The following is a 72,089-nucleotide window of genomic DNA, read 5'->3' on the forward strand; positions in this document are numbered from 1 at the left end:
GTTACAAATAAAGTGCACTTTCTACATCCAAGCTGTCATGTTCTTTAAGTTTAGCTTTTCCTTAAATTTTAATTTTCAGAACTAAAACTAACTCTAAGCAGTCATCCTTCTTGGACTCAAATATAAAAATATTAGTAAAAGCACCCTTTTGAAATTAGATTGTACAGAATTAAGCATTTTTCATTACATACAATTCAAATATAATCATTCACTATAATCTACTTAAAACTAAATATTAAATTAATCAATTGAATATACTGGATTGAATTTCTTCGTAATTAAAGAAGTGATACTGATATTTTCAAAGTAAATAATAATAAAAAAGAGCTCTTCATTGAAGTAGTTTGTAACACATAAAATCATGTGTCATCTTCAACCATATATCTATACCTCGAGGGGCTCTGATATGCCACTTGAGGGACCTCACTTTTCCTACACAACTTTCCCCATGAGTTTGAATGAAAGAAAAGTAAACCCTGAGTTATATGTTGATCATCGTTACAGTACGTTTGTAAATAGGTAACTCCTCCCATATTTTATAGGATGTCTAGCGTCAGCCAGTTTTTGAGTAAACTAGATTTTGATCTTCTGAAACCCTAAGCTATTTTAAATCTTAAAAAGTTTAAGAAGCTCCTAATTCTCTCAAATATTAGTTTCCTCTTTGTTACAGTGAAATAAAGAAGTGGAATATAGTGAAATAACTGTATAACTTTGGTAGTTTCTTTCTTTCTTTCTTTTTTTTTTTAAATATATTCTGCTAGATAATGCTTAATTCTATTTTGAAATAAAATAGAAATAAAATAAAATGCCAGTGATTATTATTTGTACATTAGTAGTGAGTGGCAGAACGTTTCTACTATATTTGAACGAGAATGCTCATAATTATAAAGAATTTTTATTTTCTCATATCTTATATAGTTGTTCATTTCTAACTAAACCTAAATTCATTTTTTGAGGTACCTCATATAACATCCAGTCCAAAGCTGTAGCTTAGCATTTATACTGCTGGAAACTTTCATAGATATATATTGACCATTGACGTTACTGACAGGATGGGTGAAGCAGAAGTGCTTTTCATATTCCCCTTTATCTGTAATGAGAGTTATTTGGGAATGGGAGATTTGTGAGCAATTAAGCTCGCCCTCTGAGGGCAGTAGTGTTAGCTATGATCGGTTGAGAGAAGAATAGCCTTCGGTCTTTTGTGTTTGTAGTAATCAGTCTCATTGTAATTGACAGCTTGCACGATTAGTGGGTTCGAATGTGAACTTGACTTCACGAAGAATTTTGCTGCAAGATCACGAAGAAGGGAGGATATGTATGGAGTGCCGGTTTCTCGGTGAATTTGTGAATTTCTGATGAACCACGGTGCATCCAGGATCATCCTAAGGCATTTGTTTTGGATTCTCTGTAATTTTGAAATGTTTGATCTTGAAGTGTGACTCCATGCTGGTGAGGCGTAGGCAATGACTGGACGTATTACCATCCAGTAAAGAAGCAATTTATTATGTAGGTTCAATTTGCTCTTGCGGTTGATCAATGGGTAGAGCTCAGCTATGACTTTGGAAGATTTGGAGCAAACGAGATTGATGTGTTTGTTGAAAAGGAGTTTCTTATCCATCAATACCCCAAGATATTTGGTCTCTGAATGCCATGGGATCTTTTGACCAGAGAGCAGGATGTCTTCTTTGTTGCAGATCTTTCTTCTTGAAAACATCATGGCTGAGCTTTTGAGGGGGTTTACTTGAATTCTCCAGTTGGTGAACCAGTTTGCTAGCTCATTGATACTTCCTTGGAGGCTAGTGATTGCTAGGTGAGGGCTGAGCGATCTAGCTAGAATAGCGGTGTCGTCGGCATAAAGAGCCGTAGTAGTTGTTTTTGGGTTGAGAGGAATATCTGCCATGTAAGTTGTGAAAAGTATTGGGGCCAGAAGAGAACCTTGAGGTACTCCGCCAGGATTTTGCGCCTTGAAGAAACAATTCCGTTGAGTTTTACTTGCATGTATCTTTCATTGATATATGAATATATGAGTTTCACTAGTTTAATTGGGATATTGTTTTCAATTAGTTTGAAGATAAGGCCTTGATGCCAGACCTTATCAAAGGCCTTGGCAACATCCAAAAATACAGCAGCAGTATGAAGGTGCCAGTTAAAGCCATGAGTGATATGTTCTGTTAGTCGGTGAATTTGTTGCACCGTGTTGTGAGCTTTGCGAAACCCAAATTGCTCATTTGGGATTATTTTCTGTTGGTCCACTGCTGATTGTAGTCTTGATAGGATGACCTTTTCTATTACTTTGCCAAGACAGGAAAGAAGACTGATGGGCCCTGTAGCTTTGGGGAAGTTGTGGGTTATTACCAGGTTTTTTCAGAGGTATAATGTCCGCGATTTTCCAATCAGAAGGAAAGTATTGGAATCTTAAAATGGAATTAGTAATATTAACTAGATGAATTATGGCTTTCCGTGGGAGTAGCTTTATTATTCTATTGGTAATGCCGTCAGGGCCGGGGGAGCCTTTTTATTCTTCAGATGGGAAATGATATTTATTATTTCTGTTGGAGATGTGGGGGTGATGGTTTCTGAATCATCCTTAGGCTGACTTAGTGCATTTCTAATATATATATATAGCTAGAAACGTTTTCGCAAAACGTCAATAGATGGCAGCACATAACTATCATCATCATGCTTGTCAAGGATTTAAGCCTAGAGTGGCCAGTTCCGCCGTTAGAAATCATCATTGAATCTTTTAAGAGGACGTCTTGGTTTTCTTTTTCCTGGTGGTTTGCCATTTAAGGCTTCTTTTGGTAATCTTTCTGTTTCCATTCTCTCAACGTGTTCCATCCATTTATGTTTATATTTTTTAATTAAACTGTAGCTATAGTTTCACCCAAGGCCGGCTCTACCGACGGTACAAATCGTGCATTTACACGGGACGACAAGTTTTTTGGGGATAGCAAAATTGTCAGAAACTATACGAAAAATAAGGGGGAAGGGGCGGTAAAATTCCTAGGGGCGACCCTGGTTTCACCACATAACCATAGTTTGACCAAAACATAATTTCTTAAGTATTATTTTGCTTTCCCTCCAAGAGAGAGAGAGAGAAAGAAAAAAAGATTTCGTGACTCGGCATATTACGAAATATGGGCTAAGGAATAGTGGGAAATAGAATAAAGAAAGAACTAAACCTTCAGATTCTATCTGACATCACAAAACTATTATTATTATTACTGTGCTTGTGTATGCGCTGTTTAATGGCTAAAGCGATAGAGGTAAACGAATTGTTTCCATTACAGACGTGCCAACAACAGGGACATAAAGTGTTCTTGTTCCGAAGGTGGGGGGGGGGGCATTTTTAGACTTTTTATTTGAACTGGACTACAAATCAATATTAGTAATATTACTGATATCTGAAGATTTAAAAAAAAATAAAATAATTAGCTATAAATAGTGAAATGAAAGAATAGTAGAAACAATATTAAACATACGAAGAAGAAACATGACATCATTTCCCAAAATGTTCCCGAAGAAAATAAAGAATAATTGGACGAATGTTACAAGCAACTTCAACAAATAATTAACAACACACATAAAATGGACTACATACTATCAACTTAATGCTAGAATGGGTAGCAAACCAATAAAAGACTGTATAGGAAATAATGAGAAACCGCATCCTCAAATAAGATTTTCTAAGAATAATTGACTATTCAATAATCTGGAAATAGCAAATTTCTTTTATAGACATAGAGAAGTATACAAGCGCACCTGGGAGCAAGAAGCAGTAAATATATAATTGATCACATGACATGAAATAAAATAAACCTAACAAAAACCTAATAACAGATGTCGGAGTATACAGAAGCTAAATACAGATTATTTACGTAGTTATTAGAAACATGTCGATACCTCAAATGGTTGAAGATTAAAATTAATGAAAACCAATAGAAAGTGTATTTAAAATAAAAATGCTACAGTGTTAAAAGAATTTAAGGTAGAAGCAAGTGAAAATATTGAAATTTCCTTTGAGAAATGTGTTCAAATGTGTTATCTATATGGCTAAAGCGATATATTGTTTCCATTACAGACGTGTTGTTTGTAATGGAAATTGTTTGCATTACAGACGTGCAAACAACAGGCACATAAAGTGTTCTTGTTCCGAAGGTGGGGTGGGGGGGGGGCATTTTTAGACTTTGTATTCGAACTGGACTACAAATCAATATTAGTAATATTGATTTGTAGTTCAGCGATTCTGTCTAGATCTCTGAGATCCGTCCTCTGAATTGTAATTTAATTTTGAGGAAACAAAGAAGTCATGGGGGGGGGGGGAGTGTGAGGTGGATTTGGAACTGCAGCTTGTTCGTGTCCAAGAGCTTTGCACAGACAACGCAGTGTACTTAGGAATTCTTGCGATGAAGCAACCAGTTCCGTGTGCGTGTGTGTGTCACTCTTCTGATCATTCTCGTCAAATAAACATCTTCACTTAAAATCCCGACGTCTAAGCCATACTGTTTGTTGACAATTTAGACTTGCAGGAATGGATTTCTGATGCGTAGCTCCTTCACGGTCAAATAAAAGTTTTATTATTATTATTATTTTAATTTCCTATTTCTTTTCTTTTCTTTCTTTTTTTCCCTCCCATATGTACTTGTCTGGAATTCTTTGGAAGCTGTCATGATTGACTTGACCTGATGGCGGTAGTTTGGAACATTTCAGAGATCTCCGAAGATGTTTTACCGAGTTAAAAACAAAACTTGGTGAAAACTCTGCTCTTTCGCATTTTGAAATTCGCAGAACACAATAGGTAAACATGCAATTAAACAGCATTCATATTGCAATACCGCGACCTATATTGGCAACGCTCATCCGACCAAGGCACAATGAGCAATTCATAAACTGAATAAAGCAACAATTGTCTAATAAGCAGAGTTAATTAACCCCCTCTCCTATTGACAGAAGTGCTAATCGAACTGAAAATTTTCTCAAGTAATTGAGAACAACAGGCCTATACGTTATTTTTGACAAGTCATATTGTGTAGCCGTTTTGAAAATTTAAAATAACCAATTTTTTACTCCATAAAATTAGGAATCGAAATACTCGCACATTATCTTGTGGCTTACGTATGCCTTTTGACTAACCTAGCTCACGCCGACACGTTCATGATTGATATTGAAATATGTGCATCCAGTCCGGTACTTTTTTGAACAGATTTGCATTTGTCCTAAATAAACGATTAGCTTCGAAAATTTAGTCAGGTTATTTATTAAGCTTATTATACTCATCCACTTCTTGTGTTGTGATTATATTATTGTATTGCCTTTTTGTGAATCGTTTTTTAATTTAAAACCGTCACTGGAATTGACATATGGATAACATTGCATTCTGAAAATGGATAACGTGCTTTCTGACGGTATAAAGTGTAGATCGAAATTACCATTTTGGCAAAATTATAACATTCTAGGAAAATAAAAATAATGGCGGGCAGCCTCTTAAACAAGCACTGGCAGACCATATTTTGTCAGTAGTCCGAAATCCCTGCTCTAGGGTATAGGGTTCTTTGATACCATGCATAATTTTTTAACACGTTCTCTTTAAATTATTAAAATTAAAAAAAAAAAAAAAGGCTGGTTGGTTAGTTTAGATTACACTAAAGCAGCTATGACTTCTGTTCAATGTGTGTGCGTTCTAGCTAGTTCGTAAGTTTTGTGGAAGAAATAACTAATTCTAATTCTAAAAATAGCGATTGTTTAGATAAGAGACTGGTTCGCAGAGTTAGTGTACCGCTTTCCAACCAACGGGCCGCAGGTACAATTCCCGCCGTAGGCATGGATGTTGGTGTGTGTCCTTTGAAGGGAGATGAATTTCAACGCCGTGTCATTAATAAATTATTATTATCTCGAACAGGTAGTTGAGTTCCGTAAGTAGATTGTAACGAGCGTTTCAATTTCCTGAACGAAAGGCTCATTGAATTAAAAAAATTCCATCGTCCGACGGGAGACCACAGCTCTCCCCCCTTTACTGGAGGCGTGAAGTGGTTTTAAAAAAGTCTCATGCTTTAGTTTCTCTAGAGCCCTGCTCTGTAAGGTTGTAGATTCATAACCTTACATGGGCGGAAGTGACATAAATAATAACAGAATTTAATAATTGTGTTTATGTAAATATTTTTGAACTATTTTCATTGCGGTGTAGGTGCATCAGAAAACAGACAGTGTCCTTTTATTCTTATACCTAAAATGACTGTTATTGTCAAATATAATTCATTTTACAATCCATCGTTGAAATTTTTCGTATATGACAAACTTCGTACCTCGGGAAGGTAAGTACTGTATTACTAAACTCGGCAATGCAGTAGGCACGATAACTGAAATGAAATGACTCCAGTGAAGACGCAATGGGCGCCTTCACGGTTTTAAGAACGTTCTTCAGGGCCCAGGAAAAGTGCTTTTTAAAGAGGAAATACGTAGTTTTGGCGTTTGTGATCATTTATATGATAATTCCTTTGTGTCGAACCAGATATCTTCATACCTATATACAATTTCCTCATTCACGATAAGGTATTAACTTTCGTATTACTGTTCATCTTGCAGTTTTAAACGAGTGGCCTTAAACGGTAATTCAGTTCGCCTATCTCCTAAACCTTCCTTTCACAGCATCACATCACCAGACTATTTTGGATTCGCAACTGACTATTTCCACCACGGAAAGGTATGCGTGTAGTAATTTGCAGCTGCTAATTTGACGATAGTCTTTATGGCAGTATTTTTGTGATGCTCTGATGTGTTGCAATTCATAATCCGGATGGAGGTCTCTGCACTTCCTGAGTGACGCATTGCATATCTTAAGCGAAATAAGTAAGTTCAGTAGCATAACAAAATTTAATTGCACCTCTACAGAGGAAGTGTTGGGAAGGCGAAGAGATAACAAGCAAGCGTGGAATTCTCGACCGCTTCGCCATAGATGAAAGACAACAAGAACACCCGTGCTTTCTCCGAGTCATGTTCATGTGCTTGGCACCCGCGTTGCCATAAGAGGTCGTGCGTAAATGGAGCACTGTGTCATCCCAAGCGCTGTTTAAAAGGGTAAAGCGCTGTAAAGAAGAAAGAAAAAAAGGAAGTGACGTCACAGTGAAACAGAGCATGAACGTGAGTGAGCGAAGAAGGTGAGATTAAAGGCCTCATTCTGTGGGTGTCTGGTAATGTCTGCTGTAGGGCGGAACGAACTACAAAATGGTTTGTACAGAAGCACATTAAAATAGGCCGTTGCTATTTTCCAACCATATAAGACGCTTTCCGTCTTCTGAACTCCCACGTGAACTCAACAAACTATCTTCGGCACAACTTTCTTGATGAGTCGTATTTTGAGGTCATCGCGAAAAGGTAACGCCCTCAGTAGGTGCAAAGAACAGCGTTTTACATTTAATTAAATGCATGGACAACTGCGTAGATAATTAAGTTGAAATAGAAAACTTCTCTTAAAGCGAATGATTTATAGAGAGGAGATGTGTTTGATATATTTTTCCTTTATGACAAAGATACGAAGTATACGGCGAAAAAAAAAAAAAAAAGCACTAATTAGGACTTCAAAACTAAATCTGATATCTAACCATACAGCCAAATCACAACTTTTAGGATTTAAAATATTTTCCAATTTCCAAACCTAATAAACCACACCATCAAAAAGCCCGAATTAAACCGAAAAATTTATACACTACCTTCTAGTTAAAGGAACTAAAATAAGTAAATATGCCTTAACTTAGGTTTCGAGGAGCGACAAGTAAGATTCATGGGAGTCCTGTGACTAAATGAACGATACGCGATTATATGTGGGATGCTTGAACAAAAAAACACCTCGCATCAAAGTTAACAGTTCAGATTTAGTGGAGAAACGTGAACTTTATGATTCTCATAGCTGCAATTAATTTTATGGATTTCATTGGATAAGGTAACTTACGAGTAGGTGGAAGAGCAGTTTGGTTTGGTTAGAATTACTGCCGAGATGACTAAGGAGTGGCAAGCGTATGACGTCTATTAATTGCCTGTGTTATAAAGTCGTGGGCTTTTCAAGTGAAGGTGAGGTCGACACTCATATATGGAGATAGTGTTTTTTCTTTCGAAAACTAGAGACAAACAGGCAAACCAGTTAGAGAACACACAAAATTAATAGAAAAAAATCCACTGATCGTTATGACCTTTACATCACCACTGCGGCCATAATTGCAGCTAAACTGTATGAGACCAACTAAACTCACTTCCATCTAGAATGTACTTAAAAGTTCCTTTTTTAAGGATGATATTCGAACCCTAGTTTTTCCAAATAATGAGAGATTGTCGAGTCATCCTCCCGACTAAGGCGCTTGGTAGGATCTAATTTGAAATGAAGAAGCACTTTCCATCTCCATTCTTAGGCAAGTAATAATAGTCTTCTACAAGGAAGCCAACTGCGGCCTTCATTAGTCTAATGGCAGCGAGAAAGGCTGGAAATATTCTTACGTTTAGAAGCTAAAGTATGTGTTATTAAACCTATTGGAAAGTTCATCCGTTGGTTACTCGCCTTGGTATAAACGACATTTGATGAGCAGTAGACATCCCATTTTCAACCATCTCTGCTAATAACAATATCAGGTTTTGCCCAATGCACTGAACTGTGATACAGTGTGCAGTCGTGATTACTTTTAAATGTAAAAATAGCATATACTGTATCGATGTAAATTAAATTGCCTACACCCATTGAGTTTGTGACTTCCTCCCATCATAAACTACGGTATATATGACCTTTTGTAATATTTACTAAGAGAGGAATTGCATGCATTCGTTTATTGTCTAAGATTTGGCTTTATTTTAGCTCGTAACAGAGCATCTGTTCAGTCTGTCCTAGGATTGCCCGACCTCCTCTACCATAGCGCTTCCCAAACTGTGGGCCGTGAAATATTGAAAACAAATTTAAAATGTTTTAAGACTAAGAAGATTTTTTTTATCTTAAAAGAAACGCTTTTAATTTTTATTATTTATTATTTCTTTTTTGTTATTTTTTATATTTTAATGGAAAAAAAAATCACACATTGGTGTTGGTTCACAAATTTTGCTTCTTGCGTGTTTCGGCGATTAATGAATATTAGTAAATATAAGCTTATTCATACGAGTTTCATTTCAAAGCAGAAATCTAAGAATTGCAGTTTCAAATATTTCACCTGATATTGACTTTGTGTAGCGGTATTGAAACACATCCATCACATTAAATTGTTATTAAACTTCTTTTAAGTTTTTAATTCTTTCTTTATTACTAATCGTTTTACGTTTCATGTGCTTATACTGCAAATGTATAATAACAATATCTCTATCAATATAAAAATATAAGATAATGACCATGTCAAATGTGTATGTAAGATGTTAAAAATGTAATATTTGCATTTGATTTTTGCAATATTCGCTGTGTATGTTTTGTATTGAATATAAATATAAAAAATATTATAATAATATATGTCTATATTACGATTTTTTTCGAGGGGGGCGTGAAATATTTTAATTTTTCCGAAGGGGGTCGTTTTATCCAGAAGTTTGGGAAGCACTGCTCTATCAATTCCGTTTTGACGCCATTGTTGACCCGTTTGAGAGACTCAGTTGTAAGGATAATGACTCCTGTTATAACAAATTAGAAGTATATAAGTTTATTCATACCGATGCGCAGTCATCATATTATTAGCAATATGGAGCGGCTCTGTCTTCGGATAGTTCATTTCTTGTCATAACATCATCTGTTGTTAATAATGCAATATTTTTCGTAAGAATGACCACCCCAACTCTCATATCTTGACTGAGATGTTTTGGTTTATTGATATTTAAACCGCTTTTTTAGTCATTATAAGTATAGTTTAAGAACAGAAAGATTGCACTTTCCCCTTTGAATTGGTATCCTCTATATCAGGGCTGTCCAATCTCAGGTAATCCGAAGGCCGCATTAAAAAAAAAAAAAAAAGATTTACCTCAGGGCCGCATCCATTGCGTATATAGTAATTTGGTGAGCAGCAGCGACACAACTTCGATAGCTGAACAAACGAACAGCACTAATCGCGCGCTCGCGATCCCCGTGTGCCTCGGAGCATGCGCATTAGAACAAAATAGTGTAAGAACGCTTCTTTGACACATCTAATATTTGAAAAATACGTGTTAGACAGTAATGTAAAAACACCAAATAAAATAACCAACATCGAGATTATCGATTAGTGAAAGAATTAAAAATTTAATACGCATTTGGTTCAAATTGTTATTTTATTTTTTCGCTCGTGAAAATCAAAATCGCATCCCGGACCGTGTTTTAGACAACTCTGCTCTATGTTATTGAGGAATCGGTCTTTTATTATCGGAACTAAAATTGTTAAATATCCTGTTCTGAAGTTATCTTCCTTGAATGTGCTTGAGGGATCGTTACTTGTGTAACGATCATACCATGAAACCCTGACCCTAGGCAGAACAGAGTGATGGCCAAACGAAAAATTAGAGATGCTAAAAATCGTTAATTATTTGTCTTTTAAACTTCATTTGCTTTAAACTTTTTGCATCAGTTTAAGAACACACGCGATTTTTTTTTATTCAATATCTAATCTCCGTAAAGTTGCAAACCTATAAGTTCTTTAGTATCGTGGAGACTAAGGACTAGATAACTGAGGGACCTGAAATGAAATGTAAACATGGTATTTGCTTCCCTTACCAGATAAAGCCATTTCAGGCTTCCATGTGGTATTATACCACCTAAAGACATTCCCAAACGTCCATTAAGAGTTGAATTCAAACTCACAAACACTAGATAAAGTAGGTTGGAGATCACAATAAATTAATGTGCGGTGATAAAAGCGAAAAAGGGCCTACAAAAGCGCTTTGGCTATCATAAAAGGAATTTGGACCACTAAAGAGCTGAAGATGCACAACATGAAGCCATTTCTATTGAAAGTTCTTCACGCAAATATTATCACCTGAAAAGTATACCTTCTCTAGTTAGCAGTTCCACTTCTTTTTTTTTTTTTTCCAACTAGATGTCTTCAGAGTAAGGTGCACAGCTTCCTTTCTCCCTTCATTTATTTCTCCCTATTAATTCTAGACCCCTTCATGTGGTCTTAATACCCTGTAAATAACTAAGAAACCAGTACTACTATCATTGTAGGGTAAAAAAGAGAGCTGCTCTGCAGCCAACGGTTTTATATATATATATATATATACAGGGCCGCGCCAACCCGAGGGTGCAAGGGATATACCGCACCCGGGCGACAACATTGATAGGGCGACATTTTATGTAGCTAATATCTTATTTGGATTATACAATGCAGTATTAGGGGCGACCGATAAAAAGTTTGCACCTGGGCGCCAAATACCCTTGGCGAGTCCCTGTATATAAGTACACGGAACTGAACTGGTGATAACAGGAGAATCCAGATCAGCTTGCCCGTAATTCACCACCTCGTAGAAAAAATAAGTTCGAGTTTTGCGGTATGCAGGAATACTGTCGAGGCCATGAATGGATGGACATAACTCACACAAGTACATAGCCTGGTATATATATATGACAGAATGATCATTCACTCGGTTAACATACATAGTTTTATGAAAAAATTGAATGACTAGAACCGAGATTTAAGTAAAAAGGTTTTAATATAAACACACTACTAGTTTCGGCCTGTAACAGCCTTCTTCAGGTGACATTATAAAAGAAAAAACACTAAACATTGAGGGTTAAAAGACTGAACAACATAGACGGTCTTTATACATAATTAGCATGAAAACGTTGTAGTTGTATTTGAAGCTGTTCTTTCGTTTGTTGCATTGTTGGGAGAGCACCATGCAACAAACGAAAGAACAGCTTCAAATACAACTACAACGCTTTCATGCTAATTATGTATAAAGGCTGTCTATGTTGTTCAGTCTTTTAACCCTCAATGTTTAGTGTTTTTTCTTTTATAATGTCACCTGAAGAAGGCTGTTACAGGCCAAAACTAGTAGTGTGTTTATATTAAAACCTTTTTACTTAAATCTCGGTTCTAGTCATTCAATTTTTTCATAAAAAAAAAAATATATATATATATATATATATATATATATATATATATAAAATTTCCAAATTCACTTCATAAAGTTGTGGCCTTAGCACAAGCATTTGGTACTATCCCAGACCTGTTATATCTTATGGAACTTCATCGACACGTTACATGATTCCTTGTGAAAGACAGGGAGATTACGTTTGTCATATCTGAGATTCTAAATAAGAGAATTAAAACCCATTTATTATCTGATCTAACTAAAAATTTCCTTTCCACAATTTGTTTTTATGGTCTGTTCCGAAAATAACTTCAATCGGGAGTGAATTTCCTCCGTTAGTGCGAGAACACCACCATGGGGGGGGGGGGTGATACGCTTGTCTTCTCGAATAAGATTTCCAGACTATTTAACTTTTATCCCATTTTATCCCACCCATAGCACAAATACTAATGTACACATACCGGCCACTGAATTAGAAACTTTTATTTTATACCGTGTTGGACCTCCTTTAGACTGAATTACAGCACATATGAGGTTTGGAACAGATTCCACAAGGTGTCGTATTGCATCTACGTCTACAAGATACCAGACGTTCACCAGACAGTCCTTTAACCGGCTCAAATTTTACGGAAGAAGAATTTCCTACCGGATCTGTTTTTAATATGCCCCATACATTCTCGATGGGGTTCAGATCCGGACTTTGTGGTGGCCAGGGAAGATGGTGTAAGTTGCTGTCATGCTCGCTGAACCACTGCTGAACAATTATTGCACGATGGAGAGTAGCGTTGTAGTATGCGAAACCGGCACATGCTGGATAAAAAATCAACATTGCAGGATGGACTTGATCGACAACAATGTTCACATATTTGGACGACACCCGACCTTTCAACAAATATCAGCAAACATCATCCTCCAGAATCTTGAGTTGGTTGTGTTTACAAGGCAAGTTGGGTTCATTGTGCATCTGGTTCCCGTCAAACTCTCTGCTTACTGTCTGTAGAGAACAAGAGTACCAGAACTCGTCGGATCCGGTGACTTTTACATAATCTTTCAGTGTACAGTCAGGATTGCCAATACTGATCATTTCAATTCACTAGGCATAGTTCGGCGAGATATAGGTGGGAAACTGCCTTAATTAAATGCTTCGGTCAACTGTTACGTACAGGAAGTTCTGTTTGTCCGTACAAGCCTTTTAAGAAGACGACGATGTCGTTCCTGTCTTAGGATCAAGTTACGCCTCTTAGATCAAGCAATGTGGGTTATTTTATTACTGATTAAACGCCCGGGATATCTCACCTTTTGAGAAACCAGTAAGCTCTGCTGTTTTCAAAATCGTGGCTCCAACCAGACTGGGGCACCCACAATAAGCACTTTATCGAACTCCGAAAGATCCTTTGTTTTTCCCATTGTGATCAACACGGTTTACGATTACTGAGCAACAGCATTCTTAAATAGTTGTCTAGAACAGGTGACCAAGTATTTAGTATACGCTGTGTAAGCGGCGTTTACGCATATCGACTTCTAAATCATCGGCCGGTATGTGTACTATAAGCTATGATACGCTAGTATAAGTTTTTTTTTTTTTTTTTTTTTTAAAGTATACTTATACAAACCTTCCAGGGAGACTGCTTCTCTAACTCCACTGATTCAGCTGGAAGAAGTGAAGTCAAGCCTATCAAACACCAGATAAGTAAATGGATAGTTGAATCCTTTTGATAAGTGGTTTTCCTTCCAATATATATTGTATATATCTCTCTCTCTTCTGGGGAATTTAGACCATAAATTTGTCCATGGTTCCTTCTTACAGAATGTTCATCGCTCATCTGTTATCTGTCCTTTTGCATTACAGTGGTATTCCATGAATAGGTTATGCCATCGGATACCACTAATGCACTACGTTCTTTTAAAGTTTTCACTGTTTGACTGGAACAGTGCAAATAGTTGTCAGAACAAGTGAAAGAATTCTTGTTTAAAAGACCATATCTCCTACTTATTCAGAACTTCAGCCCCTTTTCGAACTGCTTCAGGTTCTCCAACAAATTGACAACGCGGTCTCATGAAAAAGGTACAGCATATATTTCAATGACTTAAAGCAAAAACGCTAACCACCACCACGAGTGCAGTACCTAAAAATCCCGTTCCGCGTATGAAAGGGTCAAATAGTTGCCTTCAACTCAAACGGCAATTGAACTTTCTGGTCCCTCTTCAAGGACTACTGGTCGCAACTCCTCATTCCAGATGGCATCGGTGTAATATTACCCAAAAATACCTCCTGGCCTCACCTGTTCTTACCTTTGTATGAATGACCAAAGCACATTACCTCCTCTACATCAGACAGCTCTTTGTATGCCTCTCTGATCTTTCTAGCGAAAGATATAAGAAAACTACTCAGTAGTCTAGATATTAATAAGTATCTTAGCACAGAAATCATACCTATGCTTACAATTTGCACCGCAGAATATCAATCATCATATGGTAGTCTATTCCTATTATATATTCGTCTACCATTTACCTAACAGCATGAAACAATCCCATATTCATTCAACCTAAAAAACAAAACAAAACAAGTGGATTTGATAAAGAGCATCCTGTTGACCTTATCTCAATCCTCTTGAAAACAATGGAGGTCATCTACTTGACTCCATAACGTGTAAGTACAACACTTAGTGTTCACCATTCTTGTAGCATGGCAGACATAGCCAGCTTTACCAACATGCTATATCATGGTTTGAAGACGCGCCTATAGTCGTCCTTGATATTTCTAGTACTAATTACCACGCCTAGCATAAAATCATACTAAACTAATGGTATTATGGGATACCTTCCATCTTTTGCAGTTATCACCCGCTTTCTGTTCATTTAGTACATCACGTCATGATGGATTGGGGTGGGGAATGAAGAGAGGAAACCAAAGCCAGAGTAACCCATGACTTTGCATTTTTATCCATGCTCTTCCTCCGATATATATATATATATATATATATCAACTTTCTTTTCCTACTCTCAAATCCTATCTATGAGTTTTCTAAGTTACTTCATTCTTCTTCAAACTATACTGCAGTCATTCCACCATTTTCCATCATCCTCTCCAAAAACATTAACTTTCTTGCCTTTCTCTAGTATAAATATAAACCGTTTTTTTTTTTTTTTACTTGCTCGTAAGGAACATATCGCCTCCTTTACATAGAATATCTAGTCCAGTCAATCAGAATTTTTCCCCCTTCATACAGTTAGCCTTCCTTTCACTGACATAACATCCCAACAGCGGAATATCAGTGGCGACTTGTACATAAGCACTGCGACACTGCAGCACCCCCAAAGAAAAAACGAAATAATTAAATAATAAATAATTGTTTGTGTTTATAAATATCAATAACAATGCTGACAACGTTATATAAATGCAACACAACATGTTAAAGCTTATGTTTCGACATTAATTGAATAATTAATTGGAATTGTTCGATTAACGCTTTAAATTACGAAACAAATGCACTATCTAACGCAGTGCAGGAATTATCACTTTCGGCCAATCGCAGCTAGACTCGCCGATATTCGTTTGCACTTGTCACTGCACATAAGTGAATCCGAGACTGCTCGTGGAGCAGTGTCGCTACAGATAAAATGTATGCTTGCGGACGTTATTTCTGTGAGATACGAAACTTTTGTTATTGGTGTTTGTTCGTAGTGAGTGTGAAATATTTTTAATAAAGCACTTTTTTGATATGTAAATTTATTTATTTTAATAAATTTGTTACTGATTAGGAAAAATGAATTATTTTTCTTATTTTGTATATGTATGTAGCACCCCACTCAAAATTTTCACCGGCCGCCACTGATATATATGCATATATAAATAAATCAATTCTGAATCGCCTAACCTTAGAACACCGTTTACATTTGGGTTAGTCTGTGTAAACCAACTTAAGATACATCACGTGATTCGACCATTCTCATAAGAGATGGTTTCCTTCTTACAAACTCCTTGCAATTACTTTCTGGTGGAGATGTGTTTCTACCCTTTCTTCAGGTATTTTCATTAGACACCATTCCTTTCAGCGTTATACATATATACATCTTGGAAAGATGTCAAAGACACCATATTGTTGCGAACAAATATGTAGGAGCAATTCTACGGGCATACTTTTCACAAACGGGTGATAGCAATCAATGGGAATTTTGGACCATTCTTCCTGTAGGCATGTAACGAGGTCCTGGACTATTGTGGAGCAGACGTCTCCTTTGACCTCACCCAAAGCTCCAGCTCGTCTCACAGATGTTCAGTAGGGTTAGGATCAGGGCTCTGTGGCTACGTTCACGCCCACAAACCATGCAGTTACAGCAGCAGCCTTATGACACAGTGCATTGTCTTTCTGAAAGAGACAATAGTCAGTTCCATATAAACGCCAAAGTAATAATTGCTTTGTCTAGAACATTCGGGTACCTCTCAGAGTTCAGTGTTCCCCTCCGAGGGCAGTAAACAGGACCATACCATCAACACTGACGCCCCCGAATTTCATAGTTAGATTATGCACTCTTATAAAGAGACGTTCATGCGGCATCCGCCACACCCGTTCCATCTACACCAGTAGGAGGGTGTAGCATGATTCGTACTTCCATAACAGCAAGCTTCCACGTTCCATTGTACACGCTCTTTGCGCCACTGAATCCATGTTGCATATTGGTTCGGGTAATGAGGGACTTGCATATTGCTGTCCTACCATGACAACCCATGTCGTGAGTATCGGTTTTTAATGTTTTTGTGCACATTAGTGTTCCCAGAGATATTCGGAAATCGGCATTCAACGTATCAGCCGAAGAATGGCGGTTTTTGCATGATATCTTTCGTTGCACCCTACGATCACGTTCAGCGAGTATGATGGGTCGTCCACTGCAGTTAGCACTTTACTTCCTGCACTTCCATTTCTGTATGGTGTCAATGATTGTTGACTTGATGGTCAAATTTGCCTAACACACATACAAGCCTGAAACATGGCATCCTATCACATCGCCTTTTTCCAACTGTCAGTTCCTTTTTTGCAGTCATTTCACCCGGACACAGTTGCACCGACTTGTCAGCATCATATTGTACTTCTCCAATTTATACCGGTTACAAATACACATGACATGGCACGATGCATCTTGCCCATTGAGGTGTTCTTAAACTTCTTTCCTAGCAGTGTATAAAAATAGTGGTGCTGATAGTTAAGTAGACAATTCAACTTCCATCTTAGTGGACTTTTTCCCCAAGGAATATGATCTTCGACAGCTCAAGAAACAGCTTATTTTCAATTTTTTCTCACTCAACATGGCATTCATGTTATAGATTGGTAATCCCTCGTATGGGATTGATTATATATAAAGATTTTAACATAAATGTTATATATAATATACAACCAATTTAAACGGATTACAGAGTTTTCTGTATTATTAAATCAACATAGCAATTGAGCATGTTAATTATATCCTTGGAGTAACTGGAGGACGACCAAATAATATTGCATACTAACTTTACGACCTAAAAACAGATCAAGTTTAAATAGGATGAAATAAATACTTTCATCGTACTACAAAAATATTCACATTTGCAATCAAATGATTGGGAAAAAAAAAAAAAAAAGTCAGCATAGCCGCACTGTAAAAGTGAAATTAGGATTTAAGAGGCTTATGACTCGCTTTTTCTAGTTTAGGAGCCTAAAAATAACTTTAGGTCCTATTAAACACCTATAGGTTAGGCCATCGGTGTATAGAATTCGATAAAGTGGGCATCAGCTATTTGGTTTCAACAACCCGGAGAATTTACCATAATTAAAAACGGTGTACAAGGTTTCTTACAGCAAAGTCTAAACTGATAGATGTGCCTTGATAGGAAATAATCGAGCGATTTGTATAAGTTACAGGAAATTACAAACCATTAGGGGGGTCCTCTGAAGGGTTTCACCGAATGACTTCTCTGAGGTCAGAAGGCCATTGTAGGCCTAAATCCATGAATGTATGATATCTAAGTTACATAAAGTTTGCGACGTCTTAACTTAAAATTCAGGTTACTTGACTTATGAAACTGTTAGGTTATGCTAGAAAATAAGATTACTGCAAAACACTAATTTTAGTTTCAACATGGTTCGCATATTGAAAGCAAAGCTACGTAGCATGTCGGCTAATTACCATGATTTAAGTCATATCCAATATGTGTGGAATGATTGTTATAAGAACACAGGATAATTTCTTGAAAGTTGAATGCTCACTTAGTTTATTTCAGGTCTTTAACAGATTATATTACAATGTTTGCAAAATCACGTTTAGTTACAATCACAGGTTACATTAAGATTAATAGTCGCCATTTGCTATTTACAGTTTAGTGATATTTCAAAATGTTACATTAAAATGTAGACACATTCAGTTATATTTCCAGTATCGTGCATATATTTGCACAGAGGGTTAAGTTCTGCAATTACATAAACTTCCAGGCACCTTCTTCACTGTATATATTCAGATAAAGATAGAAGTTTGTTGGGACAAGCAATATTCCACTACATCACTTGTCAGAGAATCTTTTTTTTTTTTTTAAACAAAAACACTTGGCTAATTCATCATCAGGAGATTCAGATTTTCAATGACATTTATCCAGTTTAAGAAAATTATGGTACAAATGGTAGGTAAAGTGTCATTTTTTCGCACTTTTATATATGCATGGCTATATCTCCCTCTCCTTAAGGAACCCCAAGAAACCACCATGAATAAATTAAGCATAAATTAAATGACTAGTAGAACACTTCATTTGTTGTTAGAAAGGAGTTTAAGCATATAGAGCGTTGCTTAGACGTAGCTGAAAATCTTTGTAGAGCAGTTTGCCTCCTAACGGTACACGTTGAACAAACATGTCAATCGTCATCAAACATAGGGCTTTACCATTCATGAGAAAGCGATCGAGGTGGACAGATGGAAGCTTGTGAAGGATAGTCAAGTACTCCAGCCAACGGGCTACATCTTCTCGACTCCATTGTCTAGGATCTACGATAAAGAAAATAAATAGTTTAATTTAAAGATGTAATTATCACGATTAAAAACAGGTATACTAATTGAATTAAAATTTTACATTTCTAAATTTGAACATGGTAATAGCCCGAAACTTCCTCCTAAGCAGATAAAGTATAGTTTTGTGGCCAATGTTTTTGTGCCCATCTGCATCTTTGCGTGGCTTCACGACAGGGGTGAATTCTGCATGCTTGTTACACAAGCTCATTAATTAAAGGAAGTATTATTTGTTAATAAATGCATGCATTTATAAGCATTCCATTTAAGCTCATTTTTGTAGAGAGAAGAAATCTTAAGCTTGCGCGGCAATAATTGAGCTTTGCGTTGTGTATCGAAGGCCGATGCTTGCTCGGTTGTAGGAGCTTCCAGGTCTTCGCTGCAGCACTGATTTCATGCGCTCGCATAGCCATTTCCGCTCCCTTCACGTCGTCTTAAACACAGGCCATACGCAGTGAAAGTAGCTCTATCCAGCCTTTAAAAGTGTGCGTGTTGCTTGGGAAAATTAAGTTACAACCAACTTTTTATGACGATGTTATTGACCAGTTCATAAAGAAGAACCGTAGGGTAGAATTTGTATTCAAGTAGCTAAATTGAAAAAAGATATATCATTTGTAAAATAAAATGTTGTATGATTAAATGTACATAAAAATTTCTAAATATAGTTTTAAATGGTCAGTAATTCTTATTCCGCTAATCAGACTTCAATCACACCTCACTCCCTGAATGATAACAAGAGCAAGCGTGAATTTCAAGACCAGCATGCTTCACGAGACAAATATGTTTGAAGTGGTGGTTTCACAAAATGAACGTCTAAGATTCATTGTGTTCTTTCATATATACGTGTATAAGATTTTGTTCAACCTGGATGAGTCATTTCTATCGACTCGTTTTAGTGTTAATTATCATACAATTTTTTGTAGTACATGGGAAAAAAATAAAAATATCAGTTCTTACATAAGATGAAAAACGCTATTGAGAAAATGCTCTACTGCGGATTTAATTTGTTTGCACAAGGACCACCTTAATAAAAACGTAGGGATGAAAGCATTAAGTTAAGTAATCGCTGTTTTCGAATTTCTTTATTAAAAAAAAAAAAAAAGCTGGTAGCCGACAAAGTTCTTAAAATGCCTAGAGCAAGTCTTTATTCCCTATACTCCAGAAAGGGAATCAACTTTTGTAGTATGCATGTATTCCTGGAATACCTTTCAATATTAAAATTTTTATTCAAAATTTTAAAAATAAAACAAATTAAAATTTGTGTTTATAATAACAACAGGGGTATTAGTGGATGGTTATTTCATATAGAGAAGTTTGCCATGCATTATTCCATAGAGTAAATACCACAGTAAGCTAATCAATCTATTATAGAATAGAATTTTATATAAAAAAAAGGCACCGTTTTGACTAAGAAGGGGAAAGGATTTTCCACCCCCCCCTCCCAAAAAGGCTTTGCCACTTAATGTTGTTATTGGCGTTTCACAGCATTAAGTGAAATTAGGAAGCGGCTGCTTTCAGTGTGCAAATCAGGAATGTGCGAGTTGACTTATTCAGCCGCTAAAATCTTTTTGCCTTTAGTTCTGGAAAAGTAATCAATCATCTTGCACATGCATAATCATTACGTTGTATTCATGGTTTTCCTGAAAACCCTTCGGCTTTTCAAGACCTTTTCCCATTCTCCTCCCTAAAGTTTGAGGTCTTAAGCTCGAAGTGGATTAGGTTCGATTTGTGAAACTTAAAGATACTATTTATTTTCTAGAGAAAAACTATTCCCCCCCCCCCTGCGGAAACCTGAAGAAACAGGCCAGTTCATGAAAGTTTTAAGCTGCAACTCAACGACACCAGACTGGAAAAAGAATCCAATTAGTTATAGTGCAACTAAAGAACTTAGCTATATTAGAACTTTGGAGTTCTTTAGAAAAAATCTAATTGGTTCAGAAATGAATAGAAAGGTCTACAGTTGTCATACTTACGTTAAATATTATGGGAGGTAGAAGGACTGCAAGTAAAAATACCTACAATCTGAATGAAAAAGGATGCGTTTGATCGTAACTAACAACACTAAAGCAATTGTCAAAGAACTATAATCAATGAAATATTAACTATCACTAAGTTAACGCTATTTGAAGCCATTCCTAGAAACATAAGATCTAGAATATTTATATCCAAATTGACGGGCTGGTTTTGAACTTCTCATAATATGAATATCAAGGATTGAGTGGGTTTCTTGGAATTGACCTTGAAAAGGGAGTGGCAGAATGTAAGTACCTGTCGGGCACAAATGCCTAATCTCTCTCTCTCTCTGGCAAAGTATTAAGTTATCAAATTTCAAATCAAACGTTACTTAGTAGGTTCCTGGATTAGAGAGACAGAAAAATTATGCATATTGTATTCACATACAATATATCGCTTTCCCCCTTCGCACTGTGGTATGCGATTGACTGCCCTGGAAATATGGAGTTTAATTGATGCCAAGTATTTTCCAGATTAATGTTTCTTTTTTAACCAATTTTATATTCTTGGTTAAAAGCGATACCTCAAATTTCCCCCATTTCGTGGTTTGTTGATTTATTGGACCTTTGCTGAGGTCATTATTCCTAATCGTAGCAGCAGTGAAATAATTGTCTTGCACATTAATCTTAAATTGTTGCTAGCATTGATGATAGTGCGAATAAAAAAAAAAAAAAAAAAAAAAAGCGTTCCTTCTCAAATCAGAGATAAGCTTTTAATAAATAAGATTCACGCTTTAAAATAGCAAGGAGGAAATATTTCTCTCGGCGAAAATTAAAGTTTGTAATGAATATTAGTAAGAATGATGCACTAATAAAAACAAGCTGGTAAAGCATAGTCTCATTTCCTACAGTACTGATATTTCGAATTAGTCTTCAGTTGCGGAGCATCCTGATGCCACGCGCAAGCTGTTGCACCTGAGACAATAAATCTGCCAATTTAACCTTCGCCACTTGCGCTTCAAGAATCGTGTCGCATGTGTCTATAGTGTGGGTGTGCCACGTCGTATTTTACTATCAAGCGTTCTAGTCAAAGAGTGGCGTGGTGCTATCTTAATTCCATTCGAACCATTTAAGACAGCATTTCTGAGCAATAAAAAAATAGAAACTCTTACGCTTGGAAAAGAAGATCTTTCGGTTCATCTTTCATCCAATTGATAGAAGTCGTCTAATAATAACAACAAAGCTATTAGTTACACTGTAGCTTTTATTAGACTGGCATTGTATTCCTCACTCCCATATTACTTTGCTTTAAAACCAACTGATCAATACATAAATATTCAACCATGATGTTTACATTTTGTAAACATGTACGTATCGTTTTTTTTTTTTTTGACATGCCCTAAAATAATTAAAGTTTTATAATCCGAAACAAAAAACATTTTTCCATTATATATTCCGTCTACCGTCAATGGATTCTTTCGGATCCTTTTCTCGATTACGGAATCTAAAAAAGGATCACCCTTCTCCCATTTGCAGTGCTCAGAATTCAAGAATGTGGAGTTAAAATATTTAGAGATCACTAAACAAATCACCGTACGTTGTTAATTGATGAGGTTGAGTAACCATCGTGAAAAGTGTTCGTACTGATTAATAAAGGCAGGTTAGAATCTAAAAAAGGTTAAGTTAAGAGCTTGGGAAATTTAAATATGATTTTCCTCGAGTTAGTCGTGGAAACACTGTTCTTACTTATTGTAAGACAGTATAAACTTAACACGATCGAGAATTTTAATTCTTCTGAGACAGAAGAAATTTCGGCCCAATTAATTCTTGGGTTGTTCATGAAGCATGCACAAACAAAGGTTTTCCTATTATTGAACAGTTCATATCTATTCTTCGGAATAAACTAATCCAAATCATCAATCACGATTAAAACCCTGGAAGTAACACACCAAGAAGAACGACAGCTGGAAATGTTTGATACAAGGGGATGGGAGAGGGTTGGAGCGATTAAAAGTGAAAAAATTTCCAAGCAAGATTGTTGAGAATAACTTACACAAATCATGAAGAAAAATGACCATAGTCTACATCATTAACAAGTGGTAAAATTAACAAGTGGTAAAGATTTAGCGAAATGTTGCGATTCGTGCATGTTTCTGTATCTGAAATAATTCAGGGTTGCCTAATAAAAGTGGTCTTTCGCAAAATACAGAGAAATAAAGTAACGGCAAATGTCCATTCCTTTAGTGCACTTTAAAGGTCTCGAGAGAAAAAAAAAAAAAAAAAAAAAAAAATTGATCCCGAAGGGAAAGAAGAAAAAAAAATAAAATAATCACCTAAGTGCGAGAGGAAGAGGCTTACCTTTAGGGAGCGACGGTTCTTTAGCTTCAGGTCCTAACAGCTGGCGAGGTTTTAGTACAAGCACAGCTCCGTTATACGTCTCACACCAGGGGTCAGTCGTGACGGGCGGCACTCGCAGATGTAAATGTCTACCCCATGGATCATGGAATGGCAGGACCGTTAATGCGGACACGCCTCGGCAGGGGCAGGCAGGAGACCCCTGAATATATTCTGGTGGACACATTACAGACTCGTCCCTGTAACGGAAAAAAAGCGTTTATTATCTCCGATCTAATTGAAGTTTTCATCAATTCAATGCAGTTAATTATTGTTGCAATATAAATGCAGTAATTCAATAAAATTGTCCCATTCCCTTTTACACTTGCGATTACTATTTACAGTTAGTCATTTATCAAGACTTTGTATTCCTAAAACATATTTTTAAAAGTCCAGACGATGTTGCGACAAGCAGAAGGGCCTTAAGATGTCATATCTAATAACATTCTTAAATGAAGGTACACGATGAATAACACTGATAGCTAAGATATTACATGCAAATATTATGAAGGGGGAAGAAATTGCATTGTGAAGACCTTCCAGTAGCTTATACTCACAGATTCATGAAACGACCGTAAGTCCTTAAGCTGCGAACGACTCACACACGCCAAATCAGGAAAGTTTCTTACGAGCCGAATTTTCGTCTTTATTATGCTGAGTTGTCAGCTCTAACAGGTGTTACTGCGATCTCATGCTAATGTAGTTGTAAAGGTCATGTGGTACATATACGCCTTACGTTTTTACTACATCCTCCTCTTCATCCCTATTGTGCTGAGTTCGAACGCGAACGTAACAACATCGTGAAATTCAATACTGAACGAAACAGACTGAAAAATTACAGTTGGTGCAACGATAAAATACCCCGATTAGGAATGCATTTATTAAAAAATAAATAAATAAACAAACAGATACTCATTGTCACTATGAAGTGATGGACAGTTGGACAAGAATCGTTGGAACGTCTGTTAATATTAAACCAGGTATGACAAAATAAGTAGGGTGAAAGTACCAATTTTAATAATTGAAAAATAATAAAAACTGTGAATAATATTGTTTAAAATGCAGAAATCTCAAGCAAGGGGGGGGGGGTAGTATAAGTGATATCACACGTTTAGGAAGGAGGGGTGTTGTCCTAAAGACCAAACAGCCGAAGATTTCCTTTGGAAATGTTTTGATTTTTCAAATGAACATGAAACATGACAGCCCAAGATTTGCGTATAAGAAACGAAATATTAATTTGTTAAATTTAATCATTTAAAAATCATAAAAAAAAAGGAACAAAATATCTTGGAATCTTTCCGCTCACCACACAACAGTTAAATACAAACATTCTAGTTATTGATTTATTTATGATTTCAAAATGTGCCACTATTCATATTATTATACGTAACCATTAAAGATAAAATTAAAAATAATAATAAGTATTACTAGAACTTTCAAAAAACTGTCTGCATTTTGTTTCTCATTCGTAACCTAACCTTCAGGAGGGAAAGTCTCCGAAGTATCGTCATTATAAACGGAGGTGGCGCATATCTCGAACACTTGATTTTATTTAATTATGAAACCCAAAATAATTAAATTTGTTTCAGCGATTTTTACGACTAATAGCTATCCTTACCAGATAATTCCTCCCTCGTGACATTTGAAGATTCTAGAAGTACAAACTCCTTAACATTTTTTTGGAGGGTAAACATCTTTTTTAATAAAGGCTTATTAAAACTTATTAAATTAGTTTTAACAAAGGATTTTTTCGTTGGATTTCGACCCGAGTTTCGTACCCGGCTATTAAAACATAAAGGGATTTACCATCCCCCTTTCTATCTTTGTTAAAAGTTGTCAGATGAACTGACAACTGAATCGAGCAGTTTCACGTTTGTCTTCTCATTCCCCTCCGCCTAAAAACAGGACGCTTTCGTGCAGTGTCATCCTAAAAATCATTATTTTCTTTTTATTGTATATCGCGTAATATGCTAAAATGTAATAATAGCGTTATGAACTAATTAAACACTGTTTTTTAAAAGAGGAGAACCACCTGAAGAAACGAAAAAAAAAATATTTGGACTTGCAACACTCATCGAATGAAACAGAACATCCTCGAGAATAAGAAATTATCCACTACATGAAATGTGGAAATAAAATCATCGGATGAACACGAACGAAGCAATACCTGGCTAAATTGTATTCGTTCATCATGTGCGACTAATTGAGAACCAGCACATTAAAGTACATATCAGCATACACAATCCCTCATTCTCAAGAAGCCCGAAAGAGGCATTTATGGTGAATTCAGGATGGTCACGTTGCAGATAAACTGACTACACTAATGACTTGCGATAAGACTTGATTGGGGTGTAACGGTGGCCATCACTAATGAAAAATTGGAAAGGGTTCGCAATATTCGCATTTAATTTCGACAAATATCAGCAAAACGCAATCCATACCTCTGTTTGTTTGTAGTCGTCCCAGGAAGCGTCCCAAGTCGATTTCCTTCGGGATACGCGTCGCAGCGCGTTGTTGAAACAGATGCTTCACCGTTGTGCCCGTTAGCCACGCGCGATCGAACGCTAATAACTTATCCCGACATTCGCCAGCTGGGGCTACCGGGGTTTCCAGACAACACCTGCCTGTCTCTTTGTCACGTGGCTTACGAATGACGTGGCCACCCCAAGAAAAAAAAAATGTACACATATAATATATATATTTTCCCTTTTTTTTTTTTTTTTTTTTTTTGCTTGCTTTTATGTAGTAGATTCAAGAAAGAAACTAAAGGAGGTTCGAAGAAAGGAAGAGGGCTGAAGGAGAGTTTTAGGATGTAGACTGCCGGGAGGTACCCCAAGAGCGTGTGTATGGCTTGCTTTCGGCACACCTGCCTCCACGCGCTTTCCATCTGCGCGCCACGCGTCAGCACGTGGTGGGCACCCGGTTCAATAACACAAGTCAGTCGATATATGCTCGCTATAAATTGACATCCGTGTATCTCTCTCTCTCTCTCTCTCTCTGAACGAAATGGAAGGAGAGCTGAGAGTGGTAGGAAAAAGAAACACCTGTTTCCCCTACCACACAATAAGGTGCAGACTTACTACTTTTACTGAGTAAAACCCCTTTTCGGAACACACAGCTTTCTGCCTTGAACTGTTTTGTTCGAATTTGTGGTTGAATTGGCAAAAAATAAAATAAAATAAAAAAAGATGGGAAAGTCCAGAGAGATAAACTTTAATTTAACATCAGTGTTCCCGAGCACATGAATTCTGATTTTCAATGAATTCTTGGGTTACTTCAAAAACCCTCCATGTCATCTTTCAAAGAAATACACCTTTGATTGTCTGATCGAAATACTATTTCTAATTATATGACCAACCCGACGTCCTGTTACCAGTAATTAATAATTAAAATATTGCGTTTCATTTACGAAGTTTTTAATCCGAGTTAGGGGTTTCAAAAATAAATCTTGCATGGTATAATAAAATAAATAATATATTATTACTTTCTGAAGTCATATTGGATTATTTTTCTTTTACTAAAGCACACCTCATATGACACACTAACACGAGACATCAGAGAAATTCATTTACAATTTGTACGTTTTTGGATGCATTTCGAAAATGGGATGTTTTCCGATTATTTACCCTTATATTTAATGACATATAACAGTTAATTAACAATAGATGCATATTTTTGGTTCTAATAAACTCTCTTTCTTTCACACACACACACACACACACACACACACACATTGCAAACATGCAATTCGTATTTTGTATAGATTGTTTCACTTTTTCTTTTATGTGTGAGTTTATCTTGCTTGCTGTACTTCTGAGGTATTAACCAACTTACGTTTCTCATTCATAGCATTTACTATTTGTACAATGAAGACAGATCTATTTTCATAGTTTTAGCAATACATTTAGTTCTTAGGACACTCGCTTCAAAATAAATTTTATCTTGCCCCTTGTTAGAATAGAGGGAAAAGCCACCGAGTTCATTACGAAGATTGTGGTTCAAATGATTGTATTCCTGCTTGACTGCAGAAGCTTAATTTAATTACATTTTATTTTTAGTTTCGACATAACAAGAAATATGTTATTTATTTTTGAACGTTAGATTCCTTTAGCTTACTTTTAATAAAAGGCTACCTTCTTTGATTTTCCTCACTTTTCAATTTCGATATACTCAATCGTTTTTTTTTCCCCCCTTCATCTACAAAACTATTCATCATAATAGTGAGATAGTAATTATTCACATTTGACATCACTTCCGTACCTTATAGAGTTGTGGAGCGAAGTCTACGCTGGAAATAGAAAGGTAGAAGTACAGATTCCTTTTCCACAGAATCAGTAAGACATCACAAACATCCATGTAGGGATTCGAATCCGCAGCCAAGTGAGAGGATGCGCTTTCCGCTTAGCCAACCAAGCAGATAAGTAACAGAATAGTATACACGTGGAGGGGGGGGGGGGACAAAGATCAAATTATAATTTGATCTTTAAATTTTTGCATTAGTTGGAGTTAGTATATTTTTCTCTTTTTTTTTTTTTTTTTCATTTTAATATCGTAAGCTTGTTGATGGTTTATTTTGTAGTGAGTCGGTGGATGGCATGGTATGGATGGTAGATTATGTAGTATAGCGTAAAGTGCCGTCCGCAACGAGCCCTTAGACTCTATGGGGTATCACGTACCACCACTAATAATAAACACGAGCCTCTTTCAGAAAATAAAGACGTCAAAGGAATTTGCTGTCCGATTCCTTTGCCCACAGAGATTTTCTTAATATTTGTATTATGATATTAATTTATTCATTCATTTTGTGCATACAAGTTACTTTTTAAGTGAGTCTAATGTTTTAATTATAATTATAGAGTGTTGAATATGTGAATAGTCGGAAAGCGAACGTCTGAGATTGAGCGCTGCTGGTGTCCTGTACGGTAAGTTGATGCGGGGAACACACAACATCCAATCCTGTACAGTAAGTTGATATAAAAATGTATAACATAATAAGATGTATAACATGTATAAAATGTATAACATAATAAGAGACGTGGTTAGCAGAGTATTAATGTACCCGCTCTCCAACTAATAGGTAGCTGGTTCGAATCCCGCTGTTTGATATTTTCTTTAGTGGGAGATGAAATTCATCGCCTATTGTGGGACCACCGTCCTGATTATTAGAGATTTGAAGTGTTTTGAAAAGTTCCATGTTTGATGTATAAAGAAGAGTTTCCAGACTATGTAAAAATAAAAAAATCAATAAATAGAATAATCAAAATTATTATATAAAGTACTCGTGGGCATGAGACATTAAAAAAACAAACAAACGTACAATCCTGTATAGTAAATGAATATGAGCTAAACACAGCAGGCTAAACTGTGTGAGGAACTGCTGAAGTACAAAGACAGATAAAGTTGATCACTGTAACTGCAGGTTTTGATAGCACCTTATTAACAGGATTGATGCTTAGTATTATTGAGAGTTATTTGTACAGTACTTCATTTTAAAAGAGTAGAGAATTCTTAGTCAATGTAGCATGACTCACTCCAGAATTAGTGGATCTATTTAATTCATCAAATGAACTACAATTAGTTTGAATTCAAATAAATGAAAAGGGTAAGATGAGTAACTTAGGCGTAATCTCCAAAACCTTACTACGTAAGATAAACTAAGGTTGTTTGAGATTAGGCGGAGTAGAAGAAGGAACTATGCAGCAGAGAAGCAACACATGCGTTTGTTCAAGGACAGTAATCTAACTGATTTTAAAATAGGTAACAGTGGTGAATGCATATATTAAATTTTGCAAAAGAATCTGACAAATATTAATTTAAATCTTAATTTTGTTATGTGAATCAGAACTTAAATTGCAACAGATGAGGTTGAATCTTCGGTTAGTGGTTGATAGGAGACTGCTTTCTAATAGATATCAAAGGATGCCTTTAGGGAAGCTCTGTCTTAGAGGGGAAGAATCACTAGTGGAGTCTCACAGGGTCTTTTTCTTGGGTTACTATTTATTAAGGATATATGATAGACTGAGCATGATTTGGAGGGATGTAATGCTTATGATGACGCAAAGGTGGGAAAACTACTAAGAATGATACTGACGCAGTGGCCTTTTGGATGATTTGATTAGATTAATTATGTAGAGAAAATCCGTTCAACGCAGATAAATGCAAGGTTTATAGGCAACTGAAGTTCAAGGGCAATATTTCAGAAGTAATAAAGATAGCACTAAGAAGTGTCGTACTTACACTGTACAAGGTTAAGATTAAGCCATATCTAGAGCGGGACCGCTCTGTAAAGATCTGGTGGAGATAAGGAAGCTTTGGAAAAGGTATAGAGACGAGTAATAAAAGTGGCATTGGGATAGTTTTGAAGAGAGATGAGGGAATGCAATAAATAAGAGGAGATGGGCGATATGATTGAGACATAAGTTATTGAGAGAAGCTTATCAAAGATATATCGTAGATACTTTTCTCGGGTGAAGGAGAAGGGAGGGAGGACAGGTAAGACAAAAGGCTGGCATTAGAAATTGTATAAAGGGATGATGAAAAAGGAAAGTGAAAGTCGATTTTTGGCATCGAAAGTAGTGAATAAGTGAGAGCTCTTACCCGAAGGGAGAAGCGAGTGTAGAGATGAATAAGTTCAAGATGAAGTATAAGATATTGCATCGGAGGCGACTCCACGGATGCCTTGTATTTCATCATCATCATATTCAGTAGACGTATTATTATCGAAAACTGGTGAGAATAAAACGTAAGAAAGGAACGTCAACGTAGAATCGACCCGTATTATTTATTTCTATTATTCATTCATTAGGCGTTCGTTTATTGCAATAGTCGCAAAATTCTTCTCCCAACCGCTAAAGTTTGATGCTCTGAATCCCACCCCTTTTACTATTGCTATATTTTATACAAATTATGAAAAGTAATTTTGGATTATTTTTAATTTCATTGAAGCTTATTTCATATAACACATCAGTAAGAGACAAAATCCGAGAAATGCACTTACAATTTCTAATGTTTGGATAATAATTCAAAACTGGGATGTTAACTGAATGTTTGCCTTATAACAAGCGTGTGCGGGTAACCATCTACTTCTCTTTCCCACGCTGCAAAAAACAAGTCGTCCGTGTAATTTTTATGCCTTCGTTTTTTACGCTTATAAGACACGAAAGCAATCGCATTTTTTATGTACTTCGTATTCATGAACTGACTGATGGATATCGAAATATAAGATGTTCTTACCGAAACCCATCGTCCAAATATGATTTTGCACAGTATAAGTGAAGTGGAATTTCGTAATGTTACATAACAACTGCATGTTCTTGAACTGTAGATAATGCTTCAAATTTGTACGTTCCATTTTAAGAATCTTTTCCTTTCTTGTTCTCGGACCTGTTGATTTTAATTTAGAGTAAATTTCATTATCTTTTACTTCTACTCACAAAATTCGAGCTTTTTATTCAAAGATTTTTATATTTTACTACATTTATTTTTTGAATTGTCTGCTTCTTTTACAAGTAAGACTAATTAAATTTCAATTCGGTGATTTTCCCCTCTCTTACCGATATTTCTTTTAATTCTAAAGTTTTAATTCTAAGACACTATGCTTTATCAACCATAACGCCTTACTGCAGAAATCTTAAATAAGCTTGCAAAGCGGAACATTTTTTTTTTTTTTTTAACTGCAGGAGGGTTTAGGTTGTGCCAAACTCCTCCTTGTAAAACTTTTCACCTAGTTCGGTGACGCTTACGGAACAGAACAAGAATCATTAAGCGTGACTATAACGGAGTGTTTCTCGTGTATACCATGCACCACTGTAATGACATCCAAACAAGAAACATCTGGATGTTTGTGTACGATTTCCTTTATCTTAATTGGTACGATTTCCGGACTGCCACTTGTTAGTGATCTGTTGTAAGAAATCTTCACGAGTTTCTTTTCGGACATGAATTCATTCCATTGTTAGTATGTATGCACTCTGTGGGGGAGAGAAAAAAGGCAAAAATTCCAGGATGTGGAGATTAATATCGATGAAATGGCTGATTATGAAATATATTCTCTGAGTTCTAGATTAGGCAACAAGAAATAACAGTTTTTAGTATACCTAAATAGAGCTCAGAATCTCATAAATATCTCTGTTGTGTTCGAGAGAGAGAACATTGTAAGCAGTTATCGGCCTATAGCTACATTCTCAGTAATGAACGAAGTTTCACATGCTTTCTGTTTGTATGAGAAAATGTAAAGACATCGCTGCTTAACGGTTTTATCAACCTAATCAATGCAAAAAAAAAAAAAAAATGCTCTAGTTATTTTTAGAAACCTGTTACAAGCATTCGATACTCCTATTTAATAAATATCCAAATATTTAGTTTGGATAACTTTCAGCAAAGTTACAAATCATCTAATTAAAAGTTCACGAATCTTCTGTTAGATAAGTTAGCAAATATCAGAATACGTAGGTCTATACTGGCAGTTTACAAATTAAATCTGGACGAACAGAACATATTTCATGTATAGAATGACACTTCAGTGGAAAGTTTCCGGTAATCCATGGAGTCTCGCAAGGTGTGGTTCTCTCCTCTGACAGGCAGAATCTTTCAATATGCAGATGATGCAGCCGTGGTATCCATGCACAACGATGTATGCTCTGTAATCATGAAACACAACTTTAATTTGATCTGGATTACTACAGCGTCATAAACTAAATTCTGATGATGCTAATATCCAGAGACCCAACTCATCGAAATCAAACTCTAATCCAGCATCAGTCTTTCGGCTATTTAAGACATAAAACCAATAAAACTAAGCGTATTGTATAAACCTGCGGGGGAAAAGAAGTATCAAATGTAACATACTTTGGACTTACTTCGATGCAGATCTGAACTATAGATGATCACATAAACTATGAACAAAACAAACTCTGGATAACAGCAGCCAAACTATAAAGTTTAAGAAAGCCTTAATAGCGACTGGTTGGCACAGTGGATATCCCATTCTCCAACGAACAGGCTTGATTTGAATGGCATGGATATTTATACATGCCAAAATCGTCTGCAACCACCCTGTTTTTTGAAGGTTTCAAGTAGCTTGAAAAAAATACCATATTTTATCTGTAAATCAGGATTACCGAGTTATCTAACTGCTAATCCATGTGCGGTACGACAAAAATGTACGAGAAATATATACATCCTCTCATGAGATTCACACAAAAACAGAAAAAAAAAAAAAAAGCGAACGCAAATATAATTATGACAAAAGTTATTCGAAGCTTTTATAACAGCACGTGATCAACAAAGTACTGTGATATGGGAAACCATGGCTTATATACAGCGCTGGAAATTACAAAGATTCCTTTATTCATACATATATGATGGCGTATACACTTATTTTATTACATACTAAATTAGGAGCATATAAGAAGTTAAAAAAAAAAGGCTAAAATATTATCAAAACTGAAAGCAAACCAAAAAGTAGTAAATTAAGTCGTAAGTCATTTTCAAATATGCTTATCACAAACTTCGAACATGTCTCAAGCAATCTGACTAAAGCAAATACAGTAAACCCTCGATTTACAGACCTCGATTTAACGGACAAAATTTCCGGTCTGTATGTCACATGTGAAAATTAACACTCTGTTAATTTTAAAATGCTTTTAACCAAGATTTGCTTATAATTAAATTAACAGGTCATTTTTTTTTTTTTAATTTCCTGTTATTTTTAACAAATTTTGGCGAATAGGCTATGATATGTTGGAAAAACAGTGTAGTAATTTAGCCGACATAAATGAGTCACCACTCATAAAACATGTTCGGCGAATGATTAGCACGTGATCACACCAATCGCGCTGTAATTGGTTTTTTTGTCGCGTGGCGTGACTTTCTGCGGCAGTTTTATTACATACAGTTTCTCAAGTTTGGGGAGTTAATTATTAAAAAAAAAGTTAAAAAGTTAAAAAAACGATAGTTTTTTTTCAAAGCAGGATTACCTAAACCAAGCGCCTCATCATCGAACATTAACTTATCTAAAAGTGTGAAAATTGTGTATAAAACAATTTTTTTGTTATTACAGTGCTAATATTGATAAAATTGCAGTATAATGTTACAGCTATTTTTATTTTAAAAATTCGCGATTTAACGGACACCCCCTTATTAGTCCGTTAAATCGAGGGTTTACTGTACTAACGAGTAGTGCGAAACTTCACGATGAAGTACGATGATCAATTCCATGATAATAAATATTTTGTGAATTTAGAAAAGCGTACCGGTGTAATCCGGTATATGCTTCAAATTAATTTAATTTAGTTTGACATTAATTTCTTTTGATTAATAAATTTAATTAAATATTATATTATTAATAAAATCTTATATAAAAATTCTAACTTTTTAAAATTTAATTTAAGATATTTATTATACGTATGTAAATACTCAACACCATTTAATAAAGACTTGAACTTTTATTTAAATATTTATTTAAGTACATGTAAATAATTGTCTCGTGTTTTTATCCGACACGAACTTTGGGAATTCTATTGTCGACTTAATATGATGCTTTTTCAAACCTCTTCCGATCCTCAAAAAACAGAGTGGTGATGAAGTTTATTGTTCTATTCTCTGTTATATTGTTGTATTAGGGGTTCTTCCCCTGGCGCCCAACCCCACGTGTTCCGGACCGGTAGGCCCGTTCTCCTTGAATTCTGATGACTCGAATTTCGAAGACTCGAAAGGGGTCCCCTCCGGCACCTACGGCGCCCAACCCCCGAGTTCCGGATTGGTAGGCCGGTTCTCCCCTGAGTTTCAAATAACTTGAAAAAAAACGTGAGAGAAAAACGTTACACAAAAAGGCTTATCATTTTATATTATAGGGTAGATTACTGTTCTCTGGCTGGTTTGCTTTTGTTTTGAGGCATAAAAAATCCGGATTTCCGCAATGAAAATCCTAATTACTATCTACATAAGAAACAGGCTCACCACCATTGGTTGAAAAAAAAAAATCCATTATAAAGGTTCCTCGAGGGATGGGATAGATCTAATTGAACTATCCTTAACCAGAAACGAGCAAGGGATATCTATAACTTAATGGTTACGTCGTTTAATACTGTAGGGAACTGAAATAAAGTTCACGTCGTTGGGTCGAAGCTGAGTGATAACTGATGAAATTCACCAGACAGCAGAGAACTTAGTAAATGCCGCTGATCACGCGAATTTCGATAGCGGCATTTGCAAAGGTTCCAGAGATGAAAAGACTGACAACTCTGACCGGCACCGTTTCCATCACCAAGCAAATAAAGTACGTCAAACTGTCCTCCCTAGTCGGTAATGACAAGTCACGCGATGTCCTCCCTCCCAGGGTGGACTTCTGTTTCTGAAAAATAAGGATAAATACTTTAAACAGACGCTTCCCACTCCCAAGTCATTACCCAGAATCCCGTGCGTCTTCCATCGATCAAGATCATCCTGTCAGACGCGGTTTCGGTAAACCTTTAACTCAGCACGTGGCCACGAGATGGATAAGTTGCCAGGAGATGCAGGGAACGGACAGCTGCCTCGCGCTGAAAGAAACGACACGATCTCCCGCTACTTTCAGCCTTTCGTTTGACAGAATCGCCATTTGAATCCCTCCTTTGTCCTCGCTCTCCAACTTCCTGCCATTTGGGATGTTTACCGTGTTCCGTCACGGTTTGGAAAGATAGGGATGGAGATGGGGGGAGAGGGAGGAAACACCGCCCAGGACGATATTTTGATTATGTCTTCTAACTAGGAAGGCCTCGTTTAAATATTCGATTATAAAGCCGATACGACCACGTAGTTTGCGATATACAGAAAGACAACGCTGTATACTTTTCGAAGTGTTATCGAAATCCGGCTTAGAAATCGTTCCTTCTAAAATGTTATTCTTTTGCTATTCAGTAAACAGAGCAGCCGAACATTGTAACACTAATATTTAATATTATTTTTACATTCAAAGATAAAATTATTGCGGCATGCTAAATTTCAAGCCGATCGCGAAGTTAATTTCTCTTGTTTTTTTTGGGCATTTATTCGACGCAATAATTGCCTATTGTTTTAACTGTGGTTATTCAGTGCTAAAATGACCTCTCATTAATTCATCCATCCTTAACTTTGAACTGTAACATATTTTGGTTACGAGATCCATCTAAACGGCATGTACCAAATAATGGCTAACTATAAAAAACTATTCAGAGCATCGATTTGTAGGTGAGTAAAAATTAGATAAAATATGTAATGAGTTCATCTGAACATTCATTTGTTTGCTTTTGTTATCACTTGGACATCATAGAATAAAGTACCACCTGGGGATCGTGTAATTTTTTAAAAAGATATTTATCTAAAATTAGTGACAGATCTAGAGGAGGGAAAGCAGATAATAGGCAAGATGTTCTACTGTTAGTTGCTTGATTTTGAAAGGCGGCCTTCTGTTTGTTATTTACTTGCAAAAATCTTGTTCAATTGTCTCAAATTTTCACAAGAGAGACTTTTAAGAAATTTAAGTTACTTTAATCGCAAAAAATATAATTTGCCAAAATAGTAATTAAAAAAAACCCCTCTATGCTTGAATTGGATAAATACAGCAATGTAATTTCTCTCCATTCTAATTAATCGTGAACTTGTCCCTATATCATTATGAAACTTGACGTATGCGAGATGATATTTACGGCACTTCACCAACGTACAAGGACCTTCATTCTGTCTGTATCGATTCTCATTAGGTTCAGTGTGTAACTGGGCAATCGGTTAAGAAGAGAAAACGAGTGCATTGACGCTTTTCTTGAGTAGTTGCATACGATGAAGGAGGCTGCTCCAGATGCAGAGGTGGATGGAATAGAGGGGAAAAAATGACAAAAATTACGTTGTTCGTTAGTTATGAATTTATTGTGAATCGATGTATTTGAAAGAGGATATAATATGCCGTGATTTGGAAAGAAAGAAACTCTAGCAAATGAGACAGTAAACAATCAAACTCCGATTTCATTTTCATCTGAAGGGACGTTTTTTGTAGAAGGAAAACACTAATTTGGGATTTTTCATTCCACTTGATCTCGCAATGGAATGGGGGGGGGGGGCTCTCGAGCGTCCACTCTGAGTAGACTTCAAGCCAAGCAATCCACCACACTTAACCGATTTTCATGCACTTCAGATAAAATATGATGATTAGTTATAAAATGTTGAAAAATTCATATTCGTAGGCAAGCAAGACAACAACAGGTCAAATTCTTCTGTTTTTGAACTGCAGTGCGTAAAAAAAAAAGAAAAATTAAATAAATAAAAACCATAGTAAGTTTTTTTTTGATTCTGTAAGTTGGACTAGTTGGCAATTTTCCTTATTGTTATTTTTAGCTTGTTGTTATCCAAACGACAAACGTATCAAATTAAATTAATTTTTTAAATGTTAATCATAGTATAAAAGTTAAAGTTCATAAGTACGGAAAATTATATTATCATAGTTAAAATTTAAAGCACATAACCTTCGTACTCACGAAAATGTCTTGCTTATTTAAATAAAATAAATAAATAAAAATAGAGTATTAAAACATTTCTACTAAATTTTGGTAGATTTCTGATGACAGTAAAATTCTATCGCTATTTGATAGCAGTAATAGATAGATAACAGCTAAAATAGGTAGATAATAGCAAAAATTAATTTAAAAGAATTTAAAACACCATCTTAGTAAAATCAAAACCCATAATAGGTATGCGAGGGGGGGGTGCTGAAAAGTTACGATAATCACCATGAACTTACACATTATTGTACGTAATCCCCCAAGAAGTGCTATACGCTGTTGCATCATTTGCAATCCTCTGAGAAAAAAGTCTTTTCCTTATTACAAACCAGTCAGCTGTTCTAGTTGTTTATCAAAAAAATTTAGCTCCCCCTCGTATAAGGGGTGTAACATATGGTTTCTTTTCGAATTTTATTTATTGGCAGAAATCTATACCTTTGCTCTGAAGCACTATGATTAAATTTTAATACTAAAACACTGCCTTTAAAACTTGAAATCAATTACAGTGAACACAATTAGAGTGAGAAAATGGGGTTACTGAAATGATATCAAACAGGAGTGCATTCGTTGCGAGGATGATATAGCAACCTCTAGGTAATCATTAATCGTAAAAAAAGTTATTCTTCCAAAAGCTACTTCCAAAGCTCTTCCAAAAGCTACATAAAATGTGTATGCTTATAAAATGTGCATATTTCGTTTTTCTTATTTTTGCCAATTTCATTTAAAAAGCAACCGATTTATTATTTTCACTCTGCATTTCACAGATAAAATGCAAGTGGGATCGTTAAGAGAAGCAAAAGGTATATTGCAGAATATGTAATGGATTATAGCGTGTAATGACGTTGAAATTCGAAAGATATGCAATATTGCAAAATGCTGAAAATGCACTCATCTAAATTCTGCTTGGCTATCCCCCAATAAATAATTTCTGAATATAATTTCAAACTCAGAGAGAGAGAGAGAGCCAGATCGTCTCTCTCTCTCTCTCTCTCGCACTTGCTTTTATGTTCTAATAACTGTAAGTGAATAGCAGTTGTTGACTGAATTATTCAGACGTTACGAATGATAGAAAACAAGAATGCTAACTCTTGGACTTCCAACAAATCGACTTCCTGCATAAGAAATCTTCAGTCTGTTTTCACACATGCGTCTAATAATAAATCTGACAGTTACATCTTAAACATATCATTAGCGTGGAATCATTTTCTCCTTTATTGATCAAAGCGCATAATTTAATGACATTTAACTTTTGATTTTTTGATCCTTTTCCTGTTGAGCTAACCTCCTGTGTTTTTTCCTTCTCTCTTTTTATACACTCGTTCCTTATTTCCTTTTCCTGAAATGGGCTGGACACTGAATGCAAGGGAAGGCTTCTTCTATTATCTTTCCCCTACTTCCGCGAACTTCGATGTTATGTATCTGACAAAAGCATCCGCCTATAACCGCCATTTCCTTTTGCTAACTTCTTCCCATGTCTTTGTCTTGGGAGGAACTGCCGAAGCCCATCTAAAATTACCTAATAGTTAAACCACTTCCTTCCTTCCTCCCTCCGTTATCAAAGATGAATAACAACAATAGCAACACTTGTCTGGAGAGGAATGCCATACATAAAAAAATCCCCTTTTAAGGTAACACTAACGCTGTGATGAATTAATTATAACAAGCATGGAATCATCATATGGCATAATAGGAAGAAAAGTAAACTTCGTACACATCCTCTTTCTAATCAGCAGTGACATAAGTAGGAAATTAACATGCGGTACAGGAAATCTACGCACCGACGCAGTTTTATCGATGATGTGAAATCTCGCATCTCTACAGGGAAAAATAATAATCATACTTCACTTTCATCATTGCACTCAGCTTTGGTGAGGTCACACTTGAATGTTGTGTGCGGGTACGGAGATCCCATTAAGGAAGGATATCGATTTGCTAGAGGGTACAAAGAAGAGCGACAGCAGTAATAATCAGAACTGGGGATATTGCTTATGACGAACGTTGGAGGTTTCTGGGTTGCGATTATTAGAGGCAAGATATTTTCATTCGGCTACATTAAAGAATAAACGATATTAAGCTGGAAATATTTTTGAGAGTGGAAGACCAATATAGAAGATTTTATTTATTTATTTTTTTTTTGAGTCAAGATAAATATTATTGAGTTATTAATGAAAGGCATTATAAAGTATGTGCCAGGCAAGATTCAGCTTTGTTGTTTAGCGCACTTCTTCAGCCGAAGATGGAATTATTTTAGGAAGAAGTTTACTGAAAATAAGTGAATCAAATAGCAGATATTGTAATGTATTTTGAAGTTTGTAGGGTTCCTAGATAAAATTCAAGGTCTTAATCAACGAGATTAAGAAATATAAACACCTTAGTACAATAATATTTTAATATTTGCCAAATATTTCAGTCTGAAACTAACAGACTATCCTCAGTGGCTTGATAGGAACAGTTTTTACAAGGTGGAATACAAACAATTGAGCATTCAAAAGTAGAACGAGCCGCGTGATGTTACATTGCTAAGCACTAAAGAAGAGGTAAATTTCATCAGCATGATGAATAAATTATAGGTATTAATTCACAATTTCATATAACAATCTTAATTTATAAATTCAATTAAAGATAACATTAGACTAATGTAAGAATTAAAGGTCTCAATTAAAAAAAATAATGTGTTATCCGGCTTAAAGTTTCCCATATTTTTGACAAGGATAGGCAATCATTTCGATTCAAGTTAGGGCGTTGAAGTAAGGCCTTGGCACTCTCTTTGAATAGGCGTTCGAATTTATAGCGACATCTGTGTAGAAAGCGAGTTTTGGACCAGAGAATGTTGTGGCTTGTCTCTATCACGTGCTGCGCCAATCGGATTTATTTGAAGAATGTACGGTTGATGTTTTTGTATTCTTTTTTCTATAGAGTGTCCAGTTTGTCCAAAATACGACAGATTGCAGTTACAAGGAACTTGATATACACCAGGCAGAGAGAGACATAGTTGAGCGTTTATCTTTAGAAGATGGGAAATATGTGGATCCTTCTCAAAAATATGGGAAAGTTTAATCCAGATAACACACTAGATTTAAAAAAAAAAAATTTTATTTGAGACCTTCTAATTCCTATATTAGTCTAATGTTATTTTTAATTGAATTTATAAATTAAGATTGTTATATGAAATTGTGAATTAATACCTATAATTTATTCATCACCCTGATGAAATTTACCTCTTCTTTAGTGCTTAGCAATGTAACATCACACGGCTCGTTCTACTTTTGAATGATCAACTGTTGGTATTCCACCTTGTAAAAACTGTTCCTATCAAGCCACTGAGGATAGTCTGTTAATTTCGGACTGAAATATTTGGCAAATGTTAAAATATTCTTGTGCTAACGTGTTTATATTTCTTAATTTGATGTCACAAGTGTCTCTCAAGAATAGCGGAACGAGATACTAAAAGAAATCGTAAAGAACAGAGCAAAAATTTAAAAATATTGAACAAAAAATATTAAAAAGTGAAATAAATGAGTTAAAAATACGTCGAGATAATAAGATATGCCGAGAAATTGGCGGAAATTCAATTTAGAGATTTTAGCTTTTTAAACTAAGCTTCGAGTGCTTTCTCCCTTTCTGCGTAACATCCCAATCTGTATTTTACTTTTCGACTATTAAATTACACAAACTAGGTATGTTCCTATAATACTTAATGGAATATAATTTAAAATTGCATGCTTAGGAATGATGCACTATAGTTAGCTCATTTCTTTATTAAGAATTAATAAATAAGTTTACTCCATTTTTTAAAAATTATTTCTTTGTCTTGGTATAGCCTCATTTTTCACTAGTTTCTGTCTTTATTGTGCATGCAATACTTATTTGATACTTAAAAAGTACTTATTTGATGCAGTACTTATTTGATACTTAAATACTCAAAATTTCCTATCCCACCTTTGGACTTTATTCCATAAACCGTATATAGTATTCAAAAGATAAGCAGCAGTCCACCACCCTAAAAAAATAAAATAATAATAACATGAGGGCCATTGAGTACTTATTTAAGAACCTGTTTTCGCAATGTTGCGCTGGTGCTACATCGCATTAGGAGGTGTAATTTTAAGACTGTAATAATTTATACCACAAGTGCTCAACTGGTCACACAGATTTCAAATGTCCATACTATGATTTTAAAAAAGTTCGTGCACGTGGTAGCTGGTAAGCTTCATGAATTCTATAATTAAAGGAGTCAGTCGGGGAAGTGAGGGGTTGCAGAGTATTAGCCGGTCAACTAATATGATAAACCTGTCCGATCCGCAGATTGCTAATTAAATATTTTAGGACCGTCAAGGAGGGCTTTAAGGTTCAGTGTTGAATTGGGGTTGAAAAAGTAATGATTATACTAATTATATTGCACCACCACAAGTGGGCTTTTCTTTATGGGTACCCAACACTCATAAAGCGGGATTTGGCAATGCGGGATTTCGCAAAATGACTGCGTAGGTGAAGAGGTGAGACATTTTGTTAGCATGTGACACTTCCGTTGGGGTCATCTTCATGTTATGGGAGAAATTTCAATGACCGTCTTTCATGAAAAAAGAATGGGTCATAAACCTTTGGGATGCGTCCTACTTCGCAGAACAAAGCACGAAATGCGTTTGCACTTGCCTATTACGTACGTGACGCACACACATGCGACGCTTCTCCAAATCTGAAAACTTTTCTTTATGCTTCAACTCACTCGAAACAGTCATCACAGCAAATTACGAAATCCCCGAAGCCTTTCTAAGTTCGACGTGGTGATAACATGTGTGTGCACTAAGACGTTGTTTCCTGTCATCGCCAATGATGGCTTGCGATATTTGCAATTGGTATAGCTGAGGATCTTTCTCGTTCGTCGCACTGATTGCAGAATATCGAGTTTAAAACGAACATAAACTGCTGATTTTTGCTGAACCTCGTTCTCGTATTTTAATTGTTTCGTCGTCCACATACTATCCGCTACTTTTTTTTAAAAAAAACAAAACATGATTCACACAATATCCTGTTTGAACAAAGTTTTAATGTCATTCGTCATCGGAATATCTGCCAGAATGTTTCCTTAGCACACCGTATGAGGTTTTTTTTTTTTTTTTTTTTTTTTTGCCGAACTCATGCTTCTGTGCTATTTTTGCACGACTAAATGTCATAACATTATTTACACTGCATCACCATGAACTAATGAACAATTGCAAATTTTAGGTTTCTATCAATCTCTTGGCACCTCCACTTGATTATGCTTTCATACTATGAACTTGGAAAGCTGCAATTATTTACGAAGAATTCAGCGTGTCACAATTATCATCTAACAATTACATGACTATAAATATAACATGTAATTATACCTTTTATTAGTAGTATCAGTATGAGTTCATTGGGTCTGAAAAAATCTTGCTGAAATTAACAATCCGAATGTTTTAATGAGAATGTGTGTGTAAGATATGCTTACTTAAAAAACATTAAAATTTCTATGGATGTCTACGTACACATATATACAGTATAGTTACATTTAAAGCAGTGAGTGCTGTCGTGTTTTCAAATACAAGTCGTGGCCTAGTACATGTGCTATTTGCTATCTTGCACATCCATTATCCCCCCCCCCCCCATAATTTATATATTGATTCTGTTTGAGCTGGAATACTTTATTTCTTACCAAAAACTGTTCAGGCAATGTTGGTCTCTCAAATAGTAAACCACTGTCTCTGCAAAAGAACAAGTCTGTTTATACGGCTTCTTGAGTTTACAATGATCCCTTTCTCTCTATTCTTTTTCAATTTCTTTTTAATCAGCGACCTTACTACAGCGTGCTATACATGCCGATGATTTTGTATGTGCATGCAAATAAATAATACATTCTTGTCAGCATTTTAAAGAAAATTTCATCAAAAAGTCCTCTCTTTTCTTCCCAGGATTGTGCACCTTATAGTTTTGGTTTTCTCTGTGTTGATCTAGCCAATCACCAGCCTTCAACAACGCTTAGTTAATTACATTCCCAACACTTAATTGCTATATTTGTTTTCATCATCATTTTGCTTATAATTTTTCTTTCTTATTTCTTACATTTAGGAAGTGTCAGTTCCTTCAAATGTTGATTCTTTTCACACACCTCTGTATTTGTGAGGGTCTTCTCTACATGTTTTATTTAGAGTAGTTGTGCTAGCACGCATACTGGGGTATGCATGCATATATATATAGGACCGGCGGAAGCGGGTATGTAAAGCATGCGGTGCATGCGGGCGCCGCCGCCAGGGAAAGGTTCATAAGTTCATTTTCAAGAAACATTTTTATCATAAAAACAAAAAATTCTTAGAATGATCAATATTAAAATAAATAAGGCCGGATACACCGAATACATTTTTTTTTTTAATGTATATTGTCGCCTCTTTGATCAGCCGGCTGTTTACAATTTTGCAGCGAGAGCAGGCTAAATGCTTACCTGCAGAATGGTGTGCTACTGCAATCTATCTAAAGTGAAACGGTGAACGGTTTTTATGCGCAGAAACGAATTTTCGTACAAAACATTTGTTGCTAGTTAACCAGTCATATGGTACAGATCTCAGTAGGCTACTGACAGTAGCACAGTGCCGACTATTATTTCGTCTCTGTCTCGTGTTGTGTAATAATTTCTTGTGGGTATAAAATAGAAATGGAATCAAAAATTAAAAAAAAGTTACTCGGTGCACAAAATCGTAAGTGTCATGCTGCGAAAGAAGCAGATATTAAGAAACAAACTGGGGCTCTTAATAAATCTGTTAAAATATTAAAATATTCTGATGCAGATTGTGACTCGATACATCAGAAATCAGAGTTCAAAAACCGTGCACATCATCCAGTTTGCATGAAGGTACTATTGCAACTATTGAACAAGATAATTGAACATGATTTAAGTGAAAAATAGTTAGGATTTAGTCAACTACAACAATATTTAGTTGTAGTTGACACAAAACTAACACATTGTTAGTCTCTGTGAATTTAGAAGATCCAGGTGAACGGGGAAATATTGATGAAAAATTACGAGTTGTTTTAATTGAAATGGGGCCTGTTCAAAAGAAAAATATAATATATCCCAGAGATACATATGGTCGTAAATTTGGCGACACGTATTATAATAGAAAAATGGAAAACGGGAGCTCTTGCCAAGAACATGACTCATTTATTCTGAAACTTTAAATTGTGTTTTTTGCAAACTTGTCGCACCTACTGAATCAACTGAATCACCTACTGAGTCTTGTAGAAGGTTATAACGATTGGAGAAATGTAAGTACAACTTTACATAGACAGAGACCAGTTTAACTCACATGAAAAATTTCTTAAAATGGAAGGAACTTCATAAAAATTAAAAAATAAAAACAAAACTACTATTGATTTCCAGACTCAAAGCATGTATGAAATGGAAAAGAAACATTGGACGAGTGTTTTAGAACTCTTGATTGAAATTATAAAATTCCTTGGTAGCCGAAATTTAGCTTTTCACGGATCACCTGATAAATTATATGAAAGGAATAACGACAATTTTTTAAAATTAGTTGAACTGTTTGCTATGTTTGATCCCGTTATGGAAAATCGTGTTGAAAGGGCCCTACAACGAAACAATAGGGCACACTATTTGAGTAAAGACAGTCAAAATGAAATATTGGAAACTTTAAGTAACGCAATCAGGGATGCAATTTTATTATCAATTGGCAAATCTAAACATTATTCCATAATTTTAGACTGCACACCTGATGCAAGTAAAACAGAACAAATGACCATTATTATTCGCATTGTTTCCTGTGACAATGGAATTGTCAAGATCAGGGAAAACGTTTTAGGTTTTGCAGATATATCAGATTCCACAGGACGTGGTTTATGTGCAACAATAATGGAACAACTGGAAAAATGGAACATGCCCATTGAAGACATGCGACGTCGAGGGTATGACAATGGGACAAATATGAAAAAGAAAAAATATGGGCTCCAAAATTTGCTTTCGAACAAAAATCTTTGAGCTTTTTACGTGCCATATGCTGCTCATACTCTAAATTTAATCATTAACGATGCAGCCAAAGTGAATGCAGATATAATTAGTTTCTTTGCAATTATTCAAGAAATATAAAATTTCTTTTCATTCTCTTACAAACGTTGGGTAATCCTTTTAAAGTTCGTAAAAAAATTAACATTGAAACAGCCATCAGAAACGCTATGAGAAAGTAAAATTAATGCAATCCGCCCTCTACGATATCAGTTAGGAGAAATTTACGATGCACTTTTTGAAATTTTAAATAATGAAAATTTTAATAAAGAAACTCAGCATGAATCACAAACATAATGTACTAAAATAAAGGACTACAAATTTATTTGGTCTCTTATAACTTGGTATGATTTACTTAACACATGATTTACTTAAAAGAATAAACTCTGTGAGTAAAATGCTTCAAGACAAAAATATGAACATTACTTGCTTTAGAATCTATCGAAAACTTAAAAATATTCTTACAAGAGTATCGATCAGATACAAATTTTAAAGAAGTTCTAAAAACGGCAAAAGAACTGAGTGAAGAGGTGGATGGAGAACAAGAATTTAAAACTGGTACGGAAGTTCGACGACGAAAGAAGACACGACAATTTGACTACGAGCATCATGATCGCCAGAAGATAAATTTAGAGTGAATGTGTTTTATACTTCTAGACGTTGCAATGTGTTCGTTAATAGAACGAACAAATTATCAAATTATGATAATAGAAATTATCATAATTTGAACAACTAAAAACATATTATGATAATATCAAGTTCTTGTATAGATTACTAGAAATTAACAGCGAAGATTTACGAAAAAATTGTGACGATTTATTGATTCTCTTAGAAGGACGGCCACAATAAAGACGTAAATACAATAGAACTATATGACGAGTAATGTGCTTTCCGGGATATTTTTCGGAAGGATAATTTAAATATTCAAAACCCTTATATTCTTAATTTTATTGTGTCCAATAATTTATCTTTCCCTAACTTTTCAATTGCTTTAAGAATACTATTAACCTTAACTGTTAGTGTAGCGAGCGGTGAACGTTCCTTTTCCAAGTTGAAAATTGATTAAAACCTACTTAAGAACAAGTATGTCACAAAAAAGATTTGTTAGTTTGGCATTAATAGCTATTGAAAATGATGTATGTGCGGAATTAGACGTTAAGACCATTATTTCTAATTTTGTGAATATGAAATCAAAAACCTTATAATTTTAATAAAAAAATACAAGTATATTTATGTAATTTAATTTATTTTCTGTTATTCTGTAAAGATTTTATTTTTCGAATACTTATATTAAATGTTCTAATTATTTCCGAATTCTTTTCTTATTTTCACATCTATCTTGAGTTTCTTTTATTTTCCTTAAAAGATAGTTCCACTTATAAAAATTAGTAAAAATTTTTTAATAATTTTACAAGTTACTAAGAATTTCGTAACTTGTAAAATTAAAAAAATTTTTAAACTTTAGTTCAAATAAATTTTAACTTTAATTAAAATTCATTTTAATTTTGTTAGCATTTCGGGTCGGGGAGAAGGCTATAATCCCTGTATCATTATATTCAACGATTAAAGTGAAGTCGCTTTATCAAAAGTTGCTTTAACTTTTGAGAATTTTTTGAATATTCGGGTTTTTAACGATTATCCTGCCTAGTCCACACCCCCGGTTCCTTACATTTAGCAAACCAACTTGTGGCTGTTCTGTCAAAATTTATTTAAGAAATTTGAAGTAATTAAAATTTTTATTATCGTAAAAGAACCACACATGCCCATATCGTTACAGGGGTGCTTAGACAGAAATTACATGCGGGCGGCAAAGACCCTAGCTCCGGCTCTGTATATATATATATATATAGTAGCACCCGATTCTAGAAAACCGCCATTAAGCAAGCCGTCGTTAATAGAAAACTAATTTCCCGTGGATGCAAGTATCATGAATCGGGATTACGTTTCTGGAAATATAATTTGAACTCCATACTACACCACACCGCAAACATTTTGTGTATTTTTTTAAGATGGCACTTATCGTGGAAATGGAACAACCGAAACTTGGAGCATGTTCCATCAATTTCCTTACGGATTCCTGGAGGCCAAAAATTTCATACTTTGCTTATAATGTTAACGCTTCGCGGTTCTTCAACGATTTCGTATGCTCAAGATCATTTTCTTCTTTCCGGAAATTTCTGAGAGCAGGAGAATGTACTGAATTGTAAATATTAAACTAAATTAACAAAAAATGAAAAGCGACGCAAATCTAGTTCACTTTAACCCTAGGCTTCCCTTCTGAACCTATGACATGATCCGGGTAAAGCGACTCACATTCATGCTTTTTTTTTTTTTCCCGCAAATGTGTGTGCACCATTTTGTGATGTTAAACTCAATCATTGGATAAAAAATAAACCATGTTTATTCATTTAGTAGAAAGTTACATCTTCCACCCAAAGACATCAACAAACATCCAGTGAGTTTCGCAAATGAGAAGTCGCAGTGAGATTCGAACCCATATTCTTTTGGTGGGAGAACAAGGATGCTATCCACTCGGCTATTGTTTCTACTTATACCGTATCTTGTGTCAACTGAATGCTGTCATTGTTTTCTGCCGTAACACTACTCGAAGCACTAACATATTGTTTTAAATTGTCTTTGATTAAGCTCATTCAAGGTGTAATAAAGCATGCATTTTAACTTAAAAGCTCTCAAGTTTCAGTAGTGCACACCAAGCAATTACATCCGTTGTTCGCTCTGTAATAAAAGTTATTATCACTGAGGTACCGAAATTCATACACTGTAAACATAGATGTAATATATGCATTCGGACATAGACTGAAGTCTGTGGTCGAATACATCAAGAATCACACCATTTACTTACCTGTATTTCATTACTGGATGCAGACAGAACTATTTATGACTCACTTCAGAAGTGCACAGTTTCCTTCGCGCTACTTGGTGAGCTTTTCTTTGATCTTCCAAGTGCTAGCACACACGTTCTATCTCTGGCAGACACGATGAACCTAGCAGTCACGCCGTTCCTGACTCACAGAAAGCGATGGAAGACTGTTCTGCTTCCGGTTTCTTTTCCTTCTTTCCCCACGAGTTCCTGTGTGACGTCAACGACTTGAAATAGGGCTGCACTGTTAGCTCTGATAGTTACTGGAAACTTCCCTGAACGACCTCGGTCCCAGTTATGGTCCTGTCCGCCCCCCTCCCTTTCTCTTCTCCACGGTCTTCTGTCCGACCTACTTCCGGAGTTGCCAGCGGCTGATGGGGGGAAAAAAGGGGAACACGTTACCGCGCGTTCGGTCACTGTCGTTAGCTCCAGCCCTACCTAAGATGTTTGGACCATTGAAACTGACATGCTTTCAAGAGAAACGAACCACGTGACAGGAAGTTGGGCTCTCTTCAATGGGGATGTCTATAAAGGACAGCAGGAATGCGGGGCTCCCACTAATCTATTTCCTGAAGGACGCAGTTTGCTCCGCTGTAGAAACGAACTCGTGAGGTAGATAACTTCTTATGCCGCAAAGCTCTCCCCTATTTGACCTCCAAATAAAGGATCGTCACCTTTGAACTCGACAAACATTCCAATGCCTCAAGTAACGAAGGAAAATAGTACAGTAGCTGATAAACTAAATGGAAGATGAAAAACAGCACTCGCTTAGGAGCGAAAAGAAAATATTTGAAGATAAATATGTCATTATTTTTACTTAATGAGTTGCGTTAAGAATTCTTTTGCATCGTTCATTATTTGAAGGTCCAAGATAAGCTTCCTGTCACGTTTAGGACGGTTCAAACCAAAATTTAATTGAACTATTTGGGAACAGTGGTTTTCGACCTAAAACATTTACAGAAGCTAAAAGCTCTGAAATTTAGAAAGAATTCTCAATGAGAAAAAATTGTGCATTGAGAAGGCCTGAAACAGCCAACGTTTAACATAAAGGTAGATTTCGGGTAAATCTCTAAGATTTACCTGGATATTTGTTCCTTCTAGAAGAATTAACCATGCCAGAGAGCAAGGATGTAAATGCATTTCTAAGGTTCATGAGTCTTTGGACTCCTTGCAGGTGTGACGAAATAGTAATATTTCAAAAGTGAACAACTATTGTTTATTGAAATGCTCTAACACGTGAACACAGTCTCGTATAATTGCGACGTTTATGTTGACTAACTTGATTAATTTGAAATCAATTTTCTTTTACCACTTTGTTTCAACAGCATTTGTAGCTCATTTTCTTTACTGCAGAAAATAGGATGTGCTAGACTACTGATGCTCAATTATTTTCTGATACTTTTTTTTTTCTCTGTATAATACTTATTTTATTATTTAAAACAATAAGAAGTAAATGGAAATTGCATTCCCACTTATGCGTTAATACCAACTTGTCTCTCTAAAACAAAGGGTTTGACAAAACAAGACATATTTAGGTATTGGCCTTCTTTGCTTTTTTATCACCACAAGTCAAGACAGCTTCTTAATATTGGTATGATTTGAAATGACAGACAATTATAGTGAACAAGGAATAATGTACAGAAAGCGTTTTTTTATTTAATTATTTCGTCATGGAACGTCGGAATATTCCGAAATTTTCGACACGATTGTGACGAGTATATCCTCAACTCACAAAAGAAATTTATCGCTGCTCAAATTTAAAAAGAAAAAAAAAGGGAACAACGCCTGACACAGGAAAAATGTATCTGCGAAGAGTATGCACGTGTGTCTCAGAGGTACACGGAGCGATAAACTACTCGAAAGGTGTTCATTCCTGTTTCTTAAGATTCCAAGTGAAGTCAGCAAATTGATGAGGATGAATTACCTACAGTTAAGAATGTAAACATTCAGATAACCATTCACTAAACGAAGAGGCTAAAAATGAACAAGCGGAAGAAGAGCAAAGGAGGAATATCTGGATGATTAACCGACACATTCATTATTAGATGAATAATTAATCATCGAATAATTACCAGATGATCTTTATTAGATGATTAGAACAAAAATATGTAAATCTGTAATGTACGACGGCCTGTACCAATTGGTCGTACTGTTCTCATGTGAAAATAAAGTGGTTTTTTTCTTCAAGAGAATTGCCGTTTCATTCACAGAGCAAATAGCGGTATGTTCTATTCAAGTTGCCTCCGTAATGAATGCGGAGCCGATCAAGTAGCATTACAAGATCCGCGATTAATTGAGATTTGGTACAAGTGAAAGAGAGAAGGCATCAAAATTATTGAAAATTATGCATTAAAAAGAATTATTCTCTTCATTATACTTTGTGTGTGTGTAACGTTGATTTAAGTATTGATCACGATCACTAATTAATAGAAAAAGTCTTAGATCAATTTCGGATTCAGTATTTAAAAATCTCCCAGAAAAAAAAAGTGGGAGGGAACAAACGAATTTTTACTTGGTGTGTAGAAGTCAATTCAAGCAGTCTTATTATTCAGAATAGGTCGGCATCACTTTAACATTTAGGTGAATTCTTCAAAGTATATACCTATTCCAATTTACTCGAGAAAGCCAAACTAACGTCCTTGAAGAAAAAAAAAAAAGTTTCATAAGGTACTGTCATGCGCAGTTTCTTTTCGCAAAGTAAATATATCATTAGTGATTTTTTTTTGTTGCAATTAGAAGTCATGTTGATTTTACTTTTGCGTTTCATTCCTTTTTTTTTTCTTTTCATACCACTTTCTCAGCAGCCTTGATATTAAAAACGCTCAGAAAGATTACTTTAGTAATCTCATAGCACTAAGAATATTTGACATATAATTAAATTAGTGGTTTATGAATTATAACTGACGACTCGTGAAGGGAAAAAGATGACATATGAAAAAAAAAAAAAATTCATCGCACAAATTTGCTCTATTGGGTGCAGAAAATTATTCTGCCATCCTCAAGTCATTAAACAGGTGAGACACAGTGGATTAAGTCCACAGTAAATGGAAACTAGATGCCAAATATTATATTAACAGCAGTTCGTTGAACAATACATGTCCCGAATTCGAATCTCATCGTTTTTAGACTGATATGATGGAATTTTATATAGTTTTTTTTTTTTTTCTTTGCGGAGTTCCCCACCCCCGTAAGAATACACTTAAAGAACACATTCATCATACTTGTATAAAAATTCTAAGCTACAGCTACCATTCACGTACTGTAGGTGTAGTATGTGGTGTAGACAGCTTGCCCCCCCCCCCGTCTTCTTCTTCTCAGGAAGAGATATCCAGAATCACAGCAATGACCCTTGACACATTTGAACCAAAATGGCGTAGTCGAATAAGTTGTCGAAATCTCTTATTTCGATAATTTATTAACTATTTAACTCAACTGTTAGCTATTTCATCTAAAAAAATAAGTAAAGTCTCAGATACAAAAAAATGTGAGCCAACGTAATGAAAAAGCAGTAGGTCGGCCTCATTTAAAAGCTCTACTTGGCTGATATTATTGTTTTAATTGTTGAGAATAGAAATTTCCGCTTGAAATTCGAAAGACCAGCTGATTTCACTCTGTTGGAAGTTAAGAAAACGTCTTTCGCGTTTTGATCCGATTCAGACCCAGGTCTTTTGACCAGAAGGCAACATAGCCTTTTGAAAAGATAGTCAAGTAGATATATTCTTGATTGTTTAGAGACCGCTTGAAAGCTCGCCGTGGGGGAATTTTAGGAATAGCTTGTATCACAAATTATCACAATATGTGTGTGTTGTGCACATGATCCGGCAATAACGAGTGCCTTTCTAGTGCTGCCCTCTTTACGCTGTTTCTAAGCCTTAAATGTAACTTTCAAATCCGCAAAATAAAAAATAAAAACAAGTTTATTTCTAATATGAAAAAGTCGATATCATTATAAACCGCATCGACTGTTCTGTAGCAAAATTAGATCGAAATATCCGATGAAGATATTTTAATGGAGAATGCTTGCGTCAGCTAAATTGATCGTGTTTATTAGTAACCTGAATGCATCGCGCTATCGGAGCCCAATTCTCTTTGCTATTTAAAATTCATGCCCGTGACGTCAATGTGAGGAACTGGCGTAATAACTTCGTGCGTCACCCCTCTACTTCTACGTCAGTGGCTGCTTTGCATCCAGATTATGACGCAACAGTTACTGATTCCGATATGGAAGATTCTTAGATAATAAAAGTGTATATTCAAGGTCGGAACCACTGAATTGTATACTGAATGACAGTTGGAGGGAACAATAACGTCGTGCGTAAGAGAAAATACTTTTTCTGACCAATGCTCGAATAATAATGGTTAAATCAAGTAGCGTAAATGCCTAAATAACATACTTCTATGTGCAGTTGCTTTTCTTAGAAGAAAGCATTTTTCTAAGACTTCTGCATTAATCGATATACTGCCAGTCGCAGTATCTCTTGTTGTCTTGCGATTTCTAAACTCTAGCGAATTAGGAAGGATGTTTATAATTATGAGGACTGCAAACGGGATTTCCATTTAAATCCATTTGTTATTTTTAGCTAGATCGACATTAAATTTGGTATTTTGCAAATAAGCGCCATAAAACAAGATTTTATTTTGAATCATTGAGATAAGAGTTTCGTTTCCAAAATTCTGTTCGAACTATTTATGAAAGCAAGCAATAAACACTGACTCGGGAAAAAATCTATCTAGTATTATATTATACTAAGAAAAACAACGTAAAATTAATAATTCAAATAAGTGCATAAGTGAATAATTAATTAGTAAATAAATCACTAAAACTATAGATGTGTTCGAAATTAAGTCTTTTTTTTTTTTTAAAGTCGGAGACCTACATTCTTCCTTTTTCATTTTCATTTCGTATGGTGATTCAACGGCCGTGAGCCCCTTTTAAGGGAGGTACGTCACCACCTCAATTCCCCTATTTGTATCCGGGCTCGGGACCGGCATAGCTGACAATTCAGACCTGTGGCTGGAGGGATTGTCTTAAGTATTCCTGACTGTATCCGTGTGTGTTCACGCGGCCGGTTTGCCTGCTTGCGGGATGAAAAACCCCAGATAAACTAGGGGGAGGGAGAACCCTGCTGTCCACGCCCAAGACCGGCTAACTTGGCTATGGCTGAGGAAGATCCCTAAACTCCTCACGTCGTCGACGGGAATCGAATCTAGGACACTCCTTCCCCAGGCATATGGTTGCGAAGCGCATAGCCACTAGGCCAGTGATGGCGAACCTTTTTACCCAGGTGTGTCAAACTTTTTTTTTTTTTTTTAAATATTGACGTTGTTGATGTGCCACTTGCATACATGCATTATAAATGTAACTACATAATCATAGATGGTGACTTATACATATCCTATTAGGCTATTTATTTAATAGGATATTGATATAAAATCTATGAATTCATATTATACAATTAATTTAATAAACTGAAATTACAAACTTACATTACATTTAATGGCTTTTCTGTTGCTGACTGCTGGTAGAAAGTTCTTTCAATGAACAAACCTACCTTCGCCTAAACTGAGAGCGATCTCACACGATTTATCGCAGTTTTTTCATCAGAATACCAATATTTTTCAACATCCAAGGTGTGTCACCTGAAACCCTTAAGTGTGTCAGTGCTGACACGCGTGTCATAGGTTCGCCATCACTGCACTAGGCTAACCGCGCGACATTCTTCCGTTGAAAAGATTGGATGTGCGTATTTATCTAAAGAAGATTTGAAAACCACAGCATTCAGAATTGCTAATAGGAATTACCTGCACTAGAAATCTTAGGTGTGAGTTTTTTCTCCTTTTTTTTTTCAGTAGATATATCCAATTCAAAAGTTAAATAATTTGTTTTACCAAGAGGGTATGCATTAGCGTCCCACTGACTTAATTTTCAGATTATTTATAAATTAATATTCTTAATGTAATTCAATTGAAAAAGATACAAATCCGTTATGAATTCAAAAGGAATGCAGCAATGTATTTTTACAATTTTGTACATTTTTCATACCATTTTTCATTCCTTTTCTTAACAGGAACGTGCTTCATTTTCAGTTTACTTCGACGACCTCAAATGCTCATTTTTTTATTGAGCACGAATTGAACTACATTCTTATATAAAGAAACAAAAATATGCTTTTCTCATGTCAAATTTCAAACTTATTGTCAGTTTTACATGTATAAATAACTTCAGGCAGGAGGGTTGCAAACCTGACGGAACATCATTTGCGTATGTTTTGAAGGTGGTTAAGAAAGAAAGAACCTATTGAAGGTTTTTTTTTTTTTTTTTTGAAAACAGCCAGTCAGCTGTTTTCAAAAAATGTAATTTCTGGGCAAGATGATGAGGGCGAAATATTTTTCCGGGGGATGAGGCAGATGGAAAAGGAGTACGAGAGATTGGTTTCGTATATTTAAAGCTAGATTAATGGATGCTTATATTGCTCTTGCAATCTTAGAGGAAAGTGTAAAACTTATTGGAGAAACACCTATTAAAACTACGGAAAATATTATAAGGTAAAAAGAGAACGTCACCCGTGAGAAAGTAACTGGAACGACCCTGTGAGATGAGAAAGGGTTATCAGAATGGCACTCTTCCGGACGGCATCAATACTTTTTAGAGACATTTTGTGCACCATCTCAAATGTGACAACAGTATTTTTAAGGTTGGTCGTATTTGTGATTCGTATAATTTTGAATTTATTAACGTTAATACACAGTGCAAGTGAAGTAGAAACAGCACGCAAAATGAGATAAAACACAAGTCCAAGTAATTACAACACATAATTACAGCGTGTGCTATTCCCATTAATACACTGCAACAGATCCGATACAAGATGAGACAAAATACAAAACAAAGTTTACGAGAATAAATATAAATACGTACGTGCAACCAACAACGATTGCCATATTAGTTTCTAGAAAAATACATACTCATTAAGGGTGGGTACACAGTATAACAGATATCTAGATTATAATAAAATACTTGATACGCGTGTGTTTTAGGTGAGATATGAATGTCATCATCATTATTATATATAAATTGATAAAAATAAAATGATTCCATAGCTCGCCGGTACAAAATATGCTATAGATTTGCCAATAACCATTCGTGGGTGGAGAGCATTAAAAAAAAAAAAACATAACTATTAAATCAAAAAGTATGTGATACATAATTATTATTAGATTAAATCAATTATTTGATGATGTACACTTTTTTAAGATTGGTAATTATTGTTTCATCTACTAACAGTAGCTGAAACAATGATCACTTTGCATTTTCAAAGTTAAATTCTGATTCCTTGATGATTTTAAGTCATGAGCAGTAATGCAGGCTGAGTGAGAAGGCCCAGTTTAGCAGAATTAGCACCGAAGACCTTCATTTTTGAAGAATTATTTCGATTATTTGGCTCTACGAAGGATTTGGATTATGAGAATGGAAACAGTAATCAGAAAAGCAGGAATGAAGAGTAAAAATACGGAGATCACCCTATTTGGGAATATTGAATGTCACGTCAAAGCAGATAAAAGGCTGAAAGTGGCTATTAAAAGGTCGTTACATAGAAAAGGAAACGTGGACGAAATTATCATCTTCCTTCCCAAGAGGAAGGAGAACTGACTTTCAGAGAATACCTGAAAGAGGAACTTCCAAGAAAAGATCACGGATGTCAGGATGTTCCTGAGGATTATTTCATATTCTGGAAAGTAACTAAACAATTCGTGTTTGGTCATTGCTACTAGCAAATATATCGGCATTAATTCCCTCGGTCTGTGCAATTTTAAAGGAAAGCCAGTTCAAATTGTGGACATTGAAGTCTCCAAGAATGCTCTCACATTTTGGTATTCGGTCCGCAGAAAATCAATCTTCACAGATGAATAATGAAAGAGGACAGAGTGATTATCAGAATTTGGAGAACGATAGAGAGAGGAAATGGAGAAGAAACTTTTGGTTCAGGAAAGAGCGAAGAGAGACGATTCTGTGTTTGTGTTTGACATTCTCTAGCACTGGACACCAACTCATACTCCTCTAAGTTTCGCATGGAATCATGCAATATGGACATTTGAGCGGTTCTGTCGGAAATGAAAGTTGAGTTTGGGTGTCTGTCAATGGTGTGCATCCTTTATGTTTAAACAAATGTGAAAAGTTAATGAGAAAATGATATTATGTTATTTTTTACGGTTATTTTTAGTCGGAAGTTTTTTTTTTTTTTTGCTTTGCAGCAATATCGTAATTATTAATGATGCCTTTCATGGTTAATGCTGGAAAGAGAAAATGTTAATGAATTGTAGAGCAGTAAAATACTCACAATAATGTCTCACATAGAAAGAATCCAGTTTCTTGCCCATAGCGAGGTCTCAATGACCACTACATACCACTGTTCTCCAACTTTTTTTTTTAGGAACGAGGTGGCATAATAAATTGCATTTTGTAAAGTAGAGAACATCCAATTTATATTCATTAGTAGTATGGGATGCACTCTGAACCAGATCAAGATCAAGATAAGAGAAGAAATCGTGACGTGATTGGTTGTTCATTTGATGAGGTCATTGTGCGTGACGTCATGAGTTTGGAATGTTTGGAATTTCCCTGGGGGTATATGTGTCATTGGCTTCAGTTGTGTTTTGGTTCGCGTATGGAATTATGGATGATGGTAGAGATAAGGATTCGTGTCGTGATTGGTAGGACACTTTTAACCAGATCAAGATCAAGATAAGATGAGGAATCGTGTCGTGGGTGTGTGTTATTTTCAGATGTAGATAAGTGATGTCATTTGTTAGTTGTAAATAAGTGACGTTATTGTTTTGAATGGAAAAGGGAGATATATTAGTGGATAAGGATTCGTGTCGTGATTGGTGGGACACTTTTAACCAGATCATTCCTTATCTTATCTTGACCTGGTTATGTTTGTTATTATCAGATGCAGATAAGTGACGTAATTGTTAGTTGTAAATAAGTGACGTTATTGTGTTGAATGGAAAAGGAAGATATTATTAGTGGATAAGATTCGTGTCGTGATTGGTGGGATACTATGAACAAAATAGGGGTAGGGTGAATGGGGAAGCGACGTCCGTGTCGTGGATGTGTATTGTTATGAGTTGTACATAAGTAAATGTGTATGGCAAGTGGTTTGTGTATGGCATTATGGGTGATGGATAGTGATAAGATAAAGTTAGGAATTTCGCTGCCCCCCTTCTGTCAGAGACATCACGTGGTGTGTTGAATTTGCGTATGCATTGTGGGTGATTTTAGAGATAAGGAGTCGTGACGTTATGTGTTTGGAAATTTCCGGGGAACATATGTCTCTCTGTGATATCACATAGTGTTTTGGTTTGGCTATGGAATTGTGGGCGATGTTTTTGAGATAAGATATCTTGGAATTTTCCCAGGATGACACACACATCCGTCATTGTCGTCAAGTTTTGTCTTTGGTTGTCTATAGATGGCTATACTAATTTTCCAATACATTTTGGGGTATTTCTCTCCTGTTAAAGGGTGGGAAGTCTTAGAGTAGAGTCGTGATGGCAGCAGTGATTAGGCTTTTCTGAATAATTTAATTATATGCTGGTGTCCCTCAAACACACACACACACACATTAGACATGAAAAGTCGCTAATGTACCCATGTTGATACTCTAATATGTACCTTATCATTATTCTTATGGAAAAAACTATTCAGCATTAGAATTATGCTTACCAAAACATACGAGCAGTGATTATTGAAATTACGATTATCAATTGTTATGTTTATGATAAAAAAAAAATTAACTTACATTTCTTTCCAGAATGGGAACATCTTGGTACTATCTAGGTTTTCTGAATATTCCAAATTGTTGATTTTTAACATATATTCACAGCACAGAACACAAACACAAGTCTGAAAATACAGTTGACTTTTTCATTATAGGTTACTGTGGCTAACATATATTCACGCCACAAAACACACAAAACATAGGAGTTGAAAGATATTTCTGTAAATAACCAGAAAAGCTAGTTGACTACTTAATTTAGATTACTATACGATTGGTTCTCTGTATTAATTCCTTCCCACAGTTGCTCATGCTATGTTTTTCCAAGCTTGGTGGGAAAGTCTATGTGCCATTTTGTTCAAGGTAAGTGTTATTTCCTGTTTCGAATTCCGAGTGCTATTGGAGTATGGAATTCTGACAAGTGAAATGTTTTTTTTTTTTTTTCAAATTGATTGGTTATTTTCTGTATTTTACTTTTAAAATTCAGTTTAACTACATATTCTAACAGAATAACTGAGCAAAATTAATAAATAAATAAAATGTATGTGATTTATTTTCCAACACTGTAGATTTCTCATTAAGTCTTATCTTAAAGCTATCTCTCTTATCCGGTTGCCAATTTTGTTGTACATAGATGAGAAATCGTGTGTTTAGGTTGGAACTCTTCGTTCCGTGGGAAATTATTGCTGTAGTAAATTAATGCTTACTTTTATTATTATTATTAAAGCAATATTGACTATTAATTTTACCTTCGATTCCTTGTGCTCTTAACCGATTTCTGTAAATGAAATTTATTTTATTTATTTATTTTTCTTTAGCATTAGTAATTTTAACTAATGGATATGAGACAAACAAGGTTTTCAACTCGCCGTAGCATTTTCTTTAAGAAACTTCTTTTGCCAACACAACAAATAAATAGTTATTTCTTATTATTTCAAATCAATATTAGCTCTGCAATATATACTTTGTTAATTTCTATGTTACCTTTTATTTGCCTGTAATATTATTAACAAATTGTATTTACTCAACTAACATACAGAAATTAAATAAGATGAAAAAGACAGTATTTTTTTCTTCTTATTCTTCTGATTTTACATTTGCGTGATGTTGATAGTGTATGATTTGCCACTGGTATTTACATGTAATTCATGTGATTTTTCTCCATGTGACATTTCAAAACAAGTTGAACTATGGCTTTTACCTAGTTCAACTATGTAAAACTCATTTCCGTTAGTCCCAATTGACTGTTGTCCTCTCAGACTGACATTTATTTCACAGGGGATATTTATATATATTTTTTAACAGAATTATTATATTAAATATTCTTTCCAATACAAATAAATAATTGTTTATTCTTATTTCAAATGAAAATTAGCTCAAAGAAAGAAAGAAAAAAAAAGTTTACCCTCAAATAAATATTTATGATTACAGCAAACAAGAAATTCATCAGCTTTTTCAAAGTTTTGAAATTCATGCACATATTGTTTTAATCATTTGGTATCATTTAAATGAAGAACGGGTCTGGCTACTAAGTTCATTAATGTTTTTTTTATTTTCTCTTTCAATGACGAGTATTATTTGATATATGCATGTTGATTCACTTGTTATCTGCATGCTACGACACCTTTTTAATTTTTTGTCTCTTTTCAGGTGAAATATTCTCCACTAAACTTTTGCCCATTAATTTAATAATACCCATTTCCTTTTGCTTCCAAGAGTTGACATAGTTTCACTGAGTGGATTTTCAAAAAAAAAAAAAGTCTCTGATTAGTTTGTGGCATGAAATTTCACAAGGAAAAAAAAAATTATGGTCTTACTGAAATTTGTATAACACATCAACGACACCCAATTTGTTCATTCAAATTTACACATTTTATTTGAGTGAAATATTATTTACAAATTGTATTTACTGAATCTAACATACAGAAAACAAATAAAGTGAAAAATACAATCTATTTTTTTTTTGTTCCTTAATCTTCTTATTGTTAAATTTGCATTGTTGTTCAAAGGTTCTTCCCATGCTTGTGGAATTGCAATCATGTGGTTTTTGACAATGTGTGTCTCGTTTGAAAGTTAATTTTCATTTGGTGATCATTGGGATTTTATTACTGTAGTAAAATTAAGGGTTGCGTATTTATTTTTTTGAAACCAATACATATATTTCTGAGCATTATTAAAAGCACAGAATCTTTTGTTATGTTTGCAAAAGCATTTAAAAGTACACGTTATGTGTTCACGTTTTGGACATCCAATTTCATTTAAATCAAGAACAGGCAACCCTATTAACCTCGCTAATGTTTTTGATTTTTCTCTTCCTTTGGCGAGTAATATTTGATATTTGCATGTTGATTCTATCATCCAATTTCTTAGTTTGTCCAGAGATAGTGAACGAATTTCCCACTTCAGCTGATGGTTATATTTTATTAACCAAGAATTCTGTTTTTTTAACTCTTTCAGGTAATTCTTTCCAACAACAAGGTTATTTTGTCAATGCATATCTTACAATAATTCCATCAGAAATAGAAATTTCTTTAGGAAATAAATTTAAAGTCTTATTCAAAAGAAATTGTACATCAATTATACTGATGATAACCGAAAATTCGTATTTTTCACCCACTGCAGATTTTGCATATTCGTTTTCCTTCATTCTTCTTCTTCTTAGATTACTTCATTTGGCACCACAAATAAATAGTTATTTATTATAATTATTATTATTATTATTATTTCACTGATTATTAGCTCTGATTTTATATTTTATGTTAACTTTCTGTTACAAAATTCTGAACAATTAGAACTTTTCACAAAGAAACTTTCAAAGAATTTTGTGGCTCATCCATTATTTTTACATTACCAAACACAAATCACCACAACACCATACAGCAGCTGCAGTGGATGAACGATTACCTTAATTCCAAAGTCACTCGACTCTATGGTTTTTTGTTATAGTGCTGTTTACCTTTACTATGCCCTACCCTGACTGTTCCTTCAAAAATGAACCTTTTCGCAGATGACTCAACGACATGTTTTCACATGCTGTTGGATATACTGTTGGTGTGTTTTTATCTTACTTTGTGTAGGGAAAGGTAAAATTTGTATATGTGTTATCTGGAGAGTACAAATATTTTTTCTATACCAAACTTTAAGAGTTTAAGTCACGTTTTTGGGTTAATTATTTGCTGTCTCTCTGTAAAACAACCAAATTCTAACAGTTCAGATTTTCGATTATGTGAACGAATTGGTTTCAGATAATTCAAACAATGTCAATAGGTAGCATTAGGCAATTTCTAAAATAATCAATTACATGGATATAAGTTTTCACTACTTTTTTTCTCCTGTTCCTGGCATTAATTTCACAATAGTGATTTTTTCTCACAATAATTAAACAGAATTGCATTAAGGTATAAAGTTATGGATATCAAATTCTAATCAGAATAACTGAGTAAAAAATTCACTGGAAAAACACAACAACAAAAGCACACATTTTTGTTCATTTCAGTTTGCAATTGCATATTTTATTATTATTATTATTATTATTATTATTATTATTATTCCTGATACCTCCAAGGAGTCCGAAGACTCATCATGGGAGGACATCTACAACTGTCTCTACACCTAACCTCTACTACGAATCATCTCCATCAACGCCATCTACTGCCCAACTCCAACAACCACCACAACTAGTAATTTTTGTCTGTAAATTGCGTGTGTTCTGAAGGGCCGATTTGTATGTACGTGGGATGAAAAATCCGAGTTTCTGGGAGAAAAAACCCTGCTACCTCCGTATGAGATCAGCTAACTCACCTTCGATTGAAATCGACCAGATAAAGATTCCTCCCGTCGCGACGAGAATCGAATTTTATTTTGCTGAAATACTGTTTACAAGTATATTCACAGAGAAAAAATCGAAACATGTAATTACCTAAAAATATTTCGCAATATTTAGTTTACACTTAACATTTTCCAAAGAGTTCAATAAAGAAAATTTTCATTACTCACTGTTTCTTGGTTACATTACATCAAAATAGCTGGTCATGCAAAAGAGTTTTTAAAACAGTTAACATGGTAACCACACTTCCATACATTTGATATTGTGTCAGTCTGGAAATGACACCATGCCTCCCTAAACTTTCCGTGTATTCTTTTGTCAACAAATATACACAAACAGTTTTCGTAAAATGTTCATAAATGTCCCAAAATAAAGAATCTTTATCGAATTAGATGAAATCTTGAAAGTCTAATTTTCCCATAGATGAATTTAAATGATTAGCGATAATTTTCCCCATGATACGAATAGCTGGTAATTCAGTTTCCAAAAATAGTAAATGATTATCAATGTCATACATTTTTGTTGAAAATCTGTCAGCTTCTTCACAACTAATAGAGAAAACTTTACTTCCATCAGCTCCTGTATCATTGAGTATTAGTTCCCCATCTTGGCACTTCAGAATATAACACTCACTGAGGTCCATTTCCTAGTCAACTCTTCTTTCCAAGTAGCCAAGGATATCAGACCACTTCCTGCATAACGTTTCTCAAGGGGTGCTGGATAAATACATCACAATGTACATGTCTTCTAAAATAATAATTGGTTTCCATCCTCTTAGAGCTATGTGAAGAGTTTTGTCTCATGCTATTTTCCTGAAGAAAGAAAATTTCAATGACTTTTGTGGCTCACCCATTATTTTACTTTACTGGACACAAAACAACACAACATAACACGATAGCTGCACTGCCAGAACGAATTTACCATAACGGCAAAGACTCTTGACTCATTTGTTTTTCCTTATAGTATGGTTTACCTGACCCTTAACCCTGTCCGTTCCAAAATGAAACTTTCGCACAGATGATTCACGGACATGTTTCTACATGCTGTTGGATATGATGTTGATGTGAGATTATCTTACTTTGAGACATCATAAGGCAAATCTTATCTCTGGCTCGAAGGGTGTTCTATATTATTTGTCCTTATTATGTTAAGTATTTTATCCTCAAAGTGTTTTTGATGTTAGACCATGTGACTATTTCTCTCACTCATATGTCCAAAATTGTTAGCATGGGAAAAAATAGCATTAGGTGGTGGAAGTGAAAAGGTAGTCAAGAGGGTGACAGAGGACTTCCCTGCAATGCTCTCCCACTCCACTCCCCTAACCCCATCCTCCCATAGTAAGTGTAAACAGTACTATAAGAAAAAACCATAGAGTCAAGTGACTTTGGAATTAAGGTAATCGTTCATCCACTGCAGCTGCTGTATGGTGTTTTGGTGATTTGTGTTTGGTAATGTAAAAATAATGGATGAGCCACAAAATTCTTTGAAAGTTTCTTTGTGAAAAGTTCTAATTGTTCAGAATTTTGTAACAGAAAGTTAACATAAAATATAAAATCAGAGCTAATAATCAGTGAAATAATAATAATAATAATAATTATAATAAATAACTATTTATTTGTGGTGCCAAATGAAGTAATCTAAGAAGAAGAAGAATGAAGGAAAACGAATATGCAAAATCTGCAGTGGGTGAAAAATACGAATTTTCGGTTATCATCAGTATAATTGATGTACAATTTCTTTTGAATAAGACTTCAAATTTATTTCCTAAAGAAATTTCTATTTCTGATGGAATTATTGTAAGATATGCATTGACAAAATAACCTTGTTGTTGGAAAGAATTACCTGAAAGAGTTAAAAAAACAGAATTCTTGGTTAATAAAATATAACCATCAGCTGAAGTGGGAAATTCGTTCACTATCTCTGGACAAACTAAGAAATTGGATGATAGAATCAACATGCAAATATCAAATATTACTCGCCAAAGGAAGAGAAAAATCAAAAACATTAGCGAGGTTAATAGGGTTGCCTGTTCTTGATTTAAATGAAATTGGATGTCCAAAACGTGAACACATAACGTGTACTTTTAAATGCTTTTGGAAACATAACAAAAGATTCTGTGCTTTTAATAATGCTCAGAAATATATGTATTGGTTTCAAAAAAATAAATATGTAACCCTTAATTTTACTACAGTAATAAAATCCCAATGATCACCAAATGAAAATTAACTTTCAAACGAGATACACATTGTCAAAACCACATGATTGCAATTCCACAAGCATGGGAAGAACCTTTGAACAACCATGCAAATTTAACAATAAGAAGATTAAGGAATAAAAAAAAATAGATAGTATTTTTCACTTTATTTGTTTTCTGTATGTTAGATTCAGTAAATACAATTTGTAAATAATATTTCACTCAAATAAAATGTGTAAATTTGAATGAACAAATTGGGTGTCGTTGATGTGTTATACAAATTTCAGTAAGACCGTAATTTTTTTTTCCTTGTGAAATTTCATGCCACAAACTAATCAGACTTTTTTTTTTTTTTTTGAAAATCCACTCAGTGAAACTATGTCAACTCTTGGAAGCAAAAGGAAATGGGTATTATTAAATTAATGGGCAAAATTTTAGTAGAGAATATTTCACCCTGAAAAGTGACAAAAAATTAAAAAGGTGTCGTAGCATGCAGATAACAAGTGAATCAACATGCATATATCAAACAATACTCGCCATTGAAAGAGAAAATAAAAAAAACACATTAATGAACTTAGTAGCCAGACCCGTTCTTCATTTAAATGATACCAAATGATGAAAACAATATGTGCATGAATTTCAAAACTTTGAAAAAGCTGATGAATTTCTTGTTTGCTGTGATCATAAATATTTATTTGAGAGTAAACATTTTTTTTCTTTCTTTCTTTCTTTCTTTCTGAGCTAATTTTCATTTGAAATAAGAATAAATAATTATTTGTTTGTATTGGAAAGAATATCTAATATAATAATTCTGTTAAAATATATATGTAAATATCCCTACTGTGAAATAAATGTCGGTCTGAGAGAACAACAGTCAATTGGGACTAACGGAAATGAGTTTTACATAGTTGAACTATGTAAAAACTATAGTTCAACTTGTTTTGAAATGTCACATGGAGAAAAATCACATGAATTACATCCACAAACAAAAGTTTCATTTGAGCAATATTGCTCACTTGGAAGGCACTTATAGAATTCTTTCAGACACCTAAAACTTCGAAACTACCGAATGTGAATATAAACAAATATGTATCCGTATTCATGGATGTTCAAATGGTATTCAAATTACCGTGTGGTTTACATTCTGAGGTGAGGGAGAGTGGCATCGGTGACAGGGCACGGCGATAAGATTGCAACATAGTCTTTGCCGCAACTATTCATGGCCGCGAAAGCGACCATCAATAGTTGTGGCAGAATATAAAAAATATAAATATATATATATATATAAAGCCCAAAATATAAAAAAAACAAAAATATGAAATATATATTTTTATTTTTGTAATATAAAAAAGCCAGCTTAAAAAATTCTGATATTCACTCACTTTAATAATTTTAAGTTAACAGTATGTGTGCCTGTATAATACGCTTAATGTAATGTCGTATAATGTTTGCACACACACACACACATTATTCCATCTCTCTCTCTCTCTTTAGAATTCCAAATTACTGTTACGTGTAAATTTTACTTCTGCACACCTAATTGTTCCCGAATACCAAACGTTTACTCTACTTTCCGCAAAAAAAAAACCCTTAGGGGGTTGAAAAGACTTGGCTTCGATTTCATTGCAACGAGGAACCTTTAGAAATGCTTTTCAAATGAAAGTGAGTTACGCGGTTTCATAGGGAGATGGCTGGATTTCCTTTCGTTTTGTAAAGTATGCGGACAGAGAACATCCAATTTATATTCACACAAAACACATTCGCCTCACAGTCTTAGTTGCTCTTGTGTTACTATGACTACAATTCAAAGCTGGCCACTTGCGTTTCCACATAAGTGTTCGTGGATATGCATGGGTCCATGTGGATAGACTCGAATTCTCGCAGTCGCTTCAGATCGGATGAATTAAAATAATGAGTTAAAGGAAGGAAATTAATATATTTTTTATCTTATAGTGGACTATAGAGTTGGAATTATACAAGATATCTTTGATAAAAGGAATACAGCTATTTTTTTGTGTACTTAACTACAGAAATTTTCTATTTCGTAATGGCAGGATGCTAATAAAATACGTACAGATGGAAGGTGCTTATTAGTATTCGGTTGAGTGTTTTATTTGAAAATGGAAAGTTTTTCCCCTTCTGTTTTCAAACCCACCCGGAGTTAAGCGCGAAATACGTTTTTCTCTTCTTCTCCCCTCCCCCCCATTCTTCCGTGATTTCCATACTTGTTTTACGTTAAATGGCACAATTAGCATATCTGATTTTATTATTATTATTATTAAGAAAGACCTTCATGGAGTTAGGAACTCATCGAGGGAGACAATACTATTCGCACCTGCTGTCAAACCTGTTATTGAATTCATTCACACTGCTTGCACACACAACATTCAATGACAATCCCTTCCAATCACGCACCACCTTATGAGAGAAAACTCCAGCCCTCACTCCCTTCTTGACAGCCTTCATTCTCAACTTCCAAACAAGCTCTCGCGTCCTTTCCCCACCTCCATAAAATGAAAAATTCTATCTACTGAAACTTTGTAGAACCCTTTCAGAAGTTTGTAAGTCTTAATCATATCACCCCTCTTTCTCCTGTTTGCTAGTGTCTGCAGCCTATAAATTTTCAATATGTCTTCATAATCAGTATTCCACAATCCTTATATCATTTTTGGCACTCTCCTTTGCACTCTCTCCAACATATCGGAATCAAAACGGAAATCAGGAGACCAGACCTGTGCACAATAGTCCAAGTGAGGTCTTATGAACGCCTTGTAAAGAGGCAAACTTACTTCCTTATCTTTACACGTGACTTACTTATCTTTATTATCAGAATTGATGACGTTCGTTTCAGCATTGCAATTATCTTTTGAGTTGTATTTGCAATATTTGCTATATAGCCCTTAAACTTCAACTTGCTATCTACAAAAACTCAAATCAAATCCTCTCCAATTCCATTAATGTGCAGATTGAATAACAGAGAACCAAAAACTGATCCTTCTGGTCAGGATCGTACCTAGACACAGGTGCACGAGGCTCTGACTGGGGTCCCGAAAAAGTAGGGCTAATTTAAGGGCTTCAGACAATGAGATTTAAAATTAAAGAATTAAAAGTATAAATAATTAAACTTGAACATAAAAAAAAAAAAGATTGTTTTCTGTTAAATTCCCTATATCACTATAATATATATATATATATATATATATATATACTAGGGGAAGCTACACCCCCCCTGGAGGCTACGGCGCCCCCCGTGTTCCAAACTGGGAGGCCGGTTCTCCTTGAATTCTGATGACTCGAATTTTGAAGTCTCGACACTTAGGGTAGCCTCTGAGTTTCAAAACGTTTCAAAAACGTGACATAAAAAGGCTTACCATTTTATTTGTATAGGGTAGATAACTCAGAAAATGGTCACGTTGGTTCAAGTCCATATTTAATAGATCATATGCCCTTTAAAAAAAAAAACAAGAATGGAAATACTCTTTATTTTCATATATTTTTTGCATCCATGATCTGTTTGCGTTCATGCCGCAAACTGGTAACGTTCATTTTCAGTTCTTCAAAGGGTGAAAAATTATTTACGAAACTCTTTGCATCAGGATAAAATATGAAATTTACTGCTATTATTTATTGAAAATGATGTTGTGAATAATTTGAATTATGATGATCTTACTGATACATTTGTGAAAGAAATCTAGGAAAAAACATTTGTAGAGCCTGCACTCTAGCACCTCGGGCCCCATTCGCCTCGAGAAAAGTATAAGCACCACCTACTTATGGTACACCACTGATTAGCTTAAATCTTGAGACTTAGATCCCTCTTGTACCACTTTTTTGATATCTGTCAGTCAGCCATCCTGTTGTCCACGCTAGTATTTTATAACCCAAGCTCATATTCTCCAGTTTATGCAACAGTCTACCATGCTGTATTCTGTCAAAAGCCTTAGCAAAATCCAAAAGTATCATGGTGTATCCATTCCCCTTCTCCAGTTCAATGATAACACCAGTATAGAATGTGAGTAAGTTGCTAAAACATGACCTTCGCTTAGTAAACCCATGTTGCTCATTGCAAAGTAGAAATTCACTGTCAATCCATTTCTGAATGCGAGCTCTAACCAATTTTTCCAAACTCTTCACCACCACTCCTGAGATCGATAGTTGGATACATCGGTCTTTGCACCACCATTGTGCAATGGGATTACCATACATTCTTTCCATTCCTGTAGAATCTTCCCTGTTCTGAGACTCAAAAGGAATAGGCTGGTCAAAGGAATAGGCAGTTCAGCTGAACCTTTTAGCATCTGTGATGATATTCCATCAGTCCCTGTCGCTGAATTCTTATTCAGTTTATGCAACAGCTCTAATACCTCCTCCTCATACACCTGCATTTCTTCATCAAGTGAAGAGGTAGCAGTGAGCTCAATGTTGCGTATACTAAGTTGATGATAGCTTTTAACAAAATGGCTACTGATTAGTTGAGCAATCTCCTGCTTCGGTCACCTGCATTCAGCAGAGTTATTCTTTCATATTTGTTCTTTTACTTGAAGCATAACGATAGAATTGTTTCGGGTTGTCTTTATCTTGACAGTTTCTTTTTATACGCATACTTAGCTTTTCGTGCAATAATTAATTATAACTCTTCTGGCCTGCTTGCTTATAATCATCATAACCGACATCATCCTTTTGCATACGGTATTCCTTCCACATCGTATTTTTTCTTACAAATCTCTTGCTTACATTACACATTCATTTCACTCCTGCTCTATTTATTCTTCCAATTCTAAGGACACATTCTGATATTGCACCATTTAAGTATTTTTAAATGCTTCCCACTGTCGATATTCTTCCCATCCAACAAATGGTACCATGGTGCAGCATACTCCTCAGGTGATCATAACTTCCTACTTTGTAGTTCAGCATGTAACCTCCTTTTCTGAATGGAACATCCATAAACAGCCACTTCCCAAGTGAGTACCGCATGATCACTGTCACCAACCGGGGGCAAAACAGTTACGTTTTTAACTGAACCCCCCCCCCCCTCTGACACTATAATCAGATCTAACACTCTTTGATCACGAGTTCCTTTTTATCTTGGTGTTATCAAAATTGTATCATAATTTTGTTTACTTTGGATAAATTTAGAAAATATGTCTCTTCTTTTTAACTCATAATAGGAGTGAAGAGGAAAGAAGTCGAAACCTACAGGGACTTTAGCATCGCTTTTACATGTCAAAGCCTTTAAAACCACTAAGTTAATATTTCGTTTGTGGTTGTGAATGTCTGTAAAATATTTTTCCAAGCATGATGAACAAAATCGTTTTTATAAAGCTTTTTTCATGAGTTTAAAATGAAATGAAATGAAATAAAAGGGAAAAATATGAGTAACAATTCTCCATAGGCATAATATATAAGCTGACAAATATTTTTAGATATTTTGGAGTTAAATACAAATTTAAAAACAGAACTAAGTAAAGCGCGTGTGCTTTGACAATATTCATGACAATCATCATGTACGGTCTAGAAATGTTTGTAGCAAATAATGCCGGCCCGAAAATTGGATACTTTTCGGGCCGGCAGTCAAAAATAAGTTCAGTAGTTTGTATTTTACTGTAACCATTGACAATAGTAATTTTAGATATAAATGGACGATAACCTATATTAGGAGAATTTATTTATTGACTCTCCTGGCACTGTTAGCGTAGCAAAAAATTTATTCTTCGTACTGCAAGTTTCACAGATTGCCATTATGTACCCTCATTATCATCGACAAGGACTCAGAGTTGCAAAGAGGTATGTTCCCCTGCTTTATTCAATGCCAGTGTACTTTCGTGTTAAAATGGTGTATAGTCAACCATCACCCACTTCCTCGGACTCTGTCAGTAAACAACACGTATCTCTAGCAAACATAGATAATGCTCCATAAGTCCGGATACCTTCCTCTTGTTTGCCTCGCTTACCGGAAATCAGGGAACATATTCCAAGCTCTTTTCTCTCCGTTTCCGGTATTGCTTTTATGAAAGCTTGCAGCTGTTTACATCCTGATCAAAGACGCTCCTCAACTCAAGTAGGGTGTGTACGTGTGCGTGCTTGTATGAGAGAGCGAACGTAATCAAAAGCAAGATACCGGGAGTGAGGCCGTGCTTTCTCGGAGCGCGTGCAACTCCAATGAAACACCATCAATAATAAATTACCAAGGGAGGTTTCCAATAAAAGTTTTCTTCTTTTAAATACACGCTGTTGACGTGTTACACAAGTGGAGAGATCTCTTTTGGTTGCTAATAGGTTTCTTCATGGAAAAACAAGATCGGGAGTCGGTGAAGTATTGGAGATTTGAATGTGCCCTTTAATATGATCATACACATACTTTACCCGATTAACTCGTGATTATTCTGATGATCTCTTCCTCAGTGTTACTATTGTTCTCATAGAACTTCTAATACAATAAGAGCATGTTGCGATATTGGTACGGGAGGGTTACCTAAGGTTGGACAGTAATTATTACTAGAATTGCAATTAGATTTTATGGTTTGTCATTTTATTCCTTAACCATGCTACCGGCCAAGATGTCTATAAACGTCAGGGTTATCATGGATGCGAAGTGCATATTAAAATTGTAATACCATTGATATTACATTAAAATATATGATGGATGCGAAGCGTATGAGGATGCGTATTTGATCCATAATGGCCGGTAAGGTGGTTAATAGTTTGTCTTCGGTAACTTGACCAAATGGAGATAATTCTCCACAACGTAATATTTACTAATATTCAGCATCGATTCGTTAACAACGCAATTAACAAACATTTAATAAGAATAGGAAACTATTGCATAATCATTGTATATATTTATTAGCCAAATGATGCAAATATTTTGAGTTTTTTTCATCCTTAGACACTTTCATGCAATGCATATTTCATCATCAGTTATTGTTCTGTAAAAAAAAAAAAAAAAAAAAAAAAATTAAAATTTGTATCTTGATATATGATGATTTTGATCATTTTAACTGATCGGTATCCATATTAAATGTATGGATATCTCTATAGTGCCTATGCATTAAACATAGCTCATTCAAAGAACGACACACAACCTTTGGTGGAAAAACCAAAGTTCGAAACCCTTCGTATCTCCTCCGCACAAAAAAAGATAAACAAGCCATCCGGTAAATGCCTCACTATTTGACGTTCGGTCGAAAATACCTGCATTCGAATCTGTGTAGGATGCGAGGAAACTTTATTAAGGCTTTTTTAATTTAAGATGAAATCGACGATCTCTTACGAATATGGAAGAGGGTTTACCTTCTAGAAACTTGATTTTTTTTTCATTGGACAAAACAGACAAAGCCTCCGAATATCTACAGTTAACAGGCTTAGAAGATTCGTAGCCCTAGTCTGAACGTCTTTATTTCCCAATCAAGCTTCGCTGTAGATCGCAGCCAGATAGGATTTTCTTACCCAGATATTTCCAACCGATGGACAAAAATTGCAACATCCTTGTAATTGTGCCATCGAAGCGAGTTAAATTTTCACTTAACATAAAGTAATATCAGAACCAAAGTCGCTGATGCAAGATATTCATATTTAACAGTAGATGTTCTCTTGCCAACAAACTTTGTTATCTATTTTTAACTCTGCAGTGCTGTGTGAGTGATGAAACTATGAAATCTAATACTACTTCACTTACGGATTGATCTAGGCTTCTGGTTTGAACATCTTCATTAATGAAGGACAATTTTCTAGAAGGCTATTCATCTAGTCCGAAACAAAACAAAAATAACTTCTCTCTCTCTCTCTCTCTCTCCATACACACGATATATATATATATATAGATTTAATGACTAAAAACCGAGATAACTTATAAAGATTTTAATAAGAATAATACGACTAGTTTCAGCTTATAACAGCCTTCCTCAGGTATTCTTAAAGGACAAGAATATTAATAAACATTGAAGTATCAAAACAAACTGGAAATTACAGGTAAAAATTGCCATACATAATTGATACATAAAAAACGTTGCATTTTTTCAAGTTGTTCTAACAGGCGTGCCATTCTTTATTGCAAGTGTGCGTGCAGGCTCACGTGAACGCCAATATTGAATAACTGCAGCATGGCTATCTGGGATGTTATAACTCAAATTGTTGTTTAAGTGGACAGGATTCAGAAGGATTTCCCTTGATTCTACACTTTTCCTCTCAAACTCATCATCACAGCGAAAGATATTTTCTGATCTATCCCAGCAAACGGAGTGGCTTTGTTGATCATCATTAGGATTATTTGAAAAAATAACATGACTGGATAACACACACACATATATATATATATATGTGTGTGTGTGTGTGTTTGTGAATATTAATATGGTTTAAATGAATATAACACCGAGATTAAAAAAGAATAAGGTTTAATCGTGAGACACTACTAGTTTCGTTGAAAAAATCAACTTCCTCAGGTGTCCAATACAGAGAATTATATAAAAAATAA

The 72,089-nt window shown here is 35.1% G+C and overlaps 1 protein-coding gene across 2 annotated transcripts; it reads right to left on the reverse strand.

Moving 5' to 3' along the window:
* Nucleotides 1-18,249: 18,249 nt before the first annotated feature.
* edl (ETS-domain lacking) lies at nt 18,250-48,132 on the reverse strand. Of its 2 annotated transcripts, none has more exons than XM_090406434.1 (3): nt 47,803-48,132; nt 23,358-23,593; nt 18,250-19,026 (listed from the first exon to the last, which is right to left on the reverse strand). In XM_090406434.1, exons 1-3 carry the CDS (start codon nt 47,811-47,813, stop codon nt 18,812-18,814), a joined length of 462 nt encoding a protein of 153 aa, XP_090262560.1. In that variant the 5' UTR covers nt 47,814-48,132; the 3' UTR covers nt 18,250-18,811. The 2 variants fall into 2 exon arrangements, with proteins under 2 accessions (XP_090262560.1, XP_090262562.1); XM_090406436.1 differs by lacking the exon at nt 47,803-48,132 and adding an exon at nt 23,951-24,062.
* Nucleotides 48,133-72,089: the final 23,957 nt, after the last annotated feature.

This window comes from Typopeltis vanoorti, chromosome 16 (assembly GCF_054136105.1).
Source record: "Typopeltis vanoorti isolate ZY-2024b chromosome 16, IOZ_Tvanoo_1.0, whole genome shotgun sequence".
Taxonomy (NCBI): domain Eukaryota; kingdom Metazoa; phylum Arthropoda; class Arachnida; order Uropygi; family Thelyphonidae; genus Typopeltis; species Typopeltis vanoorti.

Bases quoted from the DNA above. Each gene is read 5' to 3' on its own strand.
- edl (XM_090406434.1), bottom strand. The intron at 19,027-23,357 runs GTAAGCCTCTTC...TCTTTATCGTAG, and splicing joins AGAACCGTCGCTCCCTAAAG to ATCCTAGACAATGGAGTCGA.